This window comes from Dipodomys spectabilis, unplaced genomic scaffold, assembly GCF_019054845.1.
Source record: "Dipodomys spectabilis isolate Male_0828 unplaced genomic scaffold, ASM1905484v1 ptg000424l, whole genome shotgun sequence".
Taxonomy (NCBI): Eukaryota; Metazoa; Chordata; class Mammalia; order Rodentia; family Heteromyidae; genus Dipodomys; species Dipodomys spectabilis.
Genome location: NW_024871101.1, coordinates 2,080,957 through 2,153,045, shown reverse-complemented (window position 1 = coordinate 2,153,045; position 72,089 = coordinate 2,080,957).

The window sequence follows — 72,089 nt, the reverse complement described above, 5'->3', positions numbered from 1 at the left end:
TTTCCTTTTGTCTTGTTTCTTCATTTATCTGTTTTTCAGAGGGTAAGGGGGAACACAAATGGAGGGACAAAGGGTAAACAAATGCAGCAGTGGTACTCAATGAACACTGTTGAAAATGAACTATACAACTTGTGGGTGGGGATGGGGGAACCTGGGAGAGAGTGAGGGAAGGGGTGACATTGTTCAAAAGGAAATGCACTCTTTACTTGACTTATGTAACTGTAACCCCTCTGTACATCACTTTTACAATACCAACAAAGAAATCCTAGAAAATGTGTTGCCTCTCTTAATACAGAACTCAATGCGGCTACAAGATTTTACACAATAACATGACTATATCAACAGTATTAGAACCTCAGTACTGTATTTTTTGAATCCCTCAAATTTTGACAAATTTTACTTTTAAATTTATTGTTGAGGGCTTAGGAGGTGGCTCAGTGTAAAGTGCTTGCCTTGCATGCATGAGGCCCTGGGTTCAATTCATTACCACATAAGCAGAAAAAGCTGGAAATGGCGCTGTGACTCAAGTGGTAGAGTGTTAGCCTTGAGCTGAAGAGCTGAGGACAGTGTCTAGGTCCAGAATTCAGGCCCCGAAACTGACCAAAAATTGTTGAATACACTTTTAGAATATTTATCTTAAGACTTCTAACCATGTATTAATTAGAAATGTGGTGTTTAGTGTTCAATTATATCTTCCAGGTGTTATCTTTTTTTTGTTTCTATTTAAATTCCTTTGCAGTCTGAGCGCCTGCTTTTTAGGATACTTCTTTTCATCTCATAATGTACACTTTATGGCTCATAAAGTGATCTTGGTGAATATTCTGTTTGTGTTTGTGAAGAATGTGTATTCTGTTGTTCTTGTGTAAAACGTTCTATCCGTATCAATTAGGAAAAAGTTTCTTAACACTGCCGCTCAAATAATTATGCCTTCAAGTATATTCAACCTTCTGGATCTGTTATTTACTCATTTACTCATAAGAGAGGCTCAGAGACTGCTCAAGATTCATGGACTGTTGAAATCTTCAACTTTCATAGTCAATTCATTTGTTTCTCTACCTGTCATTATCTATATCTGACATTTTGATACTCATCACTCATGCACATATCAAGTATTGTTATGTCTCATTGGATAATTGAATGCTTTATCCATATATAATATCAACAGACTTAGATTTTTCTGAAATTACTGTAGTTACTTAGGTTTCCTTTATAATACTATCAGTGTGGTGTATCATTCTCTACCATTTAATTTTTCTTAATTTTTTGTGGTGCTGGAGATCAAACTCAAAGTCTTAATTATGCCAGTCAAACTGTCAACCACTGAGTGATACACCTGGCCCTATCTCTTTACTTTTATATTGCTTCATATTTTAGTGGATTTATTGTGGACAAAATGTATTTGGTTTGTTAATTTATCCAATATCTGTCCTATAAATGAAATATTTTGCCCTCAAAATTTAAAGATGGTTATTGATACAGTTTATTATCAACATCAATTTTCCTTTCCTCTGCATTACTTTTTCCCTCTTCTTATATTCTTATTATACTTATGTTATATATTGTGTAATTTTACCTGAGTTCTTTGATATGTTGTTTGCCCTTTTCATTTCAATTATGTGTATTTTCAGTTTAGAGAGCTTCTATTGGCATATTTTAAGCTTATTTGTTTTTCCCTGGGATATGGTATTCTACAAATATGTAATCTAACATATTTTCACGTAATTTATAGTATTTTTTATTCACAACATTTATTTTTAGAATCTAATTTTCTGATTATATTATCTATCAGTTCTTGTACATTTTCCATTAAATCCCTTAGCATATTAATATTATTTTATTTCCAGTCTAATAATTCCAACATCTCTGCAAAACATGAATGCAGTTCTAATGTTCTTTAATATGCTTTGAAAAATTTTTTGTTGAAATTCAGTCACAATGCACTAAGTAAAAGGCACTGTGGCACACCTAACTTTAGTGATTCTTGCTAAGGTTTAGGGGAAAGATCTAGAATTAATACATAATTGTATAGTTCCATAGTTGTGTTGTCTTGTGCATACTTCAAAATAGTTGTTTTCCTCTACTCTAACAGAAGTGTAATTAATTTTTCCTCTAATCAGCTAATAGGTTACCTGCATGTGGTAGCAGCATGACTATCTATAATCTTCATGTTTTTTTTTCTTCAAATTTGTCCATAGTGTGCATGCAGTAATTAGTCAATTGAAGATTTCATAATTACCCAGAACTTGATCTTCTGGAAGATTCTGCTCCAGAAAGTTAAGATTTTCTCTCTGCCAATTTACCTCTAGAAATTTGGTGGGTAGTACCTTTCTTTGTGTTTTCAATTCTGTGGTAGAACTGAAAAGTGATTTTCATTTTACATTGATTTAGATATTTTCTTATTGTATGGACTTGAGTAATAGCTTGTAGGCCTTTTATATATTTTTCAGATATTGGAAACTTCAGTGGCATTTTCACTTCATTGTATATACTTATGGTACTAAAATTCCTACTTGGTTTTTTGCTGAGACTTGCTATTAACTGGCCCAGTCATTCTGCTATTCCTTTTGTTACAAGCATATTTGTCATAGCCTATTGAAGCATTTTTATGAAATTTGTTTTAAAATAGATTTTGAACTTTTTGTGTGGCTATGTGCTGGTGTCAGGGCTTAAATTTAGGACCTAGAGATTGTCCTTTTTCCTTTCCTTTTCTTTTTTTTTTCTTTTTCTTTTTTGGCATAAGACTGGCGTTCACCCATTTGACTCACACCTCCATTTCTGGCTTTTTGCTGCTTTATAATAATATCTTCATAGACTTCCTGCCAGACTTGTTTCAAACGTCAATCCTCAGCCTCCTGAGTAGATAAATTAAACGTGGGCCACAGCTTCGAACTACTTTGATAGTTAATGTTTATTGACTGCCTTCTCCATTTAGTTTTGTATCTTCTGGGCACATGGCATAACAAGTAATTTTTGACTAAACATGGGTTTTTTTGTATTTTTTTAGGAGACTTTGGATTTAATTCTTACATTTTAGTTGTTTTCATTTGATAGTGCTCCAGCAGAGGAAAGTGAGTCACATTATCATTATTACCAGGTGGAGATAGAATTGCAGGTTAACCAATCACGACTCAATTGTAAAACTAGGAGGGTCCCCTTCATTGCTACTACTAGGCAAAGGTATGAATTGTAGTTCTCCATTGTGCTTCCCATGACACTACCTTTACAGAGTAGGAAACCCATATTATTGTTTAAACTCTAAGGCTGCCTGTAGCATTTTAAAATTGAGAACATTTCTCAAAACTGTAGATGACAATGAAAGTACCAAATTTTCAGTAAGTTTTGTTTAATACTTCCAAAGCAGGAAAGGGGAATGCTTCACTCATTATTTTCACAAGGACAGTGTTTAGGTTTCTAGTAACACTGTGGTTGGAAGACACCTTCTTGGTTTCTAAAAGAAAATGTGTAACTCTAGCTGCTGCCACCCTAGGTGGCAACCTGCTGAGGGAAGAAGTATACGTTTTCTACTTAAGCCTTTATTAATATGAGTGGAAATAGCTCCATCTGTTTTTCAATGCTATTTGGCAGGAGTATATAATAAAGAATTTGTCTTACTAGGTTCTTCTTTCCTAATACTTAGGATAAGAGAGCCTATTTTTGTTAAATCTTTCATTATGCTGATCTCCATTAGCCTTCTTGTGATGGTGGACAATATATGTAGTCCTGTCAGTTATTTAATTTGAATGAAAGGATATGATACATCATTTTTAAGATTTCTCTGGCATTTGAATGTTTTACAACTTGGAGAAGCAAGGATGTATATAAAAGGCCAGTAACAAGGTATATTTCAATAGCTTAGAAAAAATTTACTGCTGGATTTAAACAATAGTGTGTTGGTACAGGTTGTGAAGGGTTATTCATAGGATGAGTTATGGTTTTTACTATTACAGTATATGTGGGTTATCAAAGACAGAGCATAGTTAAGAATGGTCTTAGATTATTTTCTTTCTCTTTTTTTAAATCTGTTCTGGGACTTGAACTCTCGGCCTAGGCATTATACCTGAGTTCCTTTGGCTCAAGGCTAACTCTCTTCAACCTGAGCCACAGTGCACTTGCAGCTTTTTCTGTGATTAATTGGAGATGAGTCTCGCAGACTTTTCTGTCTGTGCTGATTTCAAACTGTGATCCTCAGATCTCAGCCAGCTGAGCAGGTAGGATTACAGGCCTGAGGTACTGGCCCTCAGCTTTTTCTTTTCTTTCTTTTTTCTTTTGTGTGTGGGTGGTTGTGGGCTTGGAACCCTGGCCCTGAGCTAATTTGCTCAAGGCTAGTGGTCTACCACTTTGAGCAACAGCGCCACTTCTGGTTTCCCGGTGGTTAATTGGAAATAAGAGTCAGATGAGGACTTTTCTGCCTGGGCTGGTTCTTAACTATGATCCTCAGATCTAAGCCTCATGAATTGCTAGGATTATAGGCATGAGCCATGGACACCAAGCTCTTCTTTTTCTTTTTTTAGAGCACCATAAAATATTTGTTATACCAACATCAAATACAGTGAAAACAGAGGTTATACCGTGGGGAAGGGACATACAAAGCAACAACGAAATATCTTATATATATGTTAGAAACAACAGCAAGAAAGAAAAAAACATTTGAGTCCTTATCTTGGGGTTCATTTCACTTAACAGTTGGTATAATTTGTGGAGGGAAAGGGAAAAAATTGTTTAAATAGGGATACAGGTGGACTCATTGCAACAATGAGATGTACAAGGAGTTATGTCAAAAATGAACTTTACAACTTTGTCGGGCCGGGGGAAGAGGGGATGGGAAGGGATGGCAAGGTGACACAAAGGAGGAGGCAACAATGCTTGATAAGAAATGCACTCATTACCTTGCTCATGTAATTGTAACACCTCTGTATGGAATTTTCACAATAAAATATTTATTAATGTGTTATGAAACAAGAGCAATGTTTTATAGATCTCAAAAAAATTACAACTGAAGTTATAATCTCAGAAGTTTCTATTGCATAAATAATAGAGATTCATCCAGGTGCCAGTGGCTCATAACTGTAGTGTTAGGTACGCAGATGAGGATTGTGGTTTGAAGTCAGCCCTAGTAGGTTAGTCTGTGAGAATCTTCCCTCCAATTAACCACCAAAAAGCTGGAAGTGGACCTGTGACTCAAGTGGTAGAGCAGAAAAGCTCAAGGACAGCACCCAGGTACTGAGTTCCAATCCCAAGACTAGTTCATATAAAAAAGATTTAAATCTAAATCCTATAACAGGAAGGTTTTAAATATAAACATTTTTTTTAAAAATCTTTAAATAGTTGTGCAGAGTTCCCATTCAATAAAGCAGTTTATGAATACAATGCATCTTGATCAATATCATCCTTTTCATCATTTCTTTTTATATTTGACTTGGAACAACTTGAAGAGTGTGAATACTCACACACCTGAGAGAAGCACTAGCAGAAACATGTTTTGAGAACTAATTGGTTTAGTTTTGAATATATCAAAATTTTACATGTATTAAACATTCAAATACGTTTCACTGTCAGGTGTTTATTCAAGTTTAGAGATTAAGGAATTGGTCTACCTGTACATAATACATTAAAGAGTAATTAATGTGCAAATAGTGTTTGAAACTATGAGCCTGGTTGATTGTAGTTAACAACTGAATTTATGTAATGAATAGAAAAGATCTTGAGTACCACCCTCTAGGGGACACCAATACTTAGGGATCAAAGAATTGAAGATTCGGGGATATTAGAGAAATGTGTGTGTCCATTAAGCAGAATTTAATAATATCTATGTAGTCTAGTACTGACACTGGAATTGCGACAGGTGAATGTGACTGTTTATCCTAGTAAGAAAAAGACTTGGTTAATACTGCACCAGAAGACAAATTAAATATACCCAAATCCAATAAGCATTGGGGAAAAATAAGTCTCTTCCCTTCAAGAAGTAGCACATGTTCTCCTACCTGTGTCACCAATCAGCCTCCAGTGCTCTACTTTGCTTGGTTATGTCAATGATTAACAGCCTTATCCATATTTATATGCAAAATCAATGAGTGCAGCTGGAGAGTCAGTCACTGATTGTCTGGCATCAGATACCTTAAGAATAGCAGCTGCCACTTATACAGAACTATCCTTTTGCTATAACACTTTTGGAAGTCAGACAGATGGTCTCCCCCAGGGTTCTTTCATTAATATAGCATGTGTTTAAGTGAACGTAAAGTCACAAATTAATTAATGTGCTAATTCAATGGTGTATAGTCAGTTCACACAAATGAAAGAAATTAGTAGTGGCAAGATTAGTCCAAAGTCACACAGGACTGATGATTATTTTCTACTCCAAACACTCAAATAAAATTATATCATATATTAGATGAAGAATAGTAAGTCCATATTCTGATTTATAATCCTAGTAAATTTAAGCATGCTAATGTATGGGTAAAATAAATGATATCACTATTAATACATACATTTTAATGTCTTATAGTCCCTGTTTTTATAATAATAAGCCAAAGGCCTCCTCCTCCTCCTACTCTTCTACATTATGCAAACCTTTCTAATATATTTTTCCTTGGAATCCCTTAGAGAATATCTCACATTCATAAGAATAATGTTTTCATGTTTTTATCTATTAGTCCTCTCATTAAAATTCAAATGAATTGGCTTCTTTGAGAAAAAGGGGAGGGCCTATGAAAAAAATCAATCCATAAATAATGTCACAATAGTTGTGTGTGTGTGTGTGTGTGTGTGTGTGTGTGTGTGTGTGCGTGCGTGCGTGCACATGCGTGCACCAGTACTGGAGGCTTTATCTGAGTGCCTCACACACTTCCTTAACATTTTCCCCAACAATGACATTCTATGACATTTTACCACTTGAGCCACAGCTCTATTTTCACACAATCTTTTATGCAAAGAAGAAATGATGATTCTCTGATATATTGGTGCAATTTCTCAACTGCACCCTACAAATTAATGATCTGTAATGACTTGCACAAAATCTCCCATAAAGTTAGTATCAACCATTCATTATAGCCTCTTTTGATGTAAAGGACACAGATTTTTGTCTTTGGAATTAGTCTGGGAATAGCTGCCTCATTATTCTTTCCTCTTGCCCCTCCCTATACATAAACTCATCTCACATATTTCTAAAGAAAAATAAGTGTAATCATGAAAATAAGTGACTAAGTGGATACCTGGAGAGCCACATATTCAGCACTGCTATTCCTATGATAGTGGTGTTGTGTATAATTCTGTTCAACTCAGATATAAATAAATTCACTTCAAGATGAATTAGCATTCTTCAGCTGGTGTTGACAAGACAGACAGTTTTCTTAGTTGTGGCCAAAAGGGAACCCTAATACAATGTGGGTAGGAATATAAACTTGTTCAACCACTCTGGAAAGAAATGTGGAGGTTCCTCAAAAAAATTATACGTGATCCATGGGGTGGCGGGGGGAGGATGGGAAGGGATGGGAAGGGGAAACAAAGGAGGAGGCTACAATGCTTGATAAGAAATGTACTCATTATCTTGCCCATGTAATTGTAACCCCTCTGTACAGTATTTTCACAATAAAAAAATTATACATAATCCAGCAATTCCACTCCTGGGCATCTACCCAGAAGATTACAAACCAGGATACAGTAAAATCACCAGCACAATAATGTTTATTGCAGCACAATTCCCCATAGAAAAAGTATGGAATCAGCCCAGATGCCCTTCAATATACAAATGGAGCAAGAAATGTAGTATATAAACACAATGGAATTTTATTTGTCCATTAGAAAGAATATTGTAACATTTGTAAAGATATGAAAAGACTTGGTAAAATTATGTTGAATGACGTTAAGTCAGGCCCAGAGGAACAAAGGATCCATGGTTTCCCTAACATGTGGAAGCTAGATTTAGCTTACAAACTTATAAGTAAATACGTTAGGTGGTATGCAAGTATATACAAATGTATTTGTTGAAATAGAGTAAACTCATGGGAGACCTCAAATGCGGTAATTCCTTAGAAAGCCAGAAGCAAAGTTCTGTAAAAGAAAACACTAGGAAGCATGTACTGAAAAGAAGACGGATGAGGTCAAGGAGAAAGGGATAGGCAAATGAAGAAGTGGAAATGCAGGCAAGAATCCAATGTATACCCTACAAAATCAGGAAGAGTGAGGGAATAGCTGTGTAGGGAAGAAGTGAGAATATTGAAAAGGGTGACATTGCTCAAGACATACTGTATTCATAAACTGCTTTGTTAAATGTCAACTCCTTTTTACAACTACTTAAAGATAATAAAGAATGAAAAAGGTAGTAAAGATAAAGTATAGAATAAAGCATTCCCAATTGAAACAAGTTCCATACATTAGTTTTTTCAAGAATTAAATATTAGAGCCAGGCTCCACTGGCTCACACCTGTAATACTAGCTACTCAGGAGGCTGAGGTCTGAGGATTGCATGGGCAGGAAAGTCTGTGAGACTCTAATTGCCAATAAATTACTCAAAAATCCAGAAGTGAAGTCGTTATTCAAGTTGTATGGTTGTATCCTTGAGCAAAAGTAGCTATGGGACAGCACCCAGGCCCTGAGTTCAAGCTTAAGTCTGTAACACACAAAAAATAATGAAACATTAACCTGGCACTGATAACACATGCTTGTAATTCAAGCTACTCAGGAGGCTGAGGACGGAAGATCACAGTTGCAAGCCAGCCTAAACAAGAAAGTCTGTGGTAGACTGCTAGCCTTCAGCTAAAAAGCTATGGGACATTGCCCAGGCTCTGCGTTTAAGCCCTAATACCACACACACACACACACACACACACACACACACACACACACACACACACACACACACACACACACACACTCCACATTTAAAATATTCTCAGTATAAAGTTTGCTTATTTTTTTGGCAATATTGATATTTGAACTCAGGACCTTGTACTTGCTACACAAGTGCTCCACTGCTTAAGCCATATGCCTAACCCTGGAGTTTATTCATTGACATGAAAAGAACAACACACAGGACACTTGACTATTTTAATTATTTTAAAAATGAGAAAAAGCAGGAGAAACTTGAGAGATGCATAAGGTATGGACAGTCTAGGGAGAATGATAGAGGGGATGATACTGGTCAACATGAATTATACTCATAAATTGACATGTTGAATTAAAATTATTTTAAAAATAAATTTAATAAAAATTAAGTAAAATATATTGCATCCTATAAAGGAAAATAACATAACAAAAACAGTTCAAGTAGAATTTCTAGTAATGTCTGGCATATTTGGTATACAAAAGAACTGTTGTAATTACATTTATCATGAATATTCATATTTTTATTCTCCAACTTGCTGTGTATTGAACATACCAGCAAATGCCAAAATATATTTAATTTTGTATTTGTAAAATATAGTCTTTTAAAACTTCATTGTGATACTAAAAATGACTAAGTTAATTCAGTTAGGATTTGATTTCAGTGAAACAAATGGCCACATTCAATTAGTGGTGTTGGTGACATCTTCTAATTTTTGTTGATTTAGAAGTTTAATTTATATCTCAGTATATAATTTTTGTTTTCATAGTTTAATCACAGAGTTGAATACAAATGTGTATAGCTGTACTTATTTAAGCAACACTTCATAAAAGAAGAATTTATATCAGCACCTGAACTCTATTACAAAATATTGGCAAGACCATGTCTTAATTTCTATTGAGTTATAATTATCTCTACAGCCATATTTATGATCCTGTATCAATGAATTTTTGGTATATATATATAGCATATTATATAGCATATTATTTGAAACATTGTCAAAAATAATTGCTAGACAGTTTTACTTCTGAACAAATAACTTATTTTCTTTAATTTTTTAAAATTTATTTTTAAATAGTCTAATTTAACATGCCAATTTATGAGTATAATTCATGTTTATCAGTATCATCCCCTCCATTATTCCCCCCAAACCATCCATACCTTATCCATCTCTCATTTCTTAGTTCCATTTTCACCTATATACATTAAGTTTTATGACTGTGATCACCCACTATTCCTCTTGTTATTAGTCCACTCCCTTCCCTTAAACCCAGTTTCTCTCCAACAAGAAATGATTCAGATTCTTGTTATCTGTTTTAGAATTAGAGGAACATCTCATAAGTTAGGTTAATCTGAAGATTTAGTGATTTTGGAAATTAGTAATTCACTGTTTAACATGAGATGTGATTCAAGCTATAGCCATTATTCTGATACACTTGTTATATTAAACATCTTTTAGCCAGAAACTTCCAGAAATAATGAAGACATCTATACTTAAACTGGTGCATTCATGTAATGAAATATTATTCATTGAACTATAAAGTACAATGCATTTTGGGATTTGTGTATTTTGAATATTAATCTGTTATTAAATATGTGTTTTCAGACTGTGGCATAACTTCCATTGTCTTAAGTGTCTTCTTAAAAATAGTTTTTAAACTTTAATGCAGTTCAGCTTATTCTGACTTTTCAAGGATTTTCTTTGGTGCTGTACATAATGAATAATTGCTTTGTTCAAGGTCACTTAGTTTCTATGCTACCTTTTGGAAATTTCACTATTGTCCATTTGGCATACTTACATGGTCATTTTGAGATTTTTTTTCTTACTGATTATTAAAATTTAATTTTATTGTCAAGGTGATGTACAGAGGGGTTGCAGTTACATACATAAGGTAGTGAGTACATTTCTTATAGAACTTGTTACCCCCCTCCCTCATTTTTTCCCAATTTTCCTCCCCTCCAAGTTGTACAGTTCATTTCCAACATATTGTATTGTGAGTATTGCTGTTGCATTGGTTTTCCCTTTGACAAAGGTGACATCATTTTGTTGTTTCCTTTCCATTCCCTAATTCAGATAAATGTATATACAAACCCAGGGTAACAAAATCAAAATCAGTGACAACAGGGGATAAATCATAGAAAAAAGAACACAAAAAAAGAAATTGCATGGTACATTAAAAGCAACAACAGCAAAGAAAAATGTCTTGTTTCCATGTCTTGGAATTCACTTTGCTTAGCATCATTTTATATGGTCATATGTACATAGCTTTTGATCTATTCTGCTCATCTGCTAGGGCTATCCTAGACATATACTAATTATTATAAATGAGGAAAAACATCTATCATTTCTCACAGATTCTGATGGCCTCTTTTCTAGTCTATTTCTTTCCCTACATTTGCAGATGCCTGATAGCAAGAATATTACGTTTTATTTTATTTTTAAAAATTTTTATTGTAAAGGTGATATGCAAAGGGGTTACTGTTACATAAGTCAGGTAATGAGTGCATTTCCTTGCGAACAGTGTCGCCCCTCCCTATTAGTGACCAAGAAATAGCTCCTTTATAACAACTTAGATATAAATTGAGTTTGCATTTAATAGAGATTAAAACAATTAAATTATATATGATTTATATTGGTGCCTTTAAAAATTTATGAATTAGTTACTAAGAAAAATACTTATAGATCAAGCCCAAAGTAGATATTTACTTTAAATATGATTAAAACAGATAATAGGGAGGGGCGACACTGTTCACAAGGAAAGTGTCTTACATTATTGTTCTATTGCCCCTGTATAGGCTAGGATAGAATCAGGAAACTGCTCATTATGGAAATCAAAATCTTTAAGACAAAGATCAGGTGGGTACTGTTGCTCACGTCTATAATCTTAGCAACTCAAGAGGCTGAGATCTGAGGATCTTGGTTCAAAGCCAATTTGGGCAGGAAAGTCTGTGAGAATCTTACATCCAACTAATTACCAAAAGGGCAGAAGTGCTGCTGTGGCTCAAGTGGTACAGTGCTAGTCTTATGTAAAAAATATTCAAAGACAGCACCTAGGCTCTCATTTCAAGCCCCAAGACTTACACACACACACACACACACACACAAACACACACACACACACACACACACACACACGCACACACACACACACACACACACACACACACATAATCTGACAAATATGCTGAGTACATTCGCAAGATACAAAGATTACAAACGAATACAGTAAGGCCACTGCACAATCATGTTCATTACAACACTATTCATCATAGCAAAAGTATGAAATCAGTTCAGATGCCCCTTAATGGATTAATGGATCAAGAAAATGTGAAATATATATATATATATATATAGCAAGATAGATCTGTCTCTCTCTATATATTTATATATCTTTATATATATATAGATATATCTCTAACTCTATATATGTCTACATATAGATATATCTCCTTTATATATATCTACACAATGAAATTTCACTTATCCATTAGAAAGAATGATATGGCATCATTTGCAAAGAAATATAAGTACATGGAAAAATCATGTTAAGTGAAGCACATCAAGCCCATAGAGACAAAGAATATATGCTTTCTCTCATATGTGGAAGCTAGAATTAATTTATAAATATAGAAATAGACACTTCATGGTGGTATCCACGTACATACAGGTATGGTGACTGAAATATGATAGATTCAGGGGATAATTCAAATGCTATAATTTCTATGAAAGGCCAACTCACGGCCCAACAAAATAAACACCATGAAATGGGTACACAAAGGGGAGGATGAGGTCAAGGGGAGGAAGATAGATGAAGAGAGGAAAGTAGAGATGCAGTCATAAAATTCAATGCATACACTAAAAGTAAGAAAACTGAGGGAAGGAATGGCATGGGTAGGGATTGGGAGAACGATAAAAACATGGTATTGATAAAAATCCATTGAATTCATATAGTACTTTCTTGAATGGCAACTCCTTTGTACAACTATTTAAAGATAAAAACAAAATTGAAAAAAGTAATAAAATTAACATACAAAAATCAGTAGCATTTTATACATCAATATGGACATTATAAAATAAATCATTAAATTAATCTTGTTCACAGCAATGAAAAAATAAATACATGGGGAAAAACTTAATATGCCCAGCAAAAGAATTGTAGAAGGCACACAAAAGTTTGCGATGTTTCTGTGTTGAAAGAATTAGTGCTGTTTAAATGTTCATATTTTATAATACTCATCAAAGTACCAGTGGAATTAGGTAAAAACAACCATAAAAATTTACATGGAGACACAAAATAGCTCAGTAGCAAAGTTATCTTGAACAAAAATGCAAAGATGTAAGCCTCAAAACATCTGTTCTCAAGATATAATACTAATGAGGTATAGTAGCACACTCCTATAATTCTAGCATTTCAGATGTTGAGGCAGGAGGATCAGGAATGTGAGGCCAGTGTAGGATACATAATAATTTCAAGGTCAGTCTAGGATACCCGATGAGACATCCATCACACGCAAGAAAAGACATACTACCAAGTGAATGTAGACAGGACAATGTGTACTAGCATAAAAATGACACATAGACTGATAGAACAAATAGAGATCCCAGAGAAAACTCCATAAAAGTAACTGATTCTTTAAAAAGATACACAAAAAGCAAACTTTAGAGAAAAGAGAACCTGTTTAATAACATTTATTAGGAAACTAGATATCCATAAGCAGAAGAATGAAACCACCCCCTCTCTCACCATAGAAAATATTAGCACAAAATATAAAACCAGAAATTTAAAACCACTAGAACAAGCATAGAGTACACAAAGAATCTTGCATAGATATTTAATTTTTTTCCATAAGTACCTCCAAAACACAAGAGCAAAATAGGACAAGTTGTATTATATCAAACCAAGAACAAACAACAGAACAAGAGAAAGTACTTGTAACTTATTCATCTGACAAATTATTAATACTAATTATATGTAAAGAGTTAAAATATCAACAACAAATCCCAAATAATCCAATTAAAATAGGCAAATAAACTGAATAAATTTTCTGAGAAGTACAAATAATTAATAATCATCTGAAGAAATGGTCTCCATGACTGATCATCAGGGAAATACCAGAATGTGATATCATCTTAGGCCATCGGAATAGCTATTGTCAAAGAGCAAGACATAATTTGTGGTTAGAATGTAGAGGAAAAGAAGTTGTCAAAGTTATAAAGCATGTTAGTACAAACATAATGAAAAACAGTATGAAGGTTCTTCAAGAAATTAAACATAGACCTACTATATTATTGAATATTTTGACTTCAGAAATCCTGTGATAAGGACAGCTATATTCTCATATTTATTGTCAGTATTAACTGTATCCAAGGTAAGGAATGAATGACAACCATGGTGTCCATTGGTGGATGAATGGATAAAGAAAATATGTTAGATGTACAAGATATAATATCATCCAGCCATGAAAAAGAATAAGATGCCATCATTTAAATCAAAATTGATGAAGCTGGAGGACATTGTGTTCCATGAAATAAGGAAAAGACAAGAAAGAATTTTTTTCAGTTGTGAAAGATAACAAAGGTATTCTCAAAAGAGAGAAGGGTAGAATAATGTTTATTAGAAACTAGGAAGCATAAAAGGGTGATGGCATAGTGGAAAGATAGATAATGGGTATGAAAATATAGTTAGAGAGGAAGATTAGTTCCACTGTTATGAAGGACAGTACAGGGTTACTATATAATCCACAATGATCTATATTTTATGAAGGCCTTGTGGTTTTTATGGGCTTCAAACACAAGAAAATGGTAAGCAGATGGAGATTCTCATAAATGATGATTTTGTCAGTACATTGAGATATTATGTTATAGCCCATAAATATGTACATATTTTATATTAATTACAAAGACAAAGTAAACTTTTAACTTAAGGAAACATCCAAAACCATTCTACATTGTGTGTATATATATCTCTTTTTTTGCCAATTGTGGGCCCTGAACTCTGGGCCTGGGTGCTGTCCCTCTCAGCTTTTCAGCTCAAGGCTAGCACTCTACCACTTGAGCCACAGCTCCACTTCCTGTCTTTTCTGCTTATGTGATGCTGAGGGCCTCATGCATGCAAGGCAAGCACGCTACCACTGAGCCACCTAACCAGCCCAACATTGTATATATATTTTAAGAGAGGAAATAGAAGGTAAAGTGGTAGTTTCCACACTTTCATTTAAAGTCTCCAGAATATAACAATGCCTATCACAATGAAATCAAAGGGCCTCATGCATGCAAGGCAAGCACACTACCACTGAGCCACCTAACCAGCCAAAGATTGTATATATTTTTAAGAGTGAAAATAGAAGTTAAAGTGGAAGTTTCCACACTTTCAAAGTCTCCAGAATATAGCAATGCCTATTACAATGAAATCAAAGCTTTCAATATATCCTTTAGTATCTTGGATTACACTCATTCAATAAATGGTTACATAGAAGTTTTAAATAAAGTAAATAGAAATAAAAGCTATACAATACAATTTTAATGTATCATTGTCATCCTTTGTTAACATATAGCAAGAAATTTTAGTGATTTCTAACAAACAGGATGCAGTTCAGATATCCTTGATGTTTTACAGAAGAAAGACTGAGCCTGATTTTTTTAAATCAGTCGTGGGGCTTGAACTCAGGGCCTGGGCACTGTCCCTGAGCCTTTTTGTGTTCAAGGCTAGCACTCTACCACTTGAGCCACAGCACCCCTTCCAACTTTTTTGAGTAGTTTATTGGAGATAAGAGTCTCACAGGGACTTTACTTCCCAGGCTGTCTTTGAATTGGGATCCTGAAGTATCAGCTTTGTAGCTAAGATTACAGGCATGAGACACCTGGCGCCCAGCTCTGAGCCTTATTTTATTCATATTGTTTTTTTTTCTTTTTTTATTGTGAAAATACCGTACAGAGGTGTTAAAATTACATGGGCAAGGTAATGAGTACATTTCTTATCAAGCATTGTTGCCTCCTCCTTTGTTTCCCCTTCCCATCACTCCCCCTCTACTCCCTCCCCCCTACCCCCACCAAAGTTGTAAAGTTCGTTTTTCAAGATAACGTCTTATACATCTCATTGTTGCAATGGGTCCACCTTTATCCCTATTTAAACAATTTGTTTTTTCCCTTCCCTTCCACAAATTATACCAACATCAAATACAGTGAAAACAGGGGTTATACCGTGGGGGAGGGACACACAAAGCAACAAAGAAATCATCTTATAAATATGTTAGAAACAACTGCATAAAAGCAAACACATTTGAATACTTATCTTGGGGTTCATTTCACCTAACATCAACTTATCTGACCATTTCTGCTTGTCTCAGACATATACTAATTATTGCAAATAAGGGAAACCATGGGACCTATGTTTCTTTGGGCCTGGCTTACTTCACTTAATATAATTTTTTCCAAGTCTTTCCATTTCCTAACAAATGGGGCAATATCATTCTTTCTGATGGAGGCATATATATACCAGATTTTCTTGATCCATTCTTCTACTAAGGGGCATCTTCTTGGGTTGGTTCCATATCTTAGCCATGGTAAATAATGCTGCAATAAACATAGTTGTGCTGATAGCTTTAGTATGGACTTGTTTGTGATCATTGAATTTATTTTTCATGTTTACTTTTTTCAAACTTATAAAATAAGTTTTGGATGTTCATCTTTGAAACAACTACTGGTCCCAGTAGCTCATGTCTGTAATCCTACCTATTCAGGAGACTAAGACCCTGGAGGATCACAATTTGAAGCTAGTCCAGGTAGAAAAATCTATAAATAACCAGCAAAAGTCTCAGACTGGAGTCATGGCTCAAGTAATAGAGCAGCAGTTGAGCAAGTAAACCAAGGGCATAAAGGAGGCCCAGAGTTCAAGCCCTGGTATCAGCACCAAAATAAAACAAAAAAGAAACATAGAAAGGTTCACTCTACAGATGTGAAAAGTAAGCCAATTTCCTAAAACCATGTATTTGAAAAGAATTTGAGGAATAATGCTGAACTTTGTAAGAAACAATGTATTTCTGTTTACCTAACATGACATTATGGCAAGGTTATTTTTGGCAGTGCAGAGAATTGAACTCAGTGCCTCATGATACCTACGCAGCTGTACTAAACATGTGAGCCTTGCCTCCATCCTCCTTTTCTATTCATTTTCAAGACAAGGTATCACTTTATGTCCTGGCCAGATGGAGATTGTGCTGCCCCTGTGTCCTTGTGAATGACAGGCCTGGATCGTTGTGCTCAAGACATTGTATTCCACTGTAGCTGGGATAACAAGTATGCACTATTACACTCATTCATTGATTTAGCTGGAGTCTCACCATCTTTTTTCCAGGTCTAGCTCCAACCATGATCCTTTTATTTCTACCTCTACCTAGGTCTAGCTCCAACCATGATCCTTTTATTTCTACCTCTACCTCTACCCAAATAGCGAGAATTACAGGCTTGAGCCACTGTGCCAACAAGCAAAGAGAAACATTTTTTCTGTTATTGTAAAGGTAATGTACAGAGGGGTTACAGTTATGTAAGTCAGGTAATGAATACATTTCTTTTTGAACAGTGTCACCTCTTCCCTCATTTTCTCCCCCAACTCCCTCTTCTTACAAGTTGTATAGTTCATTTTCAACATAGTGGCTATTTCTTGAACTTCATTTCAATAAATGTCATTTTATATGATCATCTTGTAGACAAATTAACTACAATTCTCTTCTCAGGTAAAACTTTGCCTTTACTAAAGATGATTATTTTTTTACCTTCATTATTCTGCTTAGACTGCCATCCTGAATGTAAGCTAGCCTAGCAAACCTCTTGGACTTACAAGGAAGCCTTATAATCATGACACATTTGATCCAACAGAGACAGGAGTAAGGCCAACAGACAGCTCAGGAACCAATATCCATCTCAGGTAGATCAAAGATAACCGAATTTTTCTGTTAGGTTAGAGATTTCTTGAGAACAGTTGGATGTATGTTAAACAATAAGAACAATTATAGGGACAGCAGCTGGCTTTTAACACAGTGTGGTTATAAATAATGACAAACTGTTAGAAGCTTTAGTTTCAATATCCAGTTGAAATTAGTTTTCTCTATCAAGATATTCACAGCAAATGAATTGCTTGGAAGATGCTTAGAAAATAATAATACTGCAATTAACAGTCGTATGCCCATATGTGCACTGAGCTCTTCATCTCACCAGCCAGCTAGTATCTAATTAGTAACAGAACAAAATAGAACAAGTAGAAGTAGGTAGGCAAAATTCAGCATTTCTTGCTGGAACAAACAGTATGTTCACAGCACTATGCTGGATGCTGTGGAAAATATAGAAGGAATAGAAAATATTCCTTTTCCCTATTCTTTGGGAATGCATAGAATTATCCACAAAAGATGAATGCCATGCAAGATATAGATTGTGTGTATATAATTCAAACACAGCCAGAGAGAAGGAAATAGACTAAATAGACAGGGTGAGGTTATGAAAGGAAATATGAATGGGTAAAGACAGAATATTAGCATCTAAATTTTGTACCTAAGTTTTTTAATGTCTGTATTAAAAGGAGAGTAAGAAGACAAAGCCAAAACAGACAGATATTTTTTTTTTATCCAGGGTGAATTGAAAAGAAAAGAATGATGGAGTCAACAGATATCTTTTTTTCATTACTATTGTTAGGTTAAGAGTACAATGTTTCTTAACCAATGTCAACATTTCATTGTTCTTCCCATTTTCTCCCTTCAATTCCTAATCTAATGTTCAGCAGATATTTCAACTGCTTATGGAATTACCTATAATTGAAAATGTAAATGCAGAAAATAGAGGTATATAACTAGTAAAATCACCTGAAATTATCTTAGCCATTGTTTACCAGTGGATATTGCTGGGAGACTCAAATTATAGTCTCTATAGCTGATGTGAGTTGGATAGATTGTGACTATGTTCATATTTGTCTCTGAATCAGTTACTTTTATTTCTACCATTACTTCAGAGCCATGACCCTTTCTTTCTGAGGCAGTACTGGATCTAAAGTGGTTTAATTGCAATTTCAGAGAGTTATATTGGGAAATAGGATACTGAATTTTAAGTTCATTTTAGTAATTGTAATCAATAGTGATTTACAAAATTAGGGTTGTTTATGAAAAGGAAATGTAGAAATATTTGACATAGGATAACAATGAGAATATTTTTAGTCAGTATGACTAATAGATCTCATAATCATTAATTATAGCTCATAATCTTCAATAAGGACTGTCTAGTTTTCCAAACTTGTGTCCTGTGATAACATCTCAGAATTCCAAGCAATAACAATATATATTTTAAAAATCATTAAAGCTTATGAAGAGATTACAAGAACAATAGTAATTACCAGGTCAAAATTGAGGGAACAAGGAACATAGGGAGATAATGAACATGAGAACCATATTGGCTCTGAAGACTTCTAATAAAAACTTGAATAAAAAACTCACATTCTAAGATCTCACAGTTTCATAAGGAAAAAAAGTCAAAGCCCAGGGTCTGGCAAAGTTAAGAGGCCAATTAAAGATCATCTCCAAAATAAACTGAGACCAACAGGCTATACCCATAGAGTAATGGTTAAACAGTATTCAGTTAATTCATACAGTAATTTTGCAATTAATGTTTACAGTGACTGGATGGCAGAAGCAAATTGTTTTTGTCCTTATATAACTCCTAGAGTTATTTTTTTGTACCACTCTTGGGTCTTGAACTTGGAGCCTGGATGCTATCCCTGAGCTTTTCTTCTTAAGTCTAATATCCTATCACTTGAGCTACAGCTCCACTTCTGGCTTTTTGGTGGTTTAATAGGAGATAAAAGTCTCATACACTTTCCTTCTTAGACTGGTTTTGAACTGCAGTCCTCAGATCTCAGCTTCCAGAGTAGTTCAGGATTACAGCTGTGAGCAAGCCAGTGGTGTCTGGCTTTATAATTATTTTTTTTGTGAGTAATGAGTTCTATACCCATAAGAAAACAAAGATGGAAACCACAATGGCAAGAGAAGCAATTAGGAACTCATGCACACAGAAAAGCAGACATTTTAATTTTCAAAGCAGTTAATAAAAATCTGTGTACTATGCCTAAAGAAGTAAAATGCCAGGTTTAAAAATATTTTTAGATTGAGGGATACGTGAGAATGTTGAAAGATACGTTATAATCACAAACTGTTTGTTGAATGGAAATTCCTTTGTATAACTACTTAAATATAATAAAGTATTTTAAAAATAAATGGAAGACCACATAGGGTATATGTACAGTTTGGAATTAGACAGAACTGAGCCCTTGTCCCAATCAATAACTTGGCAAATGTACTTAATCATTTTTTGCCTTAATTTAAATTTAGATACCTAAATTTATATTTTTTTATAAATTTCATATACACATTAAATTCATATGTTAAATTGTATTATATAAGCATTAAAATAGTATGACATATTTTTTAAAAATAATGAACTTGCAGATGTACATAACACAATGGTTAAAATTACCATACAAATTTAGCAGTAGGTTATAGAAATAATTCAGAAGAAATTATTCAAACCATAGCATAGAAACAAAAACTCTACCAACTATAAATGATAATTTAAAAGACATGCCAATCATTTTAGGAGAGCACTTACAATCAAACTCTCTATCCAGAGGAAACAGAAACCCCTGCAATTTTATGTCTAAAAACCTGAGATATAGCCAGGCACGGGTGGCTCATGCCATAATCCTTGCTACTCAGAAGACTAAGATTTGAGGCTCCAGAAAGTACCTGTGGGACTGTTATCTCCAATTAATCATTTACAAATTGGAAGTGTAGCTGTGGCATAAAGTTGTAGAGTGCCCAGTGAACACCAAAAAAGTAAAAAAAGAAAGAAAAAAACCCTCAGCTATCTCTATCTCCTTTTCCACTAACTGAAGGACTCAAAATTAATGTAGAACCAGGAAAGTAGCTGTAATTCAGAGTCAGATTCATGGATGTAAGTTTACTACATAGAAAGTCTGAACCATGGAGTTCTGGTTTATTCCATGTGCTCTAGCTATGCTGTAAGGTATATTAAATAGGTAGGTTTATTAGGTAGCCGATGAAGAGAACACCACATGCTATTTAGGCAGGAAAAAAAAGTTTATTTACTGCTGCCCCTGCTGTGCATAGTGGAGAGGCATGGCTGAAAAAGAAAAGGGCAACTCACCCCTGGGCCAGGACTTATCTAGGCCAGGGACAGGAAGATGTGTGGCCAGATGGGGGAAAGGTGTGGCCACACTGGATCCAGATGTGACCTCAGGGTCTGGGACCCTCCTAAGTTCAGATGGAAGGCATGTGACCAGAGGTAGCCTAGGATGTGACCTAGCAGGAGGGTAAGGTGACTGCTTCCAGGTCTGCCAGTTGCCTAAGTAACAGATACTGGGCAGAAACTTAGCCAAGAGTTAGGGAGGTGTCCCTGTGCAGACCTTACATACACAATAGTCTGTCCTAGTGAAGGAAGGAGGTCAAGTCTGACCTGTGCTGTAGTGCCACATAGTGGATGGTAGAGTCTAGCATCTTGTCTTCATGATGGGGGAAGGAAATGTCCTCCTGCCCGCATCCCAGGTGATGGGTGTGCCCAGATCCCTGGAGGCAGGGACGGGTACTTGGTTAATAGGTTACTGAATCTGTCAATCTGGGACTGGGAATTTCCTGTGGACCTTCCCCCTGCTCAGACCCTATTTAGGCCCAGACGCCCTTACACTATGCCACATGTGCCCTGTGTCCTGTCTTCTGGCTCATCTCCGGTCATCATGGCATCCCAATTCAGCTCTCCTTTGGAGCTTGTTTGGTTTGTTGGTATTGTTTTTGTTCTTTCTTTCCTCTCTAGCCTGTTTCCTAGCTGTGTTAGGTGTATTTTGGGGCTGCAGGCCTTTGTAACAACGGGCTGCTTATATACTGCTAGTGTTGTAATAAAGACTCCAACATTCCATCTTCCAAAATGTGGCTTCTGGAATTATTCACCTTACAACACTAGCACCTCTAGTAGTAGTCAAACAGAGCAGTCTTTACTGAAACTACACTATCAGCATACATGCAGGACTTGAAGTCTATCCTCATTTCATTATTACACATTTTGGTTTTTATTATTTCATGCATTACTCTTTATATTTTTTATTTTCCTCATCCTTTAATAGATTGTTATGTTTTGTTTTGTTTTTTTTTTTTTGGTCAGTCGTGGGTCTTGAACTCTAGGCCTGGGAGCTGTCCCTGAGTTCTTCAGCTGAAGGAGAGCACTCTACCACTTGAGCCATACCTCCACTTACAGTTTTCTGGTGATTTATTGGAGATAAGAGTCTCACAGACTCTCCTGCCAAGGCTGGCTTTGAGCCATAATCCTCAGATCTCAGCCACCTGAGTAGCTAGGATTACAGGTGCGAGCCACTGGCAATGAGCAATTGATTGCTTTTTTAAAATAAAAGAGTTCTGAAATCAAATAAATCAATTTATGTACATGATTATTTTTCTTTTGCAGTATTGTGTTTGAATTCAGGGCCTCACATTGCTAAACAAGCATTCTATCACTGAAGTCATTGTTTCAGTCCTTTTTGCTTTAAATATTTTTCTGGCAAGGGCACTTTATGCCCAGGGCTAGCCTCAGACCATTAAGTTCCTATCTCTCAGATAGCTGAAATCAAAGGTGCATACCAATTATACGGATATGCCTTATTTGTTCAAATGGGAGTTTTGCTAAATTTTTATGTAGGTTAGCTTCAAACTATTCTCCCTATCTCTTTAGCTCAAGTATCTGGTATTACAGGGGTGAACCACTATGCTCAATTTACCTATGATAATTTTATCCTACGTTTTTTTTGCCATTATCTGGATTTGAATTCAGGGTCTTAAGCTAATAAAGCTGTCACTTTACCAGTTGAGCCACAGATTTAGTTCAGCTTTTGTGGTAGTCATTTTACAGATGGAATCTTGAGGGCTTATCTGCTATGACTGACTGTGAACTGAGATCCTCTAGATCTCAGCCTTCTGATTAACCACCAGTGCTAAGATTATCTGACTCTTGACAGTTTTATTTTCTACATTCTTTACTGTTATAGTCTTTTATATTCCTTCATTTAACATTTAATTTCTTTGATCTCCTTTTGTATTGGTTTGTTCATTCTATCTCTTGTCCCAATTCTCATTGTAGTAGTTACTTTATATTTTTTAAAAAATTTCTCTGTATTCCAGATGAGTTTTCCCCACAGGGCTCAGACTGGTTTATGGTCACAAATACAGGTATCATATTTACCCCAGTCCTCATCTTCTTTCATACTACAAGTAATAGCTGAGCATCTTGGTCTTCTTGTACTAATAGTGCATCCATGTAACAAGAATTCTACACTGTACCTGACATTTCCTCTAAGTCATTTTTTATCTAGAAACCAACTCTGTTCTTTGCTATAAACACCTATTCTACTATGTTATATTTAGAACTGAGAAGAATCTTTTTCCCATGGTATTATGTTTGCTATGAAATAAGGAAAATTTCTGCCATGGATTCCCACCATCATGATGTTCTACCCAAAAATATGTGGCCAAAGGACTATGAATGAATCCTCTGAAATCATGAGCCATATAGATAATTCCTCTCTTACAGTGTTCTGTCACATATTTTCATTACATTGATGCAAATATAACTACTACACAGACGGAGACCTTTTAAAAGCTGGACTCTACAACAAAGCACATGGAAACCAAGGACAAGATCTTGTTTTAAAAAAGTTAGATGAGAGGAACTGACTAAAGTTTGCTTGATGATAGTCTTTGTCACTCTCAACTCTTGTTAAGTAAGGAAGGGAAACATTTTTTCTTTGAATATTGTTATTCCATTTCTCACTTGATTGTTTTTCATTTGGTTAATGAACAACCAGCAGTAATATTTGCTGAAATGTAGTATTAGAAGAGATTTACTGGATGATGTGAATCACAGACACATAAATTAGAGGAATTTTATTTTTATTTTTAAATGAAGATAGTAATATAGAGTTTGTAAATGCCAAGGACACCTATTGGAGAAGATGGATACATGCTAATCTCAAAGTATCTTTCGTACTTTGTATTTTTGGTGATGACATCAAAAATTCTGGTAAACTTTCTGAGTGGCCCAGGCAGATCATGTCATGATCTGTTATGATGATTTATTTTCTCAGCCAGCTTCAGTTTGCAGAGCTTCAGGAAAAAGCAATGTTCTATCTTAGTGATTCATTGTTTAATTGTCCAATTCCTTTATGTGAAATGTGCAGTATAGGCAAACCCATACAAACAGATATTAGGCTCATCGTTACTAGAACATAAGTTGTATTTCCTACAGTTTATGATTATTTAGTCCAACAAATTGAATACCAGGAAGCTGGTATTTTAAAGGTTGGGGGAAGGCAATGTGAGGGAGTAAATGAATGAAGGAGGGAAAATCCAGACATTATATTCAAATACATATCCTATGAAAATAGGAAAATTGAGGGGAGGTGTTGGGTTGGGAGGAAAACAAAAGAATGATGAAAAGGATGACATCAACTACGATGCACTGTACTTATAAACCAATTTGTTGAATGGTAATTCCTTCATACAACTACATAAAGAAAGTAAAAAGTATAATTAAAAAAATAAGAGGGTAGTAGAAATAAAAATTAGTATAACTTAAGCAAGTAAAATAAAGGAGAATAAGATAAAACATTCTCCCAGAGCCAGGAGAACTTCCCCACCAGCAGAATTGATCTGATGTTTTCACTTTTTCTTTTCTTTCTTTTTTCTTCTGCTATTGTGGAGGCATCTATTTTGGGACTAGATCATTCTTTTCATTTTTTCCTATCCGTTCCATACTCTTATCCTGGTAAGAGTCACATGGATGAATCACTACTCGGCCAGCTCAACTTCAGCAAGATCATCTAGCTAGAAGCTGGGCGAGAAATGATGATTTGAGGAACAATTCAATGTATGGGAAAGCAGTCTGGTACTGTGGTGCGGGAGGTGAATCCTTTTGATAATAGATAAAATACCAGCTGCTACTGGTGGAAGGAAGATGGTGCTCAGCCCACAGAAGGAATCCCAATGGATAATATTCTAGAGGGAACTATCGGCAGTCCTCTCTCCACCAAGGCTGGTGAGTGCTGAAGAGGTCCTTTTCTGTGCTGACAAGCACATCAGCCACTGACCTATCCCAGAATGCTGATGAGGATTTGCCTGAGGTGGAGTGTTGGAAAATAACACCAAATCCCACTCTAGTGGTGCTGAGTTCCCTGCTCATCCAGTGGGGAGTGCAACCATGCACAGTGTTCAATAGTTTGGTATCTATACAGCTGCCCTGACTCTCTCCCTATAGGGTAATAATTCTGGTAGTTCTCTATACTAGAAAATAGGCAAAGGCAGCTAGAGACTTCCTTCTAATGAACTTTATCAAGGCATCATCCTTCCCAGAACTAACAACCACTCTGAGAAGTTAGTTTAGCATTCCCTTTCTCCTTCTAGCTGGAATACACTGGTTAAATCCAGGTCCCAAGAACAGGGAAGAAAATACAGCATCTAGATAAAGTCTAGAAAACAGAAGAGAAATTGATATTTTATATTTCTTTGGTTTCTTACTGGTATTCTATTGCATTTCTTCTCTCTTTTTTTCTATTATTTCTATCTTTACTGCCCATTTGCTCAAGTTTGATATATATGTTTAACTGTGCTCATTCAACTGGGCTTCATCTTCTCTATCTTTATTCTTTCCCCCACTCTCCCTACTCTCAACTTATGGTACTCTTGTCCTTTGGACATTCTTGGGAACTATACAAAATCCCTAGTCCCCTATATACCAGTTCTATCTAGCAGATACCAGGGCAGTGAATGAAGAAGTGCATATTTCCTCATCTTTAATAACACCATGGGGTGACAAATGACAGACATGGTTTAACCAAACATGTCTCCCCCATCCTCCACATTTAGTGTCAGATTTTCCAGGGCAAGTTAACTTAAGGGAATTATAGGAATAGGTCAAAAGGGCACATTCCAAGAGATAGACAACAAGATATCAGGAAGCAATAAGGTAAGTATATACAAGGACTCATACTTTCTTTTGACAGGATTACTGCAGAAGGTCACTCATAACACTGTCGTTACTTAGACATGGGATATGCACTCCTACAATTAGCAGTTTCCACTAGCATCAATCATTCTTCATGTACTCAGTAACAGTTTCCACAGGACCCTAGGGTTTCCACACATCTATACATAACATATATAATCTATAGATCTTGTTTAACTATGGTCTTCTACTGTTCGTAAATATTTGTTAGAGCTGGGTATTTGGCATCTTTACTAAATTTCTTCCTTACTTCTAAGATTTTCCCCCATATAAGATAATATCTACAAACAGAGACAATTTATTTCCTTCTCTTCCAATTTAGGTAGTTTTATTCCTTTTTCTTCTCCAAATATACTGCTAGGACTTCCAGATTTATTTGAAATTTAAATTACTTAAGTGAGCATCCTTGTTTGTTTTTGAAATTACAGGAAAATCTACTGTTCATTATTTACCGAGGATAACTTTTAGCTCATAACATAAAATCTTCATTGTACTGAGTCCATCACTTCCATACATAAATCATTGACTTTTTATCTGTAAAGGATGTTGAATTTCATCAAATGCCTTTTCTCCAATTCTGGAAATAATCATACAATTTTTAAAAAACCTTTCATCCTTTGTGATACCATGGAATCTGTCTCATATTACTGATTTTCCTATGTTGGTACATCGTTGACTCTCGGGAATAAATCCTACTTGATAAAGACATACAATCCAACTGTTTAGTTTGCTAGCATTGTGTTGAAAACTACTCTATATTAGCTAGTAATTTGATTTTTGTACTGCACATATCTATATTATCAGTATAACACTGATACATAAAATTAGTTTGTAGATATTTGGTCTTCTTTTGTTGGTAAAATATGAGTATCATCTCTGTGGTATAAGTTAGCAGTGAAGCCATAAGATTATCGACTTTTTCTCATGATTACAATTATTGATCCAATCTTTAATAGTCTTCAGCTTTCCTATGATTTTATGATCTGGTCATTACAGATTATTTCTAAGATTATATACATTTTTGAGGTAACTCATTTTTCTTCAGTACTAAGGTTGAACTCAGGCCATTGTACTTGCTAAGCTAGAACACTTCCTCTTGAGTCACCTCTGCAGTCTTTGTACAGAAGGGTTACAGTTACATTAGTAAGGTAATGAGTATATTTCTTGTTGAGCATTGTTACCCCCTCCTTTGGTTTTCTCCTACTATCCCTTCTCTACCCCACTTCCTCCACTCCTCCCCTCCCCAAAGTTGTAAAGTTCATTTCCAACATAGTCCTTGTTTCAGTATTTAGTTATTCCCCTTCGCTGCATCTTGTATACACGTTTATCCAGTCTTATTTGTTGCGGGTTATTTTTGAGGCCTAATGTTCTTTTCTGCCTAGGCTGACCTCAAACTCTGATGCTAAACATCTCAGCCTTCTGAGTGTCTAAGATTAGTGATGTGAGCCACTGGCACACAGCAAGATTACTCAATTTTTTGGTATAACTATTCAGTCATTTCTCATAATCATTATTTTCTAGGATATAATTTGAGAGATCAATGATTCTACTTCAGACTTTTAGACTACTCTTTCTTTTTCCTAGATTAATTTACCTAAGGATTGTCAATTTTGTTTATCTTATAAAACAACAACTAGTGTCATTTATTTAAACATTATTTTGTAATTTCTATTGAATTTATGTCTACTTTTTTGTTACTTCTTTATAATTTAACTTTATTTTTTCTTATTTTTCAAGTGATTTGAGGTGGGACATTCAATAGTTAATATGGAACCCTTGTAATTTTATAGTTAGATGTTTATTGATGAAAAGTTCATCTTAGTACTGGGTTTTCTGCATGTCATGAATTATAGTATATATGTCTTTTAGTTTTTGGTGGTGTTAAAATATTTTCTGATTTTCCTTAATTTACCTTTGATCAAATGTTATTTCATTCTCTATATAAATATAATTTAGTATATAAGTTTACATACATATATTTATATTTTTAAAAAAATTTTTCCTGTTGCTAATTTCATTTCATAGAGAAGTTTCTTGATATTGTTTCAATGTCTTCTCATTGTTCCTGTGAGAAGAGTTCATTATTTGTTGTAATGTTCTATAAGAGTCTATTAGATCCATTGGTCTATAAATTTTAACTCCATAGATCTGCATGATCTTTCAGTCATTGAAATAGAATCTGAATTATTTTCTGTTCTATTAATGTTCATCTACCTAAAGATCTAATGATATTTTCTATGTATACTTATTCCTTAGATAGTCAATGAATGTATATGGGCTGTTGTTCTATCCTCAAGGAATTTTACTTCTTTAATTAATAATATTTTTTGACTGGTTTTAAAAATAGTTTTTAACTTATAGAACATTTTGTCCAACATAAGTACAACTATCTCTTTTATGTTTTCCATTTACCTAGAATATCTTTATCAATCCCTAAAATATAAGTTTGTTTGTGACTTTTGAAACTGAAGTACCATTTGTAAGCATCAGATACGTTAGTTTTCAAAGAAGTCATTCAGCCACTTTTTGTTTTTTAATTAGGTAACGTAACCAATATATATTATGGTAATTGTTAGTAGATTAGGATTTACTATTGTTTTGTAAATAATCTGGAGCTCCATTCCATTTTTTTGTATTATGCCATCTTCCTCCCTCATACCCCAAGCTTCAAGTATGCAAGTATTCTACCACTGAGCTGTATCTCTAGATCTTTCTTTCTGATTTGATGATTTTCTTTATTGTCATGTTTTCATTCCCTTCTCAGAATCTGTTGTGCCTCTATTGTATAGATTTTTGTTTTGTGGATGATATAAAGTTTTAAAAACATTATAATATAGTAGGCTATTTTTAGCTTGTAATAAGTTAATTATTCTTGTAGCAAAACCACATTTTTTGCTCTCAAGTGCACATTTTATGTTTTATATCATAACTTTTTAAAATATTTTGTATCCTTTACCAAATAATTGTGCCTCCAATTATTTAAATAATATTGGCTTTTAACATTTATATTTCAAGTGTAAGTGATTCACACAAATTATTATATTATTGGAATATTCTGAGTTGGCTAAACATTTACATTTATAAGTGAGTTTTGCATTTTTATGTTCATATTACTAATCAGTATCATATTTTTAAATATTGAGTAACTTACTTCATTTTTTACAAATTATGCCTGATGATATTGAAAGCTTTCAGCTTTAATTTTTTTATGGAAGAATACTTACAGCTCCTTCATTTCTGAAAAACAAATTTTCTGGGTAATGTTTTCTTGGTTAGAAACTTGTTTTCCTTTATTACTTTGGATAGTATACCACATCACTTCCTCTTATCTTCAACATTGTCTTTTGAGAAATGTGCTTATGGTCTTCTTGAGACTTCTTTGTATATCTGAAACTATTTTTCTTTTGCTGATTTCAAAATTCTCTTTGAGTTTTGATATTTAAATTATTTTTTGTATTTATGTTGTTTGTAGTTTAGTTTGCTTGCATATCTTTTTGGCTTGTATCTGACTTTTTAGTCATCATATAAGAATTTTGGGTTTTTTTTTTTTTTTTGCATTTTTGTTAATATATGTTAGTTACACAAGGGGGTTTCATTATGAAACTTCCTTCCATACATGGATACAATATACTCCTATCAAGCTCAGCCCCATCAATCTCCATTTCTTCTTCTCTATCCCTATCTTAACACAATTTAAATAGGTTTCATTGTTTTATTTTCTTACATATAGATGCTATTCTTCAAATATATTTACGAGCTCTCTCTCTCCTCTGTGTTTGCACTCCCCCTAGTCATTGCTTCTTTTTTCTTTCTCTCCCATTTACTTCAACATAGATCATTTTTATGCTAACCCTCCTGATGCTATTGCATAAGACTATTTTTTTTTTCATTATTCTATCTTTTATCTCCTCTGGGGGCATATTTTTAAATAACGTCTTCAAAAACTTAAATTCTTTTGCTTGATTAATCTATTGAAGCAAGTACATTTGCATTTTGTTCACTTTTAAAAATATATTCTGTTGATATTATAGAGGTGATATACAGAGTGGTTACAATTACATGAGTCAGGTAATGAGTACATTTCTTTTTGAACTACATGTTCCCTTCTCTTGCTCTCTCGTAGTTTTCTCTCCTGTCCCCATCCACAAGATGTACAGTTAATTTTCTTCATATCATCTAGTGAGTACTGACGTTATATTTGTTCACCCTTGTTCCATCTTTTCTGTGGCCTCCTTACCCTTCCAAAGACAAACTAACAAGCAAGACAAAAGGGAAATACAACAAAACAGCAACAGCAATAACAAAAACATCTTTTGTTTCCATTTCTTGGATTTCATTTTATAAAATATTATTTTATATGACCATATGCATATAACTGTTGAGCCTTTGTGATCTGCCCCTATACATATCCTCCTTTGGCATCACTGTGCAAATGTCTAGAGACCTGCTTAATTTATCATGCCTTAGTAATTTAAATCATTCATTGTGTATACTTATAGACTTATAGGCACATTCTAGTTACACAAAATAGAGAAAACATACAACCTATGTTTCTTTGGATCTAGCTTACTTCACAATGTAGTTTTTACTTGAGTATTTAAATTGTAGGATTTTGAGCTGTAAAACTTTTGTTTTTTTAATATGATTTTCCCAATATTATTGCTTATTTCTCTGTGCTTTTTAAAGTTGGTGAACTTCCTTAACATAAACAATTTAAATTTTTTGCTAGATAATTCATTTATCCCTTTTTTGAGTAAATTGCGGGAATATGCTTGTGTTCATTTTGATCGTGTTTTCTTGTTTTTTTCATATTTTTCTTTGAACTTATTTATGAGCATTTGATCAAATGGTCATCTCTCTAACAAGTTTTTGATGGAGCAATACATTCATTTCTCTATGGGTATAAAGTTATCAAGTGAATAGATCCTAAAAGGGTACAGAAGCTTAGACTTCAGCTCTGTTAGTTGATATCATCATTGGTGGAGATGACAGGAGTCACCAGTGACCCAGGATGTGAGTTTCCATGGTTGCAGGAGGGGATATTAGTATCTTATTCACTGCTGGCCTTTGGGAATCCTCTTGATCACTTTTCCTGAAGCCAGAAAAGTTATGCTCTAAGTAATTCTTCCTAAGTCTTTTGGCTATGATTATAATGGTGGTAGCTCTGGTATCTGATGCACAGTGCACATGCTGTAGCCATGTAACCTTTGTGTTAAACACAGACACATGTAAAAAAACTATGCTCAAGTGTGTGGGATAGTAGTGGCAGTAAGTGGGGTGCAAAAAATAACCACCACCACATGTCCAGTGGTGTATAAGGAATGAGTGCTTATGAAGTACTAGGGGTTCAGGACCTGAAGTGGCTTTAGTGTATGGGGACATCATTACTCTAGAGTCAAGAATAAGGACCAACCTATAGGGGTGGTAGTTCTGAGTGGAAATGTCACATGAATTACAACTTAGAGGGCAGTCATATGAAAAACTGCATTAACTGCAGGGTGTAAATAAAGGCTCAGAAGTGCAAGCCCTCACAGATATGACGTGGAACTAGGATTTATTGCATATATTTTCATGTAGATGACAAAGCTCCTGTGACCATGTTTGTTTAGCCTGTAGGAGCACAACTTTTGTTGTTAAAACATATGAATATGCATGGTTTTAAGCCCAGTGCAGCAATGCAGTCAGGGCCTAGAATGTGAGCTCGTATTATATAGTTGTAGCTCTATAACCATAAATATATTTACTCTGACCACAGGATGATGCAAATAGGCCCATTTTAAAAGTAAAAATCTAGTTGTTTCTTCCTGTGCATGATCAGTGATGGGAATGGATGCTGCTGCTTTCATGGCATAAGATAATAGTACCCTCTGTAGAGAAGATCAATTAAGAAGACAAATACTACTTGCTACATAACCCTTTCTTCATTTGTTCGTAGCAATCTCTGGATTTATCATTCAGGTCTATCTAACCAGTGATTGATTTTGTGTGTGTGTGCGCATTTGTGTTACATTGCTGTGTTGTTCCAGGTTTAAAAATGGACCCTTGAAATGTCCTAACTAGTATCATTATATACAACTAGCTATATGTTGACTTAATGGGAGTGAGGAATTTTATTTCTTATCTTCCCATCTTGATAGGGATAGTTCAATTTATTTGTAATTAATCTTTCTTTCTTTCCTTCCTTCCTTTCCTTTCCTTCCTTCCTTCCTTTCCTTTCCTTCCTTCCTTTCTTTCTTTCTTTCTTTCTGTCTTTCTTTCTTTCTTTCTTTCTTTCTTTCTTTCTTTCTTTCTTTCTTTCTTTCTTTCTTTCTTTCTTTCTTTCTTTCTTTCTTTCTTTCTTTCTTTCTTTCTTTCTTTCTTTCTTTCCTTTTTTCTTTCTGATTGGGGGGCCTGAATTCTGGGCCTGGGCACTGTCCCTCAGCTCTTCAGCTCAAGGCTAGCACACTACCACTTGAGCCACAGTGCCACTTCCGGTTTTTTCTGCTTATGTGGTGCTGAGGAATTGAACTCAAGGCCTCTTGGATGCGAGGCAAGCATTCTACTACTGAACCACCTTCCCAGTCTGCTGTAATTAATTTTTTATATTGTTCACTGCTAGAATATAAAACACTAGCTATTTTTATGTATTGATACTGTATCTTTAGTATTACTGACTTCCATTTTTACTTTTCAATACTTTTTTCAGATTCTTTAAAATTTTCAATAAAATCTTACACCAAAAATATGAGGTAATTGAGGATAGCTTATTAATAGAATTTTCAGATTATGACATCTTCATATCCTTCCTAATTAGTTAAGTGTACAAATTTTCAAAGAGAATTGAATTCTGTTAAATTATTTATATGCATCTAGTGAAAAAACAATGCAATTTTGTCATTTCTTCTACTAGTATTTATTTCATTAATTGATTTTCATTTATTAAGCCAAACTAGTGTATTGGGGGTATGACTCATTTCATATGTTGCTGAGCCCTGTTTATATTTTGTTACAATTATTTCATCTTTATTTACAAAGGCTATTTGTCCACATTTTGATTTTTTTTATCTTTGTGGATAGATATTAGGGTAATAGTGATATTATAAAATAAATTGATATATGAACTCTTCTCAGTATTTAGAAGACTTTGTGAAGGCTTGATTTCAATTCTTTTAATTTTTGGTACCGGTTGACTCATTGTAATGATGAGATGTACAAGACACTATGTTGAAAACAAACTATACAACTTTAGTGGGGGGGGGGGGTAGCTGTGGAGGTGCAAAAAACAAAGGAGGAAGCATGAATGCTCGATAGGAAATGTACTCATTACCTTGCTTATGGAACTGTAACCCTTCTATACAGTACTTTTACAATAAAAAACGTACAAAAAAAAAGAATTTATCAACAAAACCATTTGGACCAAAATTTTTCAGTTTGACATTTAAATGTTCTATTTTTATTATTTTTAAGTGATGTGTACAAAATTTTTTAAAAATCTGCTTATAAGTAAAATGCATTTTGATCAATGTCATCCCTTTCATCATTCTCCTCCATCCCTTCAGGTCCAACTTTCTTAGTTTTATCGGATATATGTTCAATATTAAGATTGCATTCATACCAACTTTTCCCTTTGTTTATCTATGCCTTCACTTTGCCTTGTTCAAGTACCAGTTTCCTGGTACCCATTTTGTTGAACTATGAGTTTTTCTAAGGAATTACGCCATTTAAATTCTCCTCTGTAAATACCTCACTTTGGTTAGTACATTTGTAAACACTTACATACAGCCCCATATGTATTTACTTATTTATAAAACTTCCACATATAAAAACGTGTCATTTGTCATTCTAGGTCTGACTTTATTTAGCATGAGTGTTTTTGCAAAGTCTATCAATTTCTTTACAAATGATATAATATCATTATTTCTAACTTTCTTCTTACTTTGATATCTTTATACTAAAACTTTTAGAGCCTTTGATTACTTTAGTATTATTTCTCCTTCTAGTAAGTTGTCTAGTTTATCTAAGTCATCTAATTTGGTGGGATACTGTTATTCAAAACATTCTCTTATTTACATTTATTCCTGTACTTATACTTTGTTTCCTGATTTTATTATTTTGAGATTTTTCTCTTAATGTTGCTAGTGACTTTTCATTTTTAGTGTAAGAATCAATATTAATATTTTATTTACTTTTTGCCAGTCCTGTCCTGGGACTTTAACTCAGGGCCTGGTGCTGTCCCTGAGCCTCCTTGTGCTCAAGGCTAGGGCTTTATCACTTGAGCCAAAGCACCACTTCTAGCTTTATCTGAGTAGTTTATTGGAGATAAGAGTCTCACAGACTTTAGTATTTGGAATGGCTTCCAACCCCAATCCTCAGATCTCAGCCTCCGGAATACTAGGATTACAGGCATGAGCCACAGGTGCCCAGCTTGTTTTTATTCCCTCCATTACTTATACTTTTGCTCTAATTTAATTTCCCATTATTCTGTTTACAAGAATTGATTCTATTAAATTTTTTCTTAGAGATTCAATTTCACTATTTTCCAGGCTAGTCTCAAGCTACTGCACTCAAAGAATCCCCTTGCTTTAACATTCCAAGTATCTTTAGACCTGTGTCACTACACCTGGATAATTTTTTTAAACACATTTTTTATTATGAAAATACTGTACAGAGGGTTTACAATTACATGGGCAAGATAATGAGTACATTTCTTATCAAGCATTGTAGCCTTCTCCTTTGTTTCCCCTTCTCATCCCTTCCCATCCTCCTCCATTCCCCCCACCCAATCCTCCTCCAGTCCCCACCAAAGTTGTAGAGTTCGTTTTCAACATAATAACTTGTACATCTCATTGTTGCAATGGGTCCACCTGTACCCCTATTTAAACGATTTGTTTTTCCTCCACAAATTATACAGACATCAAATACAGTGAAAGCAGAGGTTATACCTTGGGGGAGGGACATACAAAGTAACAAAGCAATAATCTTATAAATGTGTTAGAAACAATTGCAAGAAAGAAAAAAAACATTTGAATACATATCTTAGGGTTCATTTCCCTAACATCAACTTATCTGACCTTTTCTGCTTGACTCAGACATATACTAGTTATTGCAAATAAGGGAAACCATGGGACCTATGTTTCTTTGGGCCTAGCTTACTTCACTTAATATAATTTTTTCCAAGTCTTTCCATTTCCTAACAAATGGGGCAATGCCATTCTTTCTGATGGAAGCATAGAATTCCATTGTGCATATATACCACATTTTTCTTGATCCATTCATCTACTGAGGGGCATCTGGGTTGGTTCCATATGTTAGCTATGGTAAGTAATGCTGCAATAAACATAATACATCTGATATTTAACTTAAATCTATTAAATATCTGGAAAACAGTATGGATATTTTTCAAAAGACTAAATATAGAGTTTTCTTATGACCTAGCAGTTTCACTCCTTGGCATTTGTCCAATAGAACACAAACAACACCATACTAAAGTGACCGGCAGAACCATAGCCAAGATATGGAGTCAAACTTAGATCCCCTCTGTGGACAAGTGGATCATGAAAATGTGGTGTATGGAATTTTACTTATCCATCAGAAAGAATGATATTGTATCATTCCTAAGGAAATGGAAAGACTTGGAAAAATTATATTAAGTGAAGTAAATCAGACCCAAAGAAATATAGATTACATGGTTTCCCTCATTTGTGGTAACTAGAAGGTGCCCATAAATCTACAAGTAAACACACTGGATAGTTAAAAAATACACTGGTGCATGATAAATTATACAGGTCTCCAGACAGTCCTACAGTGAGACCAGAGAAGGAATATTCATAGGAGTAGATCACAAAGGCTCAATACCTATGTGCATACGAACATATAAAATAATACTTTACTAAATGAACTCCAAGAAATGGAAACAGGAGATTTTAATATTGTTGTTGTTTTTGTTCTTTCCATTTTGTCTTGATAGTTTATTTGTCTTTGGGAGGATAAGGAGGACACAGAAAAGATGAGACAAAAGGTGCTGATACTCACTAGACACTAGGTGGAAAATGAACAATATAACTTGTAGTTGGACATGGGAGGGGAAAGCTGTGAGAAAGCAAGGGAAGGGGAGCCATGATTCAAAGACAACTGTACTCATTGCCTGAGTTATATACTGTAACCCCTTCCTGTATCACCTCTAAAATAATTTAAAATATATTTTAAATGTAGATACAATTAATCTACATTTGTAACGTGAGTGTTTACAAATAAAATTGTCTTCTATATACAGCTTTTTGTTTTGTAATTTTATATGCTGTGTATTTAATTTCAAGATGAATATTGTGAGAATAAAATTTTTATATGCCAACTCAGCAAGTTATTAAAGTTGGGAAATTAAGAAGAACATGCTCTCATACTAATAACTATCTTAAATATTCTCTGGAGGGATTTTATGTGCATATGCCTATAAGACACACTTTAAGGACTGTCTAGATTGCAACATCTGACCAAACCCTGAGTTCAAGCCACTGTACTGATGATAAAAAATGAAGTTCTATGTTGTTTGGTTCAGATCATTCTGATTTTTATAATACTCATTGATCTCTGTAGACTTCTATCTTAGAACCATTTTCTTTTTTTTTTAAATATTATTTTATTTTATTTGAGAACATACTGTACAGAGGGGTTACAATTACATGGGCAGGATAATGCATACATTTCTTACAAAGCATTGCAGCCTCCTCCTTTGTTTACCCTGCACCTCCCTCCCAGCCTCCCCCCTCCCCCCCACCCAATCATACCCACCTCCCCCCACCCACACCGACATTGTAAAGCTGGTTTTGACACGACATTTTGACCTTCTCATTGTTGCAACAGGTCCACCTGTATCCTTAAACGACTTGTTTGTCCCCATCTCCTCCATATGTTATACTGACATCAAATATAGTGAAAGCGGGGGTTACACTGTGGGGGAGGGACATACAAAGCAACAAAGAAATAATCTTATAAATGCGTTAGAAACACATGCATGAAAGAAACAAAAACATTAAAATACATATTTAAGGGTTCGTTTTCCTAACATCATATTATCTGACCTTTTCCGCTTGACTCATACCTATACTAGATATTGCAAATAAGGGAAACCATGGGACCTATGTTTCTTTGGGCCTGGCTTACTTCACTTAATACAGTTTTTTCCAAGCCTTTCCATTTCCTAACAAATGGGGCAATGTCATTCTTTCTGATGGAGGCATAGAATTCCATTGTGTATATATACCACATTTTCTTGATCCATTCATCTACTGAGGGGCATCTGGGTTGGTTCCAGATCTTAGCTATGGTAAATAATGCTGCAATAAACATAGTTGTGCTGGTAGCTTTAGTGTGGTCTTTTTTGTAAACATTAGGGTAAATACCCAAAAGTGGGATTGCTGGGTCATAGGGGAGTTCTATGTGAAGTCTTTTGAGGAAGCTCCATACTGCTTTCCAAAGTGGTTGAACAAATTTACATTCCCACCAATAATGAAGTAAGGTTCCTTTGTGTCCACATCCCCTTCAGCATCTGTTGTTGTTAGAGTTCTTGATTTTTGCTGTTCTAACTGGAGTGAGGTGATATCTCAATGTTGTTTTGATTTGCATTTCTTTTATGGCTAGGGATGTTGAACATTTCTTCATGTGTCTATTGGCCATCCTTCTTTCTTCTTCAGAGAAGTATCTCTTTAAGTCTTTCGCCCACTTATTTATTGGGCAGTTGTTTCTTTGAGGATTTGTTCTTGGGGGGTTTAATTTTTTGAGTTCCAAGTATATTTTAGATATGAGACCCTTGTCCGTTGTATAGCTAGTAAAGATCTTCTCCCAATCCGTGGGCTTTCTATTGATCTTGCTAGCTATGTCATTTGCCCTGCAGAAGCTCTGCAACCTTATACAATCCCATTTGTCCAACCTTTCTTCGATTTGTTGTGTTTCCGGGTCTCTATTCAGAAAATTTCAGCCTGAGCCAAGGAGACCCAGGGTTTCTGCTATTCCATCCTGTAATGTTTTCAGAGTGTCTGCTTTGAGTTCAAGGTCTTTGATCCATTTGGAGTTGATTCTGGTGCAGGGTGATATATAAGGATCTAGCTTTAGTTTTCTACATGTAGTTAACCAGTTTTGCCAGCACCATTTACTGAAGAGGCTGTCTGTGTTCCGTTCTATTGTTTTAGCTCCCTTATCGAAGATTAGATGGCTATAGGTCTGTAGGTGCATTTCTGGGTTTTCAATTCTATTCCATTGGTCCTGAGGTCTGTTCTTATGCCAATACCAAGCTGTTTTGATTACTATGGCTTTATAGTAGAGTTTGAAATTTGGTATTGATATTCCTCCAGCAGTGTTCTTTCCATTGAGGAGCGTTTTTTCTATTCGGGGTCTTTTATTGTTCCATATGAATTTTTGGATTGCCTCTACTATTTCCTTGAAGAATGAGGGTGGAATTTTGATAGGTATTGCGTTGAATTTGTAGATAGCCTTGGGAAGTATTGCCATTTTCACGATGTTAATCTTTACAATCCAGGAGCATGGGAGGTTTTGCCATTTTTTAAGTTCTGTGTTGATTTCTTTTTTCAAGATTTTAAAGTTTTCATCATAGAGGTCCTTCACTTCTTTAGTTAAGTTAATTCCTAGGTATTTTATTTTTTGTGGGGCTATTACAAATGGAGTTGCTTTCCTAATTTCAGCCACACTTTTCTCATTGTTGGCATACAGAAAAGCCATTGATTTTTGGGGGTTAATTTTACAACCTGCTACTTTGCCAAAGTTTTGAATCAGCTTGAGTAATTTGGGAGTGGAGTCTATGGGATTCTTTAAATACAAGATCATGTCATCTGCAAAGAGGGAGAGTTTTATTTCTTCTTTCCCTATTTGGATCCCCTTTATATCTGCATCTTGTCTTATTGCTGTAGCTAGGCATTCTAATACTAGATTGAAGAGAAGTGGAGAGAGTGGGCATCCTTGTCTTGTTCCTGAGTTAAGAGGAAATGGCTTTAGTTTTTCACCATTGAGTATAATGCTGGCTGTAGGTTTGTCATATACAGCCTTCATTGTATTGAGGAATGTTCCATGGATTCCTAATTTTTCCAAAACCTTCATCATAAAGGGGTGTTGGATCTTGTCGAATGCTTTTTCTGCATCTATTGAGATAACCATGTGGTTCTTATTCTTGCTCGTGTTGATGTGATGAATAATATTAATTGATTTGCGTATATTGAACCAGCTTTGCATCCCTGAAATGAATCCTGTTTGATCGTGGTGTATGATGTTTTGGATGAATTGTTGAAGTCGGTTGGCCAAAATTTTGTTGAGAAGTTTTGCATCAATGTTCATCAAAGAAATGGGTCTATAGTTCTCTTTCTTTGATGAGTCCCTGCCTGGTTTTGGGATGAGGGTTATGATGGCTTCGTAGAATGTGTTCGGTAGTGAGCTTTCTCTTTCAATTTCATTGAAGAGTTGGAGGAGAATTGGTGTGAGCTCTGCTTTGAAGGCCTTGTAAAATTCCGCTGTAAAACCATCTGGTCCTGGACTTTTCTTAGCTGGAATGTCTCTTATTGCTGTTTCTATTTCAATGCTTGATATGGCCCTGTTAAGATAGTTTAACTCATCTTGGTTTAGTTTTGGCATGTCAATATTTGCTAGGAAGAGGTCCATTTCTGTCAAGTTCTCAAACTTATTAGCATAAAGTTTTGAGAAGTATTCCCTTATAATGTTCTGAATCTTGGTTGTTTCTGTGGTGATGTTTCCATTCTCATCTCTGAGTTTATTAATTTGGGTGTGTTCTCTTCTTTTTCTGATAAGATTTGTTAAGGGTCTGTCAATTTTGTTAAGTTTTTCGAAGAACCAACTCTTTGTTTTGTTGATTCTTTCTATAGTTTTTTTGGATTCTAATTCATTTAATTCTGATTTAATTTTGATTATTTCTTTCCGTCTACTGGATTGGGGTTTATCTTCCTGCTCTTTTTCAAGGAGGTTTAGATGTGTCATTAAATTGTTAGTTTCAGATCTCTCCAATTTGTTGATGTAGGAGCTCAGAGCTATAAACTTGCCTCTGAGTACTGCCTTTGCTGTGTCCCAGAGGAGCTGGTAATTTGTGTGTTCATTTTTGTTGAATAGCATGAACATTTGAATTTCCTTTCTAATCTCTTCCATGACCCACTCATGATTCAGCAGTGTGTTGTTTAGCCTCCATGTGATACCAGACTTTCTTTGGTGGCTTTTGGTGTTGAGTTCTAATTTTATTCCCTTGTAGTCAGAGAGAATGCAAGGTATAACTTCAATGTTTCTGAATTTAGACAAGTTTGCTTTGTGGCCTAAAATTTGGTCTATTTTAGAAAACGTTCCATGTTCTGCTGAGAAAAACGTGTATTCTGATGCTGCTGGGTGAAATGTTCGGTAGATGTCTGTTAAGTCTAGTTGATCTATGCAGCTGTTTAGATCTGCGGTTTCTCTGTTGAGTTTTTGCCAAGTTGATCTATCTAGTGGGGTGAGTGGTGTGTTAAAATCCCCCACAATTAATGTCTTTGGATCTATATGCGATTTGAGGGAAGGTAGTGCTTCTTTGATAAATTTGGGTGTGCCATTGTTTGGCGAATAGATATTTAGAATTGTAATATCCTCCTGAAGGAGAGATCCTTTAATTAGTATGTAGTGACCTTCTTTATCTCTTCTTGTGAATTTTAATCTGAAGTCTATTTTATCTGATATTAGGATTGCAACTCCCGCCTGTTTATGGGGGCCGTTTGCTTGGTAGATTTTGTTCCAGCCTTTAACATTGAAAATGTGTTTGTTTTTATGGGCAAGATGTGTCTCCTGCAGGCAGCAGATAGAAGGGTCTTGTTTTTTAATCCAACTAGACAGTCTATGTCGCTTAATTGGAGAGTTCAGTCCGTTAACATTAACAGATAGGACTGAGAGGTATTTGGGAGTTCCTGCCATGTTATCTACCTTCTTGGGGGCTGCAAAAACTGGGTTCTTCCTATGGTTCTTGGATTCTCAGTTTGGGTGCAGTTTCTTGGCCTTTATTGCGGTCTTGTTGGTTTTCTATGTGTAGGACATCTTTAAGAATCTTTTGTAGGGCTGGTTTGGTGGAGATGAATTGTTTCAATTTTTCCTTGCTATGGAAGGTTTTTATTTGGCCTTCAGTTATGAAGGAGAGTTTAGCTGGGTACAGTATTCTTGGTTGATAGTTGTTTGTTTTTAGGGCATGGCATACATCATTCCAGGCTCTTCTTGCTTTGATTGTCTCTGCTGAGAAATCTGACTTGATTCTAATTGGTTTCCCTTTATAGGTGATTACCCTTTTCTCCTTGACAGCTTTAAGGATCTTTTCCTTGGTCTGAGTTGATCCTGTGTGGATGATAATGTGGCGGTGGGATGTCCTATTCTGGTCTGGTCTATTTGGGCTTCTAAAGGCTTCTTGTATCTGAATAGGCCTATCTTTTTGCATGTTTGGGAAGTTCTCTGCTAGGATCCTGTTAAACAAATTTTCTAGACCATTAACTTCTGTTTCTAGGTGCTCCTCTACACCCATTATCCTTAGATTAGGCCTTCTGATGGTGTCTTCCAGGTGTTGGAAAGATCTATCATATTTCTTGGACTTGTCTTGGATGGTTGTATGTTCTTTCTCTATAATATCTAGGTTGTCTTCAATCCCTGAGATTCGATCTTCTGCATGGTCTAACCTGCTGTCAAGACTCTCTACTTTGTTTTTTATCTCTTTTCCTTCTAATTGGTCAGCTTTAATGGCTTCAAATTCTTTGTTGAAGCTCTGTTTTAGGTCTTGTATGTATTTCTTTACTTCCTTAATTTAGTGTTCAGTGTTTGTCCTCAAATCACTTAGTTGATTGGTTATGGTTTCTTTGGACTCCCATTCCTTCTGTTGGGTTCCATTCAGCATTCCCTTTGTGGTCTCCCTGACTTCCTTCAGCTCTTTGTTAATGGATTCCATGAATGCCTTTAGTGATCTTTTTGTGTTCTCTACCTGGTCTCTCAATTCCTGTATTACTCTTTGATTAGCTTCCTCCCATTCGTGGGATTTCTGCAGTTCTCTTTGAGTGTTCTCAGCCTGCTCACGCCATTCCTCCCTTTCTCTTTGCGTATTCTCAAGTTGTTCACGCAAATCCTGTATCAGTTTTTGAGTAGCTTCCTCACGCTTATGATATTCCTGTATAAACTTCTGGGATGCCTCCTTTCTCTCCCTATCACGCTCATACAGAGTCCTTTGTACGTTGTCAAACTACTCATTTATCATGTTTGCCAGCAGTGTTTGTAGAGCTATTTGGGAACTCTCCTCTGGATTATTCATTATCTGTTCTAACCCCTGTTTATCAAGATTGGGAATTGAGATACCCGAATTTGCCATTTTTCTTGTGTTTTTCCGGCTTACTCTGCCCATTTGAGATGAAGATAGCACCAGTTTTGTGCTGGAACACTACCTTAAGGCAACCATCAACCAAAGTTTGCATTTGTACAGTCAATAGTCTACAGATACAATCTAGTTCAACAGATACATCTATTCGACATCAAACAACTATATGTTAAAGGACTTCGAACCGCAGAGAAGAATTTGGAAAACCAGAAATTAATAGGGTTAGGGAGAGATGTGGGTAAAAAATAGGAATAGATTGGTGTGGGGAGGCACAGGGAGAGTTAACTATGTCCTAATCACAGTGCAGGAAATAGGTTGGGTAGGATGCAAGTAGAGAGAGAGAGGAAAAGAAGAAAGGGAAAGGAGAATGAAAAGAGACCAGAAAAAAAATAGAAACGTAAAAATTAATGTTATTCTAGAGAATAAAAGACCAACTATTTAGAGAGGAATGTGAATATATTGAGAGAAAGGGAGGGACATAGAGGAGATGTGAAAAACTTTAAAAAAATGCTTAAAATATTATATAGGTATAAAGAGGTAGTACTGCTATTAATGAATTTAAGTCTCAGAGGTTTTGAATTGAGTACTAAATTTGTGGATTAAGTGTCTACACAATGGGGGATAGGGTCTACTAGTTAACTACGGGTTTATCTGAGGATGTGCAGGACAAGAATTAAGTCACATAAAGAAGAACAAAAGTGAGGAAAAGGTGGAAAGGATAGGAAAGTGAGAAGAAAAGATTAGAAGTTCAGTAGAACTAGACAAAAAAACAAAAAGATAATTAAGAAAGAAAAAGAGAAAGAAGACAAGAAAAGAAAGGAAAACGCACATTCACGTATTCCTAAAATAAAAATTATAAGAGGAGAAAAAAAAGTTATTGGAAAACAGTTATTTTTTCAGAAGAGGCAAAAATTAAAGATTAATAAAAGTTTTAGAAAAGGAAAAAAAATTTTATATATATAATGTAACAAAAAACAAAAAACAAAAAAAGAAGAAGAAGAAGAAGAAAAAAAGTTCTTTCATTTTTTTTTTTTGGGAGGGGTGGGAAGAATCCTGTATCTCCCTTTTGTCTGTAACCAGCCTCTTGTTGGAGTCTCTGGTCAGCTTGAGGTCCTGTGGCTTGATTGGTTTCTTAAGTCAGTTTGTTCGAACAGGCAGAAAAATGCTCTGCTTTACCCAAGATTTTGAGATCCCCCTCCCAGGTTAGTTTACTGGGAGGGTGATCTGCTTTGAGAATCACAAAAGAGGGGGATCTAGTGATGAGGCTAGATTCTGGGTAGAGTTGAGGCCTTTCAACAAACAGTAGCTTTTCCCTGGGGCTATTTTGTGAAAAAAACTCACAGCACCCAGCCTGGAGCCATTCTCAGGGTTTCTGTTTTTCAATTGATTGTGGTGGCTGCTAGAGGGAGGGGCAGCCTCTGGCTCTGGTTACCCAGTGAGGAGAGCCACTCCAATGGCTGGCGCCTGAGCTGGGTGACTTTTCCCTGGATGGAACTGAGTCTGTGAGGTCACTTCGCCGTTAAGTTCTTGTGACCTGCTAAATGACTCGTTTTATTCCAAGGCCTGAGCTGGAGCTAGCAGCTCCTCCGAGCTTTGTCGGTATCCAAGATGGAGATCACCGGTGTTGGGGTGGGAGGGGTAGCCTTCCCTCCTCTGCTCCCTGAGAAGGAGTGAGGACGTCGGGCTTCTACTCACGCCAAGTCTTGGATCCTGGGTCGTCTCTGGTCTGCAAACTGCAGGATGAAGATGTCCACTCCTTGTGGGTTCTTGCTGGTGTTGAGTAGAATCCGCTTGTCCGCTGCGTCTGGCTCCTTCGTCCAGGACTCTCTGTGTCTCAGGTATGACCCCGCGGTGGTGGTCGCAGTCGCGACCCTGCCGCCGCAGCGGCAGCTGCTGGCAAGCACTCAGATGTGTCTCTTTGGCTTCCCCTCTCTTGACTAACTCTCTGTCCTGTGATGGCACACTTGGTGTGATTCTCTGGCTTAGGACTGTTCACTGGAACTCTGAAACTGCTTTCTATGCAAGAGCTTGTTCAGATTCCATCTTCTCCTCCGCCATCTTCCCCCTTAGTACCATTTTCAAAGGTTATTTTTTCTATTTATTTCTAGTTCCATTAATTTATGATTGGAAAAGACAATATGTTTTCAAGTAATAAATTTACTTAGATTTTTGGTAACTTATCTACACTGTAGAATGATCCATGTCTTGTTGAAAACAAAGTATATGTTGCAGCTGTCAAATATTCTTTGGTTATGTTTATTTGGTTCTTGGTACAATTTAACTTTGCTGTATCTTTGTTGATTCTTTGTCTGGACAATCTATATTTCTGAGAGTGTCTTTTAAACTAGTCAACTATTAACCATACTGACTTCTACTTACCCTCCTCCAAGTTTCTGATTTTGTTTTGTGTACTCCATTACTTGGTATAGTTACAGTAAAATTGTTTCTTCATGCAGAATGAATGCCCTTATTCATATATAATAACCACCACACACATTTTTGTGGTTTTGATTTAGCTACTCCTATGTTTTTAAGATTCTGTTTGGGCAGAATATCTTATTCAGTTTACTTTCTGTAGATGTGGGTCCATAGATGTAAGTGAGCTTCTTGTGAAAAACTTGTTGGTTCCTGTCTCTTATTTTTCATATCTTCAATCATTTTATAACTTTGAATAGGAAATTTTAATTAAAACTTTTGTATTAAAATACAAATGAGTTTACTTATGTTTAGGGCAATTGTTTATAGGCAAGATCTCACAATAACAATTTTTTTGTTTTTTATTTTTTTAAATTTTTTGTGAACACACTGTACAGAGGGGTTACAATTACATGGGCAGGTTAATGCGTACATTTCTTATCAAGCATTGCAGACTCCTCCTTTGTTTACCCTTCACATCCCTTCCCAGCCTCCCCCCCCACCCTCTCACCCAATCCGCCCCGCTTTCCTCCCCCCGCCAACATTGTAACGCTCGTTTTCGACATGACAACTTGTACTTCTCATTGTTGCAACAGGTCCACCTGTATCCTTAAACGACTTGTTTTTCCCCATCTCCTCTACAAGTTATACTGACATCAAATATAGTGAAAGCAGGGGTTATACTGTGGGGGAGGGACATACAAAGCTACAAAGAGATAATCTTATAAATGCGTTAGAAACAAATGCATGAAAGGAAAAAAACATTAAAATACATATCTAAGGATTCATCTTCCTAACATCACATTATCTGACCTTTTCCGCTTGACTCATACATATACTAGATATTCACAATAACAAATTTTAACTTGTTTCTAGTTTAGTGTTTTTTCCCAAATACAATTTTTTGTTAATTTTATTGTAAAGGTGATGCACAGAGGGGTTACAGTTAACAAAAGTCAGACAATGAATACATTTCTTTGTGAACAGTGTCATTCCCTCCCTCATTTTTTTCCAGTTTTTTCCCTCCTGACCTCCCTCCCGCACAAGTTGTATAGCTTCTTTTTAACATAATGTCTAGTGAGTATCACTCCTGAATTAATTCACCCTTTGTAACACTGTTTCTAGGCTTCTCTACCCCTCCCCAAATCAAAACTTTTAAAAAAGACAAATGGTAAATCAAAAACAGCTACAAAAAAGAATAAACCTATGGGAGATAAAAAACACAAAGAGTACAATAAAACAAAACCTCTTGCTTCCATTTCTTAGAGTTCATTTCGATAAACATCATTTCATGTGATCATATGGACATAGTTATTTAGCCCTTGTGATCATCTCCTAAGATGCCGCGGACCGGCTCTGTCGGGACAAGGGAGGACACCTAGTGGAGGAACTGGAATAGGTGGGAAGATGGCAAACAGACAACTCACACACAAGAGGAGTGGATACTGAGTGCGATTTAATGCAGAGGATAACAAGCTTTTATAGCAAAAGTCTCCATGAGAAAGGGCAAAAGGTTACACAATCTTGTTGCAAGGCTTCATTCTTGGATGGTCACCAGCTGGTCGCCTGATCTTGTTTTTTGGATGATGAGCTATGACGATAGGCACTTGTTTTTGGCTTTACCTCTATTTTTAAGAAATACAATGGGTTTCGATGTTTATCACCAATTAACCATTAACCAGAGCATATGGGCAAGGTGCTGAACAGAAAGGCATGAACTCTAGTACTTCATAGTTACTTTTGTTTAGTTTTGTACTTTATACGTTTTAAATCTTTTCTAAGCAATTGTGCTTCTTTGCCATTCTTTAGAGGGTCCCCAATTTGTGGCCAAAAATCATGATATTCAATATACTTAGTTAAATCTGGCCATATATCAAATTTAAGCTCATAGTGTCTTTTCTATAACCCTTTCACATAATCATTTACTCTTTTCTATAGAGGCCTTAACTGTCTCATAAGATCTTTCTTGTTTCTTCTTTAATAGTTAAGCACCGAGGAAGCCTAGATCTAGCAAGTCTCTCAGTAAATGAAAGAGAGTAACAGGAAGTTCTTTCTCCTAAGTAGTTTTCCCAACGGTTGCCATCCTTACCATACACACCTGTTAAAGGCTATGGATCTGGGGGAAGGTTTTGGGGTCCTCTAGATAATGGAGGATCCCACCATTTTCCTCTGATAAGCCATTGTCACCTTTTATCTACCAACCATTTTAGGAATCTTATTTAGCTTTTGGTCTAAATATCCCTCTACATCTTTCTTACCTACAGGATATCTATATGAGTCTATTGTATATGCTTTAGGATTAAAGGAAAGTCTCCAGTAGCCATACACTCTTTCTGCTCTAGCCGTGCCTACAGCTTCTTGTAAATCTCTTACAAACAATTCCTTCTGCTGAAGTGACATCATGAAACCCCCAATACTTTTATATTTACTTATGACTTGTCTACTAGCCTCCATAAGAGGGGTTTTCAGGGTAGCACTTAACTCTGGTGAGTTAGTCATATTCTCAAGACATTCATCAGATGTTGGAGTCGTCAACACTTCCAAGAAAGAGCCTTGAATAAGGGAATGTTGAGCATGAGTAAGTACAATGAGCAGCAGGAACAGTAAAAGATTAATAGGCACTCCTATACAGTGAAGAAAAGAAAAACAGGAACAGAAACACATCTTTCCCAGGGTTTTGCCGGCCTTTCCAGGAGGTAGGCCTCTTTGAAGCCCCATTCTCTGAGGCAGACTTCGGTGAAGTCCCATTCTCAGAGATAGGCTTCTGTGAAGCCCCATTCTCAGGTCTGAAAGCAGGTTTCCCATGCTAAGCAGACTCCACCGGAGTAGGTGTGGCACTAAGACTAGCCTCCTTTGTTCTCACTCTGTGAACGGCTACTTTCCTGTGTAGTTTATCATGTGCAAGTGTAATTATTTCTCTTTTATTATCCATTTGGGTTTATTTGTAGATTTATAGGCATACCTTAAGTATTACAAATGAGGGAGCCTGAGCAGCCTATGTTTCTTTGGCTCTAGTTTACTTCACTTAATGTGATTTTTTCCAAATTTTTCCATTTTCTTATGAATGACATTGTCAATGCCATTCTTTCTGATAGAAGCACAGAATTTGATCATATATATATATACATATATATATGGATATGTATATTACATTTTCTTGTGCACTGAGAGGCATCTAGGTTGATTCCATATCTTTGTTATGGTAAAAAATGCTGCAATGAACATGGTTGTGCTCCTGGCTTTATTTTTTTTGAAGAGTATGCTGAGTTTACTGATTGATTTTTTTTAATTTTTTAATTTTTTATTGTGAAAATACTGTACAGAGGGGTTACAATTACATGGGCAAGATAATGAGTACATTTCTTATCAAGCATTGTAGCCTTCTCCTTTGTTTCCCCTTCCTATCCCTTCCCATCCTCCCACAACCCCCCCACCCAATCCTGCTCCCCCCCACCAAAGATGTAAAGTTCGTTTTCCCATATAACGACTTGTACATCTCATTGTTGCAATGGATCCACCTGTATTCCTATTTGAACGATTTGTTTTTTCCCTTCCCCTCCACAAATTACACCAACCTCAAATACAGTGAAAGCAGGGGTTATACCATAAGGGAGGGACATACAAAGCAACAAAGAAATAATCTTATAAATGTGTTAGAAACAATCACCTGAAAGAAAAAAACATTTGAATACATATCTTAGGGTTCATTTCCCTAACATCAACTTACCTGACCTTTTCTGCTTGACTCAGATATATACTAGTTATTGCAAATAAGGGAAACCATGGGACCTATGTTTCTTTGGGCCTGGCTTACTTCACTTAATATAATTTTTTCCAAGTCTTTCCATTTCCTAACAAATGGGGCAATGTCATTCTTTCTGATGGAGGCATAGAATTCCACTGTGTATATATACCACATTTTCTTGATCCATTCATCTACTGAGGGGCATCTGGGTTGGTTCCATATGTTAGCTATAGTAAATAACGCTGCAATAAACATAGTCATGCTGGTAGCTTTAGTGTGGCCTTGTTTGTGATCATTTGGGTAAATGCCCAAAAGTGGGATTGCTGGGTCATAGGGGAGCTCTATGTGGAGTCTTTTGAGGAACCTCCATACTGCTTTCCAAAGTGGTTGAACAAGTTTACACTCACACCAACAATGCAGTAAGGTTCCCTTCTGTCCACATCTCCTCCAGCATCTGTTGTTATTAGAGTTCTTGACTATAGCCATTCTAACTGGGGTGAGGTGGTATCTCAATGTTGTTTTGATTTGCATTTCTTTTATGGCTAGGGAGGTTGAGCATTTCTTCATGTGTCTGTTGGCCATCCTTCTTTCCTCTTCAGAAAAGTTTCTCTGTAAGTCTTAGCCCACTTATTTCTTGGGCAGTTGTTTCTTTGAGGATTTGTTGTTGGAGGATTTAATTTTTTGAGTTCCAGGTATATTTTAGATATGAGACCCATGTCTGTTGTATGGCTAGTGAAGATCTTCTCCCAATCTGTGCGCTTTCTATTGATCTTGCTAGCTATGTCCTTTGCCATGCAAAAGCTCTGCAAGTTCATGCAATCCCATTTGTCCAACCTTTCTTTGATTTGTTGTGTTTCTGGGTCTCTATTAAGAAAATTTCAGCCTGTGTCAAAGAGTCCTAGGGTTTCTCCTATTCCATCCTGTAATATTTTCGGAGTGTCTGTTTTGACTCCGAGGTCTTTGATCCATTTGGAGTTGATTCTGGTGCAGGGTGATATATAAGGATCTAGCTTTAGTTTTCTGCAAGTAGTTAACCAATTTTGCCAGCACCATTTACTGAAGAGGATGTCTTTCTTCCGTTCTATTTTTTTAACTCTCTTATCGAAAATTAGATGACTGTAGGTCTGTAGGTTCATTTCTGGGTTTTCAATTCTATTCCGTTGGTCCTGAGGTCTGTTCTTGTGCCAGTACCAAGCTGTTTTGATTACTATGGCTTTGGAAACCATAACCAATCAACTAAGTGATTTGAGAATAAACTCTGCTCCTGGCTTTAATGTGGCCTGGTTTGTAGTTATTTTGATAAATGCTGAGGAGTGCTGTTGCTGGGTCATAGGGAAGCTCTATGTTTTGTCATTTGAGGAACATCCATACTGCTTTCCAGAGTGGTTGAACAACTTTACATTCCCACCAACAGTGTAATAGGGTTCCATTTTGGCCACATCCCTGCAAGCATCTGTTATTGGTAGTTTTCCTGATAATAGCCATTCTAACTAGGGTGAGGTGGAAACTGAATGTTGTTTTGATTTGCATTTCTTTTATGACTAGAGATGTCAAATATCTCTTCAGGTGTCTATTGGCCATTCTTAATTCTTCTTTGGAGAAGTCTCTTTTAAATTTTTAGCCTACTTACTAATAAAGTTGTTGTTTCTTTGAGGACTTGTTTTTAGAGGGATAATTTTATTGAGCTGTTAGTATATTTTAGATATGAGTTCTTTGTCTGATTACTAGCTAGTAAAGATCCTCTCCTATTCTGTGGGCTTTTTATTTATCTTGCTTACTATGTCCTTTGTCATGCAGAAACTCTGCCATTTAATGCAATCCCATCTATTCAGTCTTTCTTTGATTTGCTGTGATTCTGGGTCTTTACATGGGAAGTTTTGGTCTGTGCCAAGGAGCCTCTAGTTTAGTTTCATTTATATTACTTTATTATTCCTTTTTTTTTTTTTTTTGACAGTCCTGGGTTTGTACTCAAAGCTCACATTTTCTCAGCTTACTTTTTTGGCTGGGACTCTACAACTTGATTAGTGCCACTAGCTCAGCTTTTTGATGATTATTCTAATGATGGAGTTTTGCAGATATTTCTGCTTCTGCTAAGGGTGTTCTTAGCAGATGTGCAACCATTTGTCCTAAGTTTTGATGACTCTCTTTTTATTTTAGTTTGAATTAGTAGGTATTTTTATGTGTTTGAGTATGTGCCAATCCTGAGGCTAGTACTCAGACCTGGGCACTGTCCTTGACCTTATTTTGCTCAAGGTTGGCACTCTACCACTTGAGCCATGGCTCCTTCCAGCATTTTGGGGGGTTAATTGGAGATAAGAGTCTCAGGGGCTTTCCTGCCCAGGCTGTCTTTGAACTGTGATCCTCAGATCTCAGTTTCTTGAGTAGCTAGGATTAAAGGTGTGAACCACTGGTAATTTGTTTTCTGGATATTATAGTTCTTACAAAACATCTTTTTGTTATAGAATAGCTTTAGAAATAATAGCACTTTTACATTAACATAATAAATGAAAGTGATAAAAGGAAAAATATATTACTAATAAGCCTGATAATTTATATTCTATGTCTCTCAAGATTTTATATTGTTGGTAACCTAGTTATATCTTAATTTATTTCTTGTATCTTAAATATTAATTTAGTTGTAATTATTTTACTTAATTTGTTTTAGTCTTAAAATTGAAGATATGAATTATTTATATACTGTGTACAGTGTTAGAGTATTAAGAAAACTAAATGAGAACATACTATTCAAGGAAATCATTACAGAAAACTTCTGGAACCTAAAGAAACAAATAGCCATTTCTTTGTTTGTCCCAAGACAAACAAAATTGAAGAGTATATCGTTCAGACTGGTCTTCAAACTGAAAGAGACATTGTTAGGAAAAAGAGCAAATAAAAAACTCAATAGTAAGAGCAATTATAATGAATGCTAATACAAAAGTTAAATATACATATAATCAAATTCAAAATATTCTAACACTACATGGAATAATAAGCAATTAATATCTTCAATTTTAAGATGAAAGCAAAATTTTAATTGAATATTTCCTATTAAAAGTCACAAAATGACTGAAGTCATAGAAAAACGAAATGCAACCTAACAAGTTCTTTAAAAGAAGTGACTTACTTCTATGATCCCACATAGAAAGTACATTGATGGAATAAGATATTTCACTCAAGAGAATCTTAAAAAGGTAAGAGTGGCTATGGTCATTTACACAAAATATATTTTAAATCAAGATATAAAAATGTCTGTGGTGGTAACATTCTTAATTTAACTATATAATTACTTTTCATATTTGCATTGATTATAATTGCTCTTACCATTGTGTTTTACTGTTGTTATTCTGTCACAAAGAATAAAAATTGTGTAATTTGCTGTAAATCTGATGAGACTGAAGACTTTAATTGAACTGAAATAAGCCACACACTAAAAGAAAATTACTACATGTTCTCTCTAACACGTGGAAAGAAAATTTGACTTGAATGCAAAGTAGTAATTCTTAGAACTTTGTAAAAAGTCCTAAGAAAGGAGACAATATATTGGCTTAGTGTATTCTATGTACCTATGTTGAAATACCACATTGATCCTCACTAATATGTACAATTAATACATGTTAAAGATAAAAGTATCATCAGAGTAGTTCACATCTGCAATCTCATCATTAAGGAAGGGAAGAGACAGGAGGATCACAGGTTCAAGCCAGTCTAGTTTATCGCAAATTTCAAACTACTCTGGGTTATATAGAAAGATCCTAACTCAAAAATGTAAAGGAAAAAATAATGATCCATGCACCAGTTGCTCATATCTGTGATCTTTGATACTCAGGAGGCTGAGACCTGGAGGATCACAGTTCAAAGCAAACCTGGGCAGAAAAGTCCATGAAACTCTACTTCAACTACAAAGAGCCATGGTAAAGACATGGCTCAAGTGGTAGAGCACCAACTATAAGCAAGCAAGCTGAGTGTGAGACACTGAAAATAAATGAAAGAAAACAAAAATGAAATGAACAACCAATGAATAGATATAGAGACAGAGATAGACAGAGGAATAGATAAATAAAATGCTTATACCTAAGACCAGAAAGTACAGAAGCTCTGTTAAAAAACCTAAGAGAAGGGGCTGGGAAGGTGGCTCAGTGGTAGAGCGCTTGCCTTGCATGCTTGAACACCACATAAGCAAAAAGAAAAAAGCCAGAAGTGGTGCTGTGGCTCAGGTGGTAGAGCACTAGCCTTGAGCTGAAGAGCTGAGGGACAGCGCCCAGGCCCAGAGTTCAGGCCCACTACCGGATCCAAAAAAAAAAAACCTAAGAGAAAATTTTAATGACATTGTAATATACAGTTATTTTGTGATATGATTCAAAAATACGAAAAAAAAGAAGCGAAAGCCAGGTGCCAGCGGCTCACACCTGTAATCCTAGCTATTTAGGATGCTGAGATATGAGGATGACAGTTTGAAGTCATTCTGGGTAGGAAAAGTCCATGAGACTCTTATCTCCAACTGCCAAAAGGCTTGAAGTGGAGCTGTAGCTCAAGTGATACCATGCTAACCTCGAGTAAAAAAGCTCAGGGACTGTGTCCAGACTCTGATTTCAAACTCATGTACTAGCATAAAAAAGAAGCAAATATAGACAAATATATCTGAAACAAATGAAAATATTTAATAAAGGAAGTTAATACTAGAGTAAAAAAATCTTTCAAAATAGGAAGAGATAGCTATATGTTTAGATTCAAAATCTAAAATATTTAAAGAACTTGCATAACTCAATCACAACTATAATAATGAAAAACCAAGTAACTCCAAGATTGGTGTAAGGACTTAAACAGGCATTTCACCAAGCAAAATATATGTATGGTTAATAAATATGTGAAAGGTGTTAAGTATCACTAGTCATTAGGAAAATGCAAATCAAAATCATAATGAAATACCTTTACCCGAAAACAGACAACTGTTGGTATGAATGTTGAAAAACTGAAAATTCAGGTACACTGTTTTTATTATAGTTGTATAAAGGCATTACCATTCAACAAAACCATTTGTGAATATAATTTGTCTTAGAGTTCAGGTGCAGTTTTTCTGGGATGGTAAAATACTGAAGCCCCTGTGAAATACTAATTGAAAATTCCTCAAAACTTAAAAGTAGGACTATCATGATCCACAGATAGTTTCTGGGAATGCAGCCAAATCATTTTAAAACAGGATCTCAAATGGATATTTGCGTATTTATTTTCATGCAGTATCATCAACCATAGTCTAGAAGTGAAATAAGTATAAACAACCATTAAACAGATAAAAGAATAAGAGAATGCTCAATGCACATGCAATAGATACTTTTAGCTTTTAAAAAGAAGGAATCATGTCATATGCAAAAAAATGGATAGACCTTATGGGTATCATATTAAGTGAAATAGGCCAATCACAAAAACACAAATACAACATAATTCCACTTTCATGGGGTATCAGAGTAAGCTAACTCCCAGAAGCAGAGTGTAGAATGGTAGTTTCCAGGGAATGAGAGGAAAGGGAAATGCAGAAATTTTGTTCAATAGGTTGAGGGTTTCAGTCATAAAAGATGAAAACTATTAGAGCTCTCTTACAAAACAACATGCATTTGGTTAACAACACTGGTGTACATTTACAAACTGTTAACAATATATTATATGATCTTTTCCACAATTTAAAAAATGGTTAACATGGAAATCTAATTTATGAAGATAGTTAACTTTACCATATTTCTTGACTTGAACTGTTTTATTAACATTCATTTTAATAGACTGGTGTCTTCATATTTTTATATTCTTCCTCCCAACATTATAGCGTTGTTAGTAAATATATTGACTCATATTTCTCAATGGATTATATTCCAACACATAGAATACATCAAAAGTCTTCTCTTACACATATGGTTCTCAATATTGGGCTTTCCAATCTTTTTCCCAACAAAGACTTTAATTGTTCTTATATATAACCTGACGTAGTCCTACATCTAGTTTAGTCACTATACCCATAAGGATAGGCAGTCTGAGATGAATGATAGGGTTACAGACCTACCTAACTGATAAGCTTAACCAAATTACATGGAAAGTGATATGAACAGTTAAAGAGAAAAAATTACAGATATCTATTAACTTGGATCTTACAGTGGAAGATCCAGAACAAGTAGGAAAGTAGGATATAAGTGCATGTTTGGGGTTGATTAGAAAGTAAGTTACTGAAAGAAGACACCCTATGTGAACTTTCTCTGCTTTCTATTTCATTCAGAAACAGTGGTTCCTCATCACCTAAATTCTCTCAAATTATGTGAATTCATAGCACTAGGGGATTGAGAATTAAATTGTGGGACAAATTAAAGACTACTTAGCTTTCCCTGTTCTAACAGCCTGAGACATTTGTATTCTTCTGTTCCTACCACTTTAAAATTCCACAATATAGCTGATGTTTGTGGCTTATGCCTGTAATCCTAGCAATTCAGAAGGGTGAGATCTGAGGATCATAGTTCAAAGATAGCCTGGGCAGAGAAGCCTAAAAGATTCTTCTTTTTTGTATTTTTTTATTGTAAAAATACTCTACAGAGGGGTTAGAGTTACATGAGCAAGGTAATGAGTGCATTTCCTATTGAGCATTGTTGCCTCCTCCTTTGTTTTTCCCCTTCCATCCCTTCCCTCCCACCTCCACAACTACATTCCCCTCCCACATCCCCCTCTGCTCCCCCCTCCCCCCTCCCCCCCCCCCCCGAAGTTGTAAAGTTCGTTTTCAACATAATGTCTTGTACATCTCATTGTTACAATGGGTCAACCTGTATTCTTATTTAAGCATTTTGTTTTTTCCCTTCCCCGCTCCAAATTAGAGAAGTGTATATACAAGATGCAGGACACCGGAATCAAATACAGTGAAGACAGGGGTTATACCATGGGCGAGGAAGATACAAAAAAAAAAAAAATCACATAGTACATTATAAATACGTTAGAAACAATAGCAAGAAAGAAAAAAATTGTGTCCCTATCTTGGGGTTCATTTCACATAGTAGCATCTTATATGGTCATATGTACATAGCTTTTGACCTTTTCTGCTTGTCCTAGACATGTACTAGCTATTGCAAATAAGGGAAACCAAGGGACCTATGTTTTTTTGTGCTTGGCTTACTTCACTCATCTCCAATTAACTACCAAGAAAAGTATCAAGTGGTAGAGCACTAGCCTTGAGCAAAAAAGATCAGGGATAGTGCCCAAACGCTGAGTTCAAACCCTAGGACTGTCACAAAAATCATAATAAGAATATTAAGATAGTTACAACAAATGAACAAGTCTTAAACCCTATAAGAGATTATTTGTCCAATTAAGTTAAAAAAATCAACTGATCAGAATTTCAATTGTAATTTCTTTGTACTATAAGCTTAAAGTTTTTCTGTGATCATTTTTGTATACTTTTATCATTTCCTCTAATATGATCAAAGAGGTTATACATCACTATTTTAAAAAAATTCACAGGCCTATTTGTGACTCATGTGCCAAACTAATGTTTCATAAGATTACTATAGTTTCCATTTCTTTGTCATTAGAATTTTTTTCAGTCATAGGTATGTAAAACAAAGGTGCTATAATTATGTAAGTCATTTAATTCAGCAAGCTCTACTTGCGGTACATATTAAAAAGAATGCTGTCTTCAGGAATGAGAAGAAAAACAGCCTCCAATTATGAAGATAATAAAGTCATAATCAATTTGAACACTTACCATTATCTTTTATGTTCCTATTTATCTTACCATCTCTCAAAATAGTGTTCTGATCATAATAATAGCTATTTGGAGGATTGATAATAATTATCCAAATTATTAAATAAACCTTGTCTGTAATCCAATATTTGATAGGATTGACAAGCTTAAAAATGAATTTCAAAGCCTGGTCTAGGAACTCAGGCATTATTACTCAAGAAAAAAAAACCTCTGGAACAATACATTCTTTTTTTTTTTTTTTTTTTTTTTTGGTCAGTCGTGGGGCCTGAACTCTGGGCCTGGGCACTGTCACTCAGCTCTTCAGCTCAAGGCTAGCGCTCTACCACTTGAGCCACAGGGCCACTTCCAGCTTTTTTTAATTGTGAAAATATCGTTCAGAGGGGTTACAATTACATGGGCAAGGTAATGAGTACATTTTCTGCTTATGTGATGCTGAGGAATTGAACCCAGGGCCTCATGCATGCAAGGCAAGCACTCTACACACTGAGCCAACTTTCCAGCCCTGAACAATACATTTTTAATGCCTAGAAATAAATGTTTGTGAGTTGCTCTTCCCATTACTTTACTAACTCCAGAATCAAACATGGTAGGTTTGTATTGATCACCAAAATCTGATAAGAGAAATCTTAGGTAGGGTAGTTGTGGAGGTGGGAGGGGAGGGGAAAACAAAGGAGGAGGTAACAATGCTCAATAGGAAATGTACTCATTACCTTGCTCATGTAACTGTAACCGCTCTGTACAGCATTTTTACAATAAAAAAGTACAAAAAAGAAAGAAATTTCACTTTTCTTTCCTTTAATCACCCAAGGAACTGTCTTTAAAGATAGTAATAGAAAATCATGAATTCAATTTTCAGAAACACTGACAGTCTAAGAGAATGAGCTAAAGATTTCAACAGGAATATATAAACTGTGGTTCAAAGAATACCATAATTGTTGTCATTATCAACCTGTCTAGAGAAAACAGATGTATGTATATTTAGTACTGAAAACTAAGAGTAAGAGAATCAAAGGTCAATGTCATTGTCGTCTTCAGTCTTAAAAACTTCTAGCATTTACCTTGACTCCCTGTGACTATGTTTATAACTCAGTAGTTTATTCTACACATCTCTTAAAGCTAATATTTCTAAAATGGAACTTGTTTTGGTGCTAGTCCTAGGGGTTGAAATCAAATCCTAAGCACTGTTGCTGAACATTTTTGCCTCATGGTAGCACTCTATCACCTGTGTCATAGATCTACTTCTGTTTTTTTGCTGGTGAATTGGAGATAAGAGTCTCATGAACTTTCATACATGGGATGGATTAGCCACTTGAGTAGCTAGCATTGCAGATATAAGCCATTAGTATACCGCTTAAAATACAAATCTATTATGCTACAGATACACAGTTAAGTCGCTGCTGAATTCTGAACTATGAGAGATACAGATGATTATTATTATTAATTAAGTCATTAAGTTTGGGGTTTCAAGTGTATAGCATTATATTAAGTGCAAATCCTAGTTCATAAATCAATGTTATTTTACATTTATTTAACTCACGTAAAACATAAAATCTATATTTATTAATGTAATACGGTATGTTTCCATACATGTATGTATATATTGTGTAAAGTTTCAATATTCAAGGGAAAGGGGAAATTACTAGAAATGTGAAAAAAGATGGATGTAGTGATGACTTATTTGAAATAATTATTATTTGGTAGGAAAGGATACAGTAAGCTCAAGACAGCATCAAGAAATCCATGAAAATAAACACTTTAATTGATTTTTCTCCCATCTTCTATTTACCTCAAATGGATGAATAAGTATTAGCCTGGGAAGTTTGAAATTATCTATTTCTGCAACTTATTATTATTTATTTATGATGAATTCCAACATTCACAAATATTTATTTTATCTTTTTGAGATATGCAATTAATTATTGTTATCTATAATCACCCTACTGTAGCAAAGCACACCAGAACTTATTTATAACTGTAACATAGTAAGATAAAGAAGTAAAAGTATGCTGGAGGAGAGTGGGTTTAGAGATTAAGTTAATCCACTGCATCCTTCTGGAGCAGGAACAGATGTCTTACAGAGTAGCAGTGAACCTGGAGCAGCAATCAGAATACAGCTAGCACATGTGGCCAACACTTTCTGATTAATCTCTACCTTCCAAATCTTATATGTTTCATGGCCTTTGTTAAGTTGATGCATAAACAAAGACTTAGGTGAAAGGAAGCTGGGGAAATATTTTTAATTTTCTTCCCTGAAGTATAAATTTGTCAATCCTGACAATTTGCCAGTATTAATTTATAGCATCCTGATTACTTTGCCCTGTTCTACTTCCCCAGATTCATCTCATACCACATAACTTACATAGTTTTGGCAAATAAACACTGGTTCTTTTCAGTGCTTTGAAATTTACTATTCTCCTTGTCACATGACATTTAATATACTGTACTCTTTGCCTTCATTTATGTATGTATGTATGTATGTATGTATTTACTTACTTATTGGCATTATTGGGGTTTAAACTGAGGGCCTTGCACTTGCTTGGCTGGCACTCTACTGAGCCAAGTTTCCAGCCTTTTTGCTTTAGTTACTTTTTGCATAGAGTCTCAAATCTTTGCCTGAGGCCATCTTGATGTTACAATCCTCTTATCCACAACATAACTTGGAATACAGAAGTAAAGTAGCATGCCTTGGCTTGTTGGTTTAGATAGGGTTCTCACTAACTTTTGCAAAGCCTGACTTCAACTTTTAATTCTACTTTCCAAGTTACTGATGTTGCAGGTGTGAGCCACTACTCTTGGCTTTACTGTACTAATTTTTGACTTGTTAACTATTGCTAAATCTGTGTTCACTCAATGCTTCTGTCCTTGGAAAAGCTATCTCTGACAACATATTGAAATATTTTAATATCTTTTTATTTATTTTAGCCCCATGTTCTTGTCTTTTGTAATATGTGTATATTTACAATTATAAATTCATTTGTCCTGTATATTAATAAAACTACTTTACTAATACCTTCTGCTTTCCTAAAAGCTTCGTAAGAATGAGAAAAATATCTTTTGTATTGTTACTGGTCAGTGTTGCATTTCTAGTTCTTATAACAGTATCTACATAGCAATCATCTGATAAATATGGGTTAAATGAAATAACAAGTTACAGTAAAAAAAATGTCCCTGTTCCTGTCAGGATTATTCATTCCACCCACTTTTGTTCCTTCCAAGGTATCTTTTCCTATTAATTATTCCTTTCCTTGCTACAACAAATATTCTTTGCCACAGTATTTCTCTATGCATAATAAATATAATGAAGCTCAGAGAAGCCCTCATTTTTAATAGAAGAAAAACAATTCTGGCCCCTTATATTGTGCCTTCTTCTCATCACTCACTTTTCAACTCAGTAGTTCCTTTTCCCACCATTGCACTGAATTTGTTTCCGCTAAACTGACCATTGAAATCAGCAGCTACTCTCTCTCAGCTCCCTCCTGTGTTACACACTTAGTCAGTCACACTTATTCCCCTTTCATTATCACTTCTGGGCCTCTACTTGGACAGCATCCTCTTCTATCTCTTGTTTGCCAAACAAAACTTCCTGCCTTGCACTAGACCAATCTGTTGCTATGCTGAGTTCTTAGAGACAGTTACAGAGTAACCTATTAAATTTCATATGGATTCTCAATATAGTTCCACATATTTCTACTATGTAAAATATTCCAGGTTAGCTCTATCTCTTGCAAAGGAAAACATCTACATTAATCTTGTTCTAGTTCTCAGAGCTTGTAAATTTCTATACACCATTTTGATACCACAGAACTTTGTTCCATGTGTGAAACTCAGCTTCTTTTTAAAGTTTCAATGTATTCCCACTTGAAAACAAAGCAAAACAAAACAAAACAAAATGAAAATTCATTTTTGAGAGATGAACGGATAGGGACTGACTAGCAAATTCACTTAATGAACATAATATACTATAAAAAAGAACACAAATCCATCTTGGCAAATACTTCTTCCTAATATTTTTGGTTGGTTGCTGGACAGCAAATCAGCAGGGTTTTATTTGTTTCACTCTGTAAAATTCTCATTCTTGCTGCCCTGATTCTGGACCACAATGAGAACCTAGTTCATTTAGTTTAATAACTTGGTTGCTCTTTAAAAAATTGAAGAATGAACGAGGAGGCAACAATGCTTGATAAGAAATGTACTTGTCATCTTGCCCACGTAATTGTAACTCCTCAGTACGGTATTCTCACAATAAAAAAAAAAAAAGAAAAAAAGAAAAAAAAAATCAAGAATGGACCAAAGCGAGAATAGAATGTATGTCAAAAATATATCTTCTCCTTCTTCTTCTTCTTTTTTTTTTTGGTCAGTCATGGGGCTTGAACACTGGGCCTGGGCGCTGTCCCTCAGCTCTTCAGCTCAAGGTGAGCGCTCTACCACTTGAGCTACAGCACCACTTCTGGTATTGGAGATAGGAGTCTCATGGTCTCTCCTGCCTGGGCTGGCTTTGAACCACGATCCTCAGATCTCAGCCTCTTGAGTAGCTAGGATTACAGGCGTGAGCCACCAGCTCCCGGCACATCTTCTTGATGTGCAAAATCCTAAAAAATACAAAGAAAAAATAAAGCAGAAACAAAATAGACTATCAGATATTTTAGAGATTATCTAATCATCTCTGCCCTTGCCACCATAACCAACTACAAAGAAAAATATATTACCCTGATCCTTCAACCTTGCAGAGAGTTTACTTACTCACTGAGTCAATAATATAGCAATATATAGCATCTATACTAGCTATGGTTTTGTTCTTTTTATGTTCAATTTTGGGCAGTATCAGGGCTTGAATGTAGAGCCTTACTTATTACCTTGCTTCCTTGGCTGGTTCTCTACTACTACTATTTTGTAGATAGTCTTGTAAACTTTCATGTCCAGGCTGGCCTTGAACTTTGATACTCTGCATCTCTTCCTCCCAATTAACTAGCATTATAGGTGGGAACATCCAGCATGTGCTTAGGTAAGTTTGTGGAGCTTAAATTGAGATGAATAGAATTTTTGTCTCCTACTCTCACTACCTATTGAACATGAATTTATATATTTATAGAATCTTCAAAAAGGGGATTTTCAAAATATGATTTATGTCCACTGTTCCTGGTAATTTTCAAGGCTAATTTTCACCTCAAGAAGAACAAATGATGAAAATGTATTGTATCTTTCAACTCTAATTCTTCAACTCTTAGTCTTCAGAAAGTCTTCAACTATATTGCCACATAAATTACATACTCAAATTAACATATTAAACACAGACAAGTTACTGCTGAATTCTGAACTATGAGAGATATAGATGATCATTATTATTGATTAAGTCATTGTTTGAGGATACATGTGTAGAGCATTATATTAAGAATAAATCCTAGTTCAAAAATCAGTTATTTTGACATTTATTTAACTGATATATATAAAACATAAAAATTATACAATGCAAAATGAACCTCTGCTAAGATCATTCATTCACAAAATAGCTTGTGTAACCAGACTATGAATTAACAGTCAAAGATAATTCACCTTTTCTCCTCTCAGTTTTCCTTTTCTGTCACTTCTGAGCAATCAAATTTACCTTACCAACTTCCAATTCTTACTTGATCATGTAATTTAATTTATCTTTGCCAAGTATCTAATTCTAAAACCTAATACACATTGTTAAATACCTACCTTGTCAATGTGTTTGACAGAACTCTGAGTTCTTCAACTGAAATGTATTCACCTTATATAAGAAGCAATTACAAAGGATTCTAGATATAGTGAGACCACAAAAGGATAGTTTTAGGAGAGAATCACAAAGGTGCAATACTTCAGCCCTTCTTCATATTTATACAAATAATATACATACTGAAATGAACTCCAAATATATGGAAACAAAACACTTGTTAATTTTTTTCTGATGATTCCATATTTTTTGTTTTATATATGGTTATTCACATGAATATCTGTGGGAGGGTGTGGAGAGGGCACAGAATCTAAGGAAAAAGGATGGAAAAAGAGTAGCAGTTGGAGCTCAGTGGACACTGGTAAAAGTGAACTATACAATTCATGGGTGCAGATGGGAGGGAAGGACTGGGAAAGAATAAGGGAACAAATGACACTGTGTAAAAGGAAATGTACTCACTACCTGACACATGTAAATGTAACCCCTCTGTATATCACCTCTATAATAACAATAAATTCTAAAAAAGAAGCATCCATAAATATAAATATTATAATAAATATCTGTCCTGTCCTACTACATCTCTTGCTTTTCTTCCCATGTTTTCTCTCTCTCCATCCCCCCTCTCGCTCTCTCTCCTTTGCCCTCTCTCCTTCTCTCTCCTTCCTCCTCTCCCCCACTTTGTCCCTCTCCCTGCCCCTCCCTCCATCTCTCTCCCTCCTCTTCCCCCTCTCTTTCCCCCTCTCTCTCATGATCCCTCTAGCTACCCCTCTCTGCTTCTCCTACTCTCCCCTTCTCCCTCTTTTTGCTCAGACTGGGACTCAACTTGTTACCTATGCAAGCTAGATCTCTACCAGTGGACCACACCTCCAAACCCCTATTCCCATCATCATTTTTTTCACAAAGACTAAAGTTATAGTACCTATATGTTGAGGTGTGAAGGAAGATGGAAGATGTTCAATTTGTCAAGAAGCAAATATTTGAACATCTCAAGAAAATTACTCTGGTTACAAAGTTCCAAAATAGTAAATAACGAGCTAGATACAATTCCATTAGAAAATTATGAAGTGGGTCATTCTCTTTATCAAGGATTAATAATTAATAATATACCAGAAAAGAACATTGTAAGTGGCTTGTATATTCTGTGTTTCTCATTTTCTTCTAACTATAAAACCCATGATCTCTGACCATATGTATTATTTGCTGATGTTTATTGGCCTTGTATTATATCTTCATTCTAGCCTAAAAATTGACATCATTCATATTGGGAAAATGTAACTGAAACTATTTCTATTTGTAGACATATGACTGTTATATATAGAAATTCTATAGGATTCACAGAAAAATTACTAGAAGTAACAACTGATATTTATAATGTCACAGGATGGAATGTTTATACACGAAAATCATTTACATGTTAATATTAAACTACTATTGAAATAAAAATACTATTTAAAAACATGAAACAAGTAATAAATAGAAACAAATTTAAATAAATTTATGCAAGACTTGTATCAGAAAATATTGCTAAGTGAAATTAAATCTAAATAAATATTCATGTAATTTAAAATAAATGGTTTCAAAGATTTCAATTTTCTCTAAACTAAATAAAAATATATTGTGAAAAATCGCAGAATTTTTGATTAAGTGAAATTAAACAAGTTAATATACATGGTATTGTTTATATAAAGAGGCAAGTTACCTACAATACCCAAACCATTTTTAATAATGTCCAGTGATTTACACGACCTTATTTCAGAGCTTAATATAAAGTTATAATACGAGGACTGAAGGAAGATGGTGGAGATGTAGCTGGGCTATATGTGAGCTCTCCCCAAGAAAACCAGTTTTTGAAGTTCAGGGAATAATTGAATACAGGAATATCACACCAAGTGAGCCGTAAAAATTCAGACAGTTTGCAGCAGAAGACCAATTTGTGCACAGGAAGCTGGTCTGGCCACTGGCTACTGCTGTGGGACTGGCCAGACAAAGCCGAAGCAAACGTTCTAGAAACCTAGGGTCGCATCTCTTCACCCACCTCCAACGCAAAGTGGACGATCAGGAGCAGAATTCTACATCCTGCTGGCTGCTGTAGGAAGCAGATCAGGAAAACCCAAGGGAAAAGGGAAACCATGAGTATCTCCAATCCTTCCCACAGAACAGCTCAAGGAAGGCAGCTGCCGCCGCCCTGCCCTCTTCCCCCACCCCCCTCCGGAGAATTCCATATTTGATATTGGCATAGACCTTGCCATAGCGGCTAGCAGATAACTTGGGACACATAAGCAGCAATGGCAGCACCATTTTTCTTCAGTGCAGGAATTCCGAACTGTAAGAGTCGGCTCCGCCCAGGGTGCCCCACCCAGGAGGAGGGAACTACTCACAGGGCCAAGGCAGATCGACCTTCACTACCTGCTGAGCCCAGAGAGGCAGCCACGCCCCCTGCAGGCAACAAAGGAATTCCAACCATACACTGCCAAACTGGCAGCACAGCTGCCTGTAGGAATCTCACTAAAATTCATTAAAAATAAATATATAAAAACTAGACAGGCCATAAAAGCCAAGAGGATTCAAGTTAGAGGGACAAAAAAGGCTCTCTACTTTGGGAAAGGCCACTAACTCCAGACAGGCCAAAACCCCAACCATGCCCAAGCTCAGTCTCAGCAGCAACCAACACAGTCTCCAGCCCCCTCCTCCTGGTAGGGCAAAAAAGAAAAAAAATTTTCCATTTCCTAACAATACAAAATGTCATGTCAAAACCAGCTTTACAATGTCGGGGGGGGGGGGTATGATTGGGTGGGAGGGAGGGGGGAGGCTGGGAAGGGAGGTGAAGGGTAAACAAAGGAGGAGGATGCAATGCTTGGTAAGAAATGTATGCATTATCCTGCCCATGTAATTGTAACCCCTCTGTACAGTATGTTCTCAAATAAAATAAAATAAAATTAAAAAAAAAAAAAAAAAAAAAAAAGAAAAAAAATTTTAATCGTGCTTATTAGTCTGGCAAGAAAGTTCAAAAGCCTGTAAAGCAGAACTTTTGTCTGCGCACCCAAACAAGCTGATTTGAGAAACCAACCACACAACAGGGAAAAGTGACCACTACAAGCAAATCAAAGATGCCGTCAATGGATTGGAGAGCACACTTAGGGGAGACATAAGAACTCCCCAAATAAATAGAAGATACTTTTTTCTCTTTCCTTTTCCCCAATTATAATTTTTAAAATTTTTTATTTTTTTAATCTCTTTAAAAAATTTGCTCCTTCTCTTCTTATTTTTGCAACTAGTTTAACTTTGTTACTTTTTTTCTTTTTTAAAAATTTTATTGTAAAGATGCTGTACAGAGGGGTTACAGTTAAATGAGTAAGGCAATGAGTACATTGCTTGCTGATCTTTGTTACCCTTTCCTTTGTTGTTGTCCCACTATCCCTTCCCTCGTCCACCTTCCACACTCCTCCTCACCCCCCACAAAGTTGTAAAATTCATTTTTTTATGTGTTTTTGTTTTTTGTTTTGTTGTATTTTTTTCTTTTTGCAAAAGTCCTGTTGGGTTTTATTTTCCTTCCTCATTGCTGTTCTGTTCACAAGTGGATACACAGCCGATGGTGACCACTAGGCTTTCACGGTAACTGTATATAGACTTAATTCAGAGTATAAATTAAATACCTAATTCCTTACTGCACAATATTAGTATTCTTAAATTCACTATTATTATTTAATATGTAGATAATTGTTCTAATTTTTTATTTTTATGCATTTTTCTTCCTTTTTCTTTGTTTTGTTTAAATTTTTCTTTTCTCTTTCTTACTTAGAAGTTAGGTCATAACTTTCTTCCCTCTGTTCCTTTCCTTTGCCACATCCCTTTGATCTAATTTTTCTCCTCATATTTCATTGTATATCTTAATCTTTCCTCTAACTATACCTCAACTCATTTGCAATTATTTCCACTCCTTCATTCCCTCGATTTCTTTACTCTGTTGATCCCCAAGTGTGAAACATTGAGTTAGATTATATCTGCAGTAAGTGAGACGGTGCCAAAGTGGCTCAGGATGTTACCCTTTCAGCACAAACCATACTAAGTCTCATAATATAGCTACTCACGGATTACAACTGTCTATAATCCCCACTTCTGAAACACAATAACCCTCCCCAGCCAAAGAGAAGCAGAGATAAATAAGGGAACATGTATCTACGATTGGGAATCTCTAAAATCAGTGCAAAGATAGCATCCAGGTGTGGATTTTGTCTTAAAACTGTGCTCAGTGGTGGTATTGGGCCTACTTACATATCCAATAGAGGAGAGATAGACTGAAATACCTATTTGGATTGTGTACCTACAAAATCTGCACAACCTCAGGGCTCTGAGTTGGTGTATATCTCAAAATTGTGTTCTCTAAAAAAGGAGAAATATAATGAAAACACCTATCTTTGAGTGAGAAGCTCCAAAGTCTGTGCAACTACAGGGCTTTGGATTCAGGCTTGCCATACAATTATAAGTTCTGGTGGGAAAGTGGATATATTTTCAATTCCAAAAAGGAGAAATAGAGTGAAAATACCTATATTGAGTGTGAACCTCCAATTCTTTTGTAACTACAGAGCTCTGGGTGGGGGTTTGTGATTTGGTGTGTAATTGATATACTCTCACTCCCAAAAAAGGTGAGATACTATGAAAACTCCCATTGTTAATTGCAAACCCCCAAAGTATGTGCTACTACAATGCTCTGGATAAGTGCTAGTCTTAGATATTCTGGTGTGTAATAGGATATAATCTCACTCCCAAAAAGGTGAGATAGAGTGAAAATACCCATCGTTGATTGTAAACTCCCAAAGTCTGTGCAACTACAGGGCTCTTGGTAGGTCTTTGTCTTAGAATTGTGTTCTGGTGTGTAACTGGATAAACAATCACTCCCGACAAAGGTGAGACAGAGTGAAAACACCCATTGTTAATTGTAGTCATCCAAAATCTGTGCAAATACAGAGCTCTGGGTTGATACTTGTGTTCTAGTGAGGAATTGGATTTCCTTTCATTCCCAAATGGGCAGAACAAGCCACAGAAACACAAGATAAATGGCAAGTCAAGAAATTTCAACTCCCACCCAGGACAAACAGTCAACAGAGCACTTAATAAAAAATCCAGAGGATACCTCTCAAAATGTTTTACAAACACTACCAGGAAACATGCTGAATGAAAAAAAAAAATCAAAAGCATACATAAGGCTATGCATGAGCACGATGAGACAAACCAAAGATTAATAGAGGAATTCATGGAATCCACAACTGGAAAGCTGAATGAATTCCAACAAAAGGAAAGGATGTCCAGTGAAAGTATAGTCATTTGACTAAGGGATTTGAAAGTGCACACGGAAAACCAAACCAAGAGAGCAAAGAAATCCACACAAGAGCTAAAACCAAGCTTCAACAAAGAAATTTGAAGCCATTAAAACTGAACAATTAAAAGGAAGGGAAATAAAAAACAAAGTAGAAAGTCTGGACAGTAAGCTAGATCATACAGAAGACTGTATTTCTGGGATAGAACACAGTCTAGACATTATAGAGAAAGAGCAGACAAGTATTCAAATCAAACCAAAAAATAAATAAATCTAGTTACCATATAGAAGACACCATCAGAAGGCCTAATTTAAGGCTAAAGGGTGTAGAAAAAGAAGCCAAAGGTTAGGAAATTTATTTAAAAGAATCCTAGCAGAGAACTTCCCAAACATGAAAAAGACAGGACTATTCAGATACAAGAAGCCTTTAGAACCCAAATAGACCAGACCTGAACAGGACATCTCACCATAACATTGTAATCTGTACAGAATCAATAAAAACCAAGGAAAAGATCCTTAAAGCTTTCAGGGAGAAAAGATCCATCACCTATAAAGGAAAACAAATGAGGATAACTACAGATTTCTCAGCAGAGACCATGAAAGAAAGAAGATGTATGCCACACACTAAAGACAAACAATTATCAACCAAGAATAGTGTACCCAGCTAAACTCTCCTTTATAACTGAGGGAAAAATAAAAAACTTCCATGGCAAAGAAAAACTGAAAGAATATGTCTACACCAAACCAGCACTACAAAAGATACTTATAGATGTCCTACACATAGAGAACCAACTAGAACATGATGAAGGCAGAGAAACAGCCCCCAAAGAATCAGATAAACATAAGCAGAACCTAGGTGACACACCCCTAAGAAGGTGGATAACATGACAGGAACTACCAAAAACCTCTCAATCCTAACTCTCAATATGAAGGACTTAACTCTCCAAAGAAATGACATAGAATCTCAAAAAATCAAAAAAAATCATAAAATAGGACCTGTCTATCTGCTGCCTTCAACAGACACAACTTCCCTACAAACACACACATATTCTGAAAGTGAAAGACTGGAATAAAATCCACAAAGCAAACAGCCCCCACAAACAGGCTGGAGTAGCAATCTTAATAGCAGATAAATAAACTTCAAATTAAAATTAGTGAGAATAGATAAAGAAGGACACTACATACTAATAAAAGAATCTCTCCTACAGGAGGATATAGCAATTCTAAACATCTATTCACCAAATACCAGAGCACCCCAATTTATCCAAGAAACACTACTTTCCCTAAAATCACACATAGATCCAAAGACATTTTTGCCAGCGACTTTAACACATGACTTTCCCCACTGGATAAATCAACTCAGAAAAAATTCAACAGAGAAACCTCGGATCTAAACAATTGCATAGATCAATTAGACATAACAGATACTGAATAATTCACCCATCAACAACAGAATACACATTCTTCTCAGCAGCACATGGAACATTCTCCAACATAGACCACATTTTTGGTCACAAAGCAAATCTGTCCAAATATAGAACCATTGAAATTACACCCTGCATTTGGTCAAGCCACAAGGGAATAAAATTAGAACTCAACACCAAATGCTACCAAAGAAAATCCTGTAACACCTGGAAGTTGAACAATACACTGTTGAACCACCATAGGGTCATGGAACAGATTAGAAATAAAATTCAAATGTTCATGTTCTTTAACAAAAGTGAACATAAAAATTACCAGCTCCTCTGAGACACAGCAAAGGCAGTAGTCAGAGGAAAATTCATAGCTCTGAGTTCTTACATCAACAAATTGGACAGATCTCAAACCAACAATTTAATGATGCACCTGAAGCTCCTTAAAGTAGTGCAGCAAGCCAAACCCCAATTCATTATTCAGAAACAAATAATTAAAATTAGATCAGAATTAAATGAGTCAGGGTCTAGAAAACCATAGAAAGAATCATCAAAACATTAAAATAACAAAATTGATAGACCCTTACCAAATCTTTCCAGAAAAAGAAGAGAACAAACCCAAATAAACTCAGAGATGAGAATGGAAACATCACCACAGAAACAACCAAAATTCAGAATATTATAAGGGAATTTCTCAAACCTTTATGCTAATAAGTTTGAGAATCTGGATGAAATGGAAGAATTTCTAGCAAATACTGATATGCCCAAAGTAAACCAAATGAGTTAAACCAACTTAACAGAAGAGCCCAGGACTAGATGGGTTCAATGCTCAATTCTATAAGGCCTTCAAAGCAGAGCCCTCACCAATACTCCTCCAACTCTTCAATGAATTTGAGAATGCAAGTTCTCTACCAAACACTTTCTGTGAAACCATCATAACCCTCATCCCAAAACCAGAAAGGGACTCATCAAAGAGAGACAACTATAGACACATTTTTTTTCTGATGAACATCAATGCAAAACTTCTCAACAAAATTCTGGCCAATCGATTTCAACAAGTCATCAAAAAAATTATATACAGTGATTGAACAGGATTTATTCCAGGGATGCAAAACTAGTTCAATATATGCAAATTAATGTAGTACATCACACCAACAAGAGCAAAAATAACCACGATTGATTATCTCACTAGATTCAGAGAAAGTAATTGAAAAGATCTTATACTCCTTCATGATGAAAGCTCTGGAGAAGCTAGGAATCCAGGGAACATTACTCAATAAAATACAAACTGTGTATGACCAACCTACAGCCAACATTATATTTTTTTTATTTTACATTTTTAATTGTAAAAATGTTGTACAGAGGGGTTACAGTTACATGAATAGGGTAATGAGTACATTTCATAGCAAGCATTATTACCTCTTCCTTTATTTCCCCCTGCCATCACTTCCCTCCCTGCCTCTTCAACTTGTTTCAATTAGTGTCCAGTAATTTCGTTATCACAATGGGTCAGCTGCATCCCCATTTAAACATTCTGCAATATCCCTTCCCCTCCCCAAATTACAAAAATGTATATACAAGGTGTAGAACACCATCATCAAATCCAGTGAAAACAAGGTTTATACCATGGGGGAAGAACCTACAATAGAAACAAAAGAATCACATAGTGCATTGTAAATACATTAAAAACACTAGCAAGAAAATTTTAAAAAACAAACAAACCTCTTCTGTCCCTGTGTTGGGGTACATTTTGCTTAACATTATTTCATGTGATCGTATGTACATGGCCTTTGACCTTCTCTGTTGGTCCTAGACATGTACTAGTCACTGCCAACAAGGGAAACCATGGGACCTATGTTTCTTTGGACCTGGCTTACTTCACTTAATATAATTTTTTCCAATCTTTCCGTTTCCTAACAAAAGAGGCAATGTCATTATTTTTGATGGAGGCATAGAATTCCATTGTGTGTGTGTGTGTGTGTGTGTGTGTGTGTGTGTGTGTGTGTGTGTGTGTGTGTGTGTGTGTGTGTATATACCACATTTTCTTGATCCATTCATCTACTGAGGGGCATCTGGGTTGGTTCCATACCTATGGTAAATAATGCTGCGATAAACATGATTGTGCTGGTGGCTTTGGGATGACCTTGTTTGTGATCATTTGGGTAAATGCCCAAAAGTGGGATTACTGGGTCAGAGGGGAGCTCTATATGGAGTCTTTTGAGGAACCTCCATCCTGCTTTCCAGGATGGTTGAACAAGTTTACACTCCCACTAGCAATGCAGTAGGGTTCCCTTTTGAACACATCCCCTCCACCATCTGTTGTTACTAGATTTTTTTTATCATAACCATTCTAGCTGGGATGAGGTGGAATCTCAGTGTTGTCTTGATGTGCATTGCTTTTATGGCTAGAGAGGTCGAGCATTTCTTCATGTGTTTATTGGCCATTCTTATTTGCTCTTCAGAGAAGTCTCTAAGTCTATAGCCCATTTGTGAATTGGGCAGTTGTTTCTTTGAGAATTTGTTGTTGGAGGATTTAGTTTTTTGAGTTCTAAGTATATATTAGATATGAGACCCTTGTCTGTTGTATGGCTAGTAAAGATCTTCTCCCAGTCCATGGGCTTTCTGTTGATCTTACTAGCTATATCCTTTGCCTTGCAGAAACTCTGCAGTTTGTCCAACCTTTCTTTCATTTGTGATGCTTCTGAGTCTCTATTAAGAAAATTTTGGCCTGGGCCAAGGAGCCCTAGAGTTTCTCCTATTCTTTCCTGTAATGTTTTCATGGACCTTGCTTTTGTTTTGAGGTCTCTGATCCATTTGGAGTTGATTCTGGTGCAAGGTGATATATAAGGATCTAGTCTTAGTTTTCTACAGGTGAATAACCAATTTTGCCAGCACCATTTACTGAAAAGGCTGTCGTTCTTCCATTCTATTTCTTTAGCACCCTTGTCAACCATTACATGGCTATAGGTCTGTGGGTTCATTTCTGGGTCTTCAGTCCTATTCCATTGCTCCTCAGTTTTGTTCTTGTGCCAGTACCAAGCTGTTTTGATTACTATGGCTTTGTAGTAGAGTTTGAAATTTGGAATTGATATTCCTCCAGCACTGTTCTTTGTACTAAGGTTTTATTTCCTATTCAAGGACTTTTATTTTTTTAATTATTATTTTATTGTGAATATACCGTACAGAGGGGTTACAATTACATGAGCAAGGTAATGAGTGCATTTCTTATCAAGCATTGTTGCCTCCTCCTTTGTTTCCCCTTCCCATCCCTTCCCATCTCCCCTCACTCCTCCACCCTCCCCACCCCGCACCAAACTTTAAAATTTGTTTTTCTACACGTCTTGTGCATCTCACTGTTGTAATGGGTCCATCTGTATCCCTATTTAAACAATTTGTTTTTTTTTTTCCCTTCCCCTCCACAAATGATACCAACATCAAATACAGTGAAAACAGGGGTTATTTTATTATTTCATATGAATTTTTGATTGCTTCTTCTATTTTATTGAAGA